Source organism: Emydura macquarii, unplaced genomic scaffold, assembly GCF_026122565.2.
Source record: "Emydura macquarii macquarii isolate MOO-44397 ecotype Brisbane River unplaced genomic scaffold, CSIRO-AGI_Emac_v2 contig_3390, whole genome shotgun sequence".
Lineage (NCBI taxonomy): Eukaryota > Metazoa > Chordata > Testudines > Chelidae > Emydura > Emydura macquarii.
The window spans coordinates 5,153,825-5,214,772 of record NW_027133527.1 but is presented as its reverse complement, the minus strand read 5'-3'; the positions used below and the strand labels follow the sequence as shown (position 1 = coordinate 5,214,772).

Here is a 60,948-nt window from a genome sequence, read left to right as displayed (position 1 = left end):
GCCCGGAGGGGGAGGAATCCTCCTGAAAGCTGCAGAAGAGGCATGTCAGATGCACGCTTGCTCTGCCGGGTGCACCCCGCTGGGGAATTTTATCTGCAACTGACATGCTGCCTTTGCTTTTTCACTCCCAGGTGAGACTAGAGCTCGGCTGACCAGGCTTCCTCTTCCTCCTCAGTGCCCCAGAGAAATCCCTGTGTGATCAAGGCCCCATTGGCTGGCATCTATTCCAGGAGAGGGGGAGGGAAAAAGAGCTGGCTCAGTTGAATCCTGTAAGGCCTGGAAAACCTGGGCATGTCAGCAGGGCGGATTCTCCCCTGCCTCGTTTTGGTTACATCTCTCATAGATTCCAAGGCCAGGAGGATGGAAGGGTCAGACAAGACTATTGGAATGGATTTTTACTCTGCCTGATTCGCTAGTATCACTCACGGGGTCTGCTTCTGGCTGCACTGCTGTATGAATCCGGAGTGACTCCACTGACTGCACTGGAGCTACTCCAGGTTTACACTGATGTGTCGCAGAACAGAATTTGGCTCAGCATAATAATATGCACCATGGCTTTGTGTCTGTATGTGACCGGGGACAAAATTCAGCCTGGGTGGAAGCAAGTACGTTTCTTGCAACTTCAGTGGGCTGTAGATTCACACGTTACAAGGCCTGAAGGGACCATTGAGATCATCTAGTCTGATCTCCTGCACAACACAGGCCCGAGAACTTTCTCAAAATCACCCCTAGAGTAGACCTTTTAGAAAAACATCGGATCTCGATCTACAAATTGCCAGCAGTGGAGAATCCCCCACGACCCTCGGTAAGTTATTCAATGATTAATTACCCTCACTCTTAAAAATGTACATCTTATTTCCAGTCTAAATTTATCTTGCTTCAACTTCCAGAAAAACGGTTCCAACAAGGAGGAGACACTTTTTCCTGGAAGTTAAAACTTCTGGAAGATGAATTTCCTTCTTTTTCTTGAGAGCAGGAGTGGAGAGTGAGACATTCCTACCTCTTCCCCGCTACAGATGCTCTGTGGAGGCTAGTAACACGCTTGCCCAGCATCACTCGGCACTGGCTAGGCCTCAGCAGGAGGTCACCAATGTATAGAAAGGATGTGGAGAAACTGGAAAGGATCCAGAGGTGAGTGACAAAGACGATCAAAGGCATGGAATGTAAAGCCGTGTGACCAAAGGCTGCAGGAGCTTGGTATGTTTAGTTTGGAAAAGAGGAGATTAAGGGGGGAAGGTAGCTTCAGAAACCTGAAAGGCTGCCATAAAAAAGGTGGAGAAAAGTTGTTCTCCCTTGCCAGAGAAGGCAAGACAAGAGGCAGTGGGTTCAAATTACAGCATAGCGGATTTAGCCTGAATCTCAGGAAAAGCTTCCTAACTGTAAGACCAGTAGGACAATGGAGCAGACTGCTTCGGGAGGTTGTGGAAACTCCTTCCCTGGAAGGTTTCAAAAGGAGGCTGAATAACCATCTGTCTTGAGTGGTTTAGACCCAACAAATCCTGCATCTTAGCAGGGGTTAGACTGGATGACCCTTGCGGTCCCCGTCTGACCCCATGGTTCTATGGATCCCGGGATCTCCAAGGCGGGGGGAAGCTTCCATTGTACAAATGGGGAGACGGGGCAGTTAGAAGGGGCTCAGGATTGTGCCGATTGTAGAAAGAGGGAGCAGCTCCCACTGGTACTGATTGGGAAGGTGAGAGAGATGCGCAAATTTCCCTTTCATGCAGGACTCATCTAAAGTGATTTGTGCTCACGTGCTTGAGTGGGAGCGTAATCACCTGTCATCAAGCGTTACAGAACCCTTGGTTAGAACAGAACAAAATTAGCAGAGAACAAGAAAGGAGCTTGGTTCATTATTCTCCCTGAAGTTGAGATTCAGATCAGAATCCCAAGTATCACAAAGTTTGGGTGGTTTGGTGTCTGGATCAGAGTCAGTGAGCTAAATATTACAATGGGAAGGTGTACGGGGCACAGGGTGTGTGCGTATTTATGGGGGGCGGGGGGGTTGATGGCAAAGGACATTTTCATGTTCAAACATCTCTATGTTCGCAAGCCCTGGAATCTCATAATTAAGTAAAACCAGAAGCCAGATCCTAGCTAGTGTGATTCAGGGAAGCCACTGAAGTCAGACTAGCTATAGTGATTCACAGCAGCTGAAGATCTGGCCATAGCGGTGTCTCCAGCCTGATCTTTAGTGAGTGGTTTGAAAGAAAAGCCACATTGAAAAGCACCATAAATACAGGATAACTGGAAGATAACAACAAGCACATCTCAGCCGGAACGCCTGGTGGATGAATGCAAACCTTTATTGCTTCAGTCCTGCTCTTCTCTTCCTCACCCACGAGGTCTGCAAAGCCCTTTGTGTTAATGTTACTTGACAGAATCTGTTACTTTTATTGCCTGGAGGATAAAATGGTCCCACTTCATGCCTCATGCTCTAGTCTAGACGGGCGCCTTCCCTTCCGTCGGCTGGTCCTCTTGGTGTTTTCAGATGCTTGTGGCATACCCGGCGGCCGAGCTGCGTCTCTCCTGAAACGCGGCGTGTGCTGAGACGTTGTAAACCAGGCAACGAGGGAGCAGGGAGCAAAATAAAATGCCGGTAGGAAATGGTGGGGCAACTTGTCTGTTCCTCGTTCGCCGCCAGGCAGAGGAAACCAGCGTCCGTGGGCGCAGGCCTCGTGCAAAGGGGTTTCAATACCAACGGAGCCCAGGCTTCTTCGGCTAATGCCCCCATCCGGGGTGACTCCTGGGGCAGGCTGGAGTTGGGGCACAACGTCTATGAGCATCAGTGAGGACAAGGGCAGGCCAAGGGAAGCTGTGCTGGGAGAAGTTCACCCCTTAGTGCCCGGCAGTGCTCTCACGTGGCTGGCGCACTGCGAAGCTTGACGGGCACCACTTGATCTCTCTCAGGTCTCCGCTCCACCGGCTCCCCCGATCCCCACCTCACGCCATTCCCCCACGGCGGGGCTCCCCAGGGCCCGGGCTGCGGGAAGAGGGCTGCTGCTGTCTCCTCCCCTGCTTCTGACCCACGAGAGGTGCAGCCGCGAGCCCTGACGCCCCCACGGCCTCGTGCCCACGCGTTCCCGTGGCCGCCTGTCTTCCCCAGGAGCAGGGGGCACTGGCTGGGCTGAGGGCACCAGCTCAGGACGGGCTGACCCTGGGCAACTGACAGGGCTGCCTCCTTTTCAGACTACAAAGGGCTCTCCCTCTGAGGCCTCACGGGTCCTGCCCTCCCCCTTCCCTGACCGACCGAGCGCTTGCCCCCCTCCCTCCCTGCCCACCCCTCATGGCCCGACCCTCTACCCCCAACTGCGCCCCCCCCCCCCGAAACAGTCAGTGGATTTCAACACACGACCATTTCAGCACCTCCCCGCGTGGCTGCTGCCTGGTTACTCTCAACCCCACACTCCTCATTCTGCTAACGCCTGGTGACAGGCCAGGCGCCGGGGCTGTGCCGCCTCTGTGCTTCTCCCCAGGCTGATGTGCACGTGTTCCTCCTCTCCCCGAGGCTGGGGGCTGTCAGGGCAGGGACCATCATGCCTGCCTCTTAGGGCTGGCTGTACCTGGGCCCCGGGCCATGTAACCTGACTGGTATGTGTCCAGACGCAGATACAAAGCAGCCTGTCACTGACACCCAGATTCGCTTCTCTCTCTCTCTCTCACGCGTGCACAGATGCCCGCGCCGGCCCAGCAGGGTTCGCAGCATGATCTGCGTGGATGCCATCAGGTAGCGGTGAGACTCAGAGGACAATAAAACGCTTGTCAGGGCAATGTGGGTTTGTGTGTGTCTCAGTTCATTTCCTGTCTGCCGTTTTCCCGGCAGACCTGGCTGCCCATATAAAGGACGCTCAGGGCCGATGCGATAAGGAAGACTGATGCTTGAAGCTTGGGTTATTTCTGCTCACAACATCTGATTCGCGTTCCTTGGCTCCCGGACCTCCTGCCCTGGGGTTCCCGCACCCCCACTTTGTAAAGCAGACCGTGCGGAGCAAGTCCCTGCCCTGCCTGGCACAGAAGATTCCCGGAGAGTTGTATTAATCCAGAGGAACCTGGTGGTGAGGGATGAGTTACCTTGAGTTTTGAATGCTTGGCTGACTCCAACACGCGCCTCCCCCTGGTGTATGTTTCTGCTCTTAACATGCTGCATCAGATTCGACGAGGAGGTTCCTTCGCTGGCCTGGGGGAATGCTGAAAAGATGAACTGAGTGTCTTGGTTCCTGTGTGGCAACTGGCAGCGCCAGGCCCGGGTTAGCTGGGCATCTCAGCAAATCCTCCAGGGTTCGGTGAAGTGCCTTGACCCGGCCATTGGGTCATTCTTCAGAGCCGCTTCTCGCTGTCCGCTGGAAAGTCCTTGAAGGGCCCCTCCCCGGGGGGCTGGGGCTCCAGGCTGGAGTGCATGATGGGAATGAGGAGATCATCCATGTTTGGCATCACTAAAATTTTCTAAAAAAGGAAATTGGACAAAACAGAAAAACGTGGCATTAAAAAAAAAACCTTCCCAGGGACGGAGAGTTTCTGCTGGGAGGTGGCCACTGAAGGGCTGACTGTACCTGTTCCTACCACCCCACTGGGGCTTAGAACTGGGGGTGCAGCTTATGATAAGCAGAGGGGCAATGGAGTGGCTAATGCATGTGTGCAGCTCTGCTGGCTGGACTCAGCACCCCCCACCCCCAGGCTGATGAGGGTGTTTTCCTCTAGTGGCTAGCAACCAACAAGAGCTGTAACCCAACGGAGCATCTCCTTTAGCTCACGGGGCAGAAGCCTCTGTTTTGGGAGCAGAAGGTCCCGTTTCCCACGGTGGATGAGTGTTTAGGTGCTGACCATGTCCTTGGGAAATGGCCGTGGCCATAGATACGACAAGACAAGAAGAGGTGGCTTTTCCTTGCTGTGGTCAGCCATTCTTAGAGTCAAGCCACTGGCAATAAGGAAAGTTCTTAAACCTCGGCCCTTCCTACCCGGATAAGAAGATGCTAAAATCCTAGCAGACCCCCTCGGTGCGGGGAACTTTGGGAACTTTCAGCATATCTTTCCACTAGGACTTGTCGATGGCCTTTGCCCAGAAGCCCAAGAAGCAAAGGCAGATAGATAACAGATCGAACAAGGGGACACAACTGACAGAATAGCTCAAAGCATGCGGTTAGTGACGGGCGAACCTTCCAGCTTTTAGAGATGCCTCTAGGATATTTAGCTGAAACTGGCTGAATCTCTCTGAGATGAGAATCAGGCTGGTCAGCTCTGGAGACACAGCTGTCTCACCAGATGGCCAGTATCTTCTAGTTTCAGCTGGGTCAGAAATACTACAAGAGCCGCTATGCTCAGAGCCCTTCCGTGGTTGGAATAAAACCCCTAAAAAGCATCCGTTTAACCCATGTTTCTCAACTTTTCTAAGAGGCCCAGGTCAGGGCTGGTTTTGGCTCTCTCCAGATTGGCCTGAACCAAAACCTGGGTGTGAACATCTCTGAATTTGGAGATGCCCAGATTCTATCTTCGTCCTTTAATGAATCAAAACCCTGAATCTAAGCCCTGGCCAAACTTGAGGTTTGCAAAATCTGGCCCCAGACTTTGCAGGCCCATCTTTCCATTGTTTAGGTCCCAGCTGGGCCCATCCTTGGTTCTGCTCCATCCCCAGTGCAAGCATACTTTCTGTCCCCGTGCTCTGTGGGCAGGTACCTGGAATTCATGCTGTAGCTTTCTCTCAATCCATTCTGTGACGTGGATGAAGGTGACTTCCCGCTCACCCAGCTTCGGGTGGACTTTCAGCTCCAGCTGGGGTGGGATTCGGAAGCTATACCTGGAGGGGGACAGAAGGAAGCAGAGAACACCGCAAACTCTTTGTGCTCCTGCACGTGTGGTCTGGTGACAGGGGAGTGCAGTCTCCCTGGCAGTTTGGGACACCTGTCCTTTAGGAGGGGGGCTGAGACCCACTGAGCTGCCCTCCCAGCATAAGATGTTTCGGTCACTAGCTGCCAACTGGTGCTGGATTTGAACCCGTGACCTAGATGTGAAAAGTGTTGTGTGTCTGGCCCAATCCCTTGAACCATGCAGATTCCTGCCCAGGTTGAGTTCCCTAATCCTAAATATCAGGCCTAAACGCCCTGCCCGTGTTCCCCTGAGCACCGGGAAGTGGCAGCCGGGGACGTGTTGAGTCCCAGTGTGGTGAGGAACGAGGGCTCTCCTACCAGATTCGGTCGGTTGGGGGCGGAGGGATGTTCACGGCCAGCGTCCCTGCCAGCTCTTGGACTTCTACGCTCAGCAGCAGGGGCATGTTGGACACCTCCTCGATCTTCTTCTTGATGAACTCGTTTTCGGTGGCCTTCTGGAAGCACCTGGACTTGGCGATCTTGTCCACAAAGCGCAGTATCTTGCGGCTGGTGCTGTGGCCGCTGCCGTGGCTGAGAAAGGAGGGCGGGGGGGAGTCAGCGGCCGGGGCTAAGCACAGTCCTCGCCTCGCTTGGTCCCCACCCCGTTCATCCTGGGGGCACCTCTCAGTCCCTGTAGAAATACCCACCTCCCCGCGGTCTGTGACACCGTTACGCTCCCCCAGCAGAAACAGACTGCCCTTCTCTGTGGCTCCCAGGACACAAATCCATCCAGCCGGAGGCGCTGGAGGGGTGAGACTCTCACGCGCCTACGACTCGTCTGTTTCTAGATTTCCCTAATACGCTCGTCAGAGAGACGGCGCCGTGCCTTCACAGGACAATGGATGGACTCAATGATCCAGCCATCCAGTGCTCATCGTGTGGTGTCGGTGCCGGGATCCTGAATGACTCCCATTAGGCAGGACTAGCTGAGGCGAGGGTGACCAGGTAGCAAGTGTGTGGGGGTGGGAGGGAATAGGCATCGATATAAGACAAAGCCTTGAATATCGGGACTGTCCCTATAAAATCGGAACATCTATTCAGCCTAGCTGGTGCCCTTCCTCTGAGAGAGGGTGGTTTGACTGGGATGCAGGAGACCTGGGTCCTGTTCCTGACTCTGCCACAGCTTCGCTGGGGGACCTTGGGCAAGTCACTTACCCGCTCTGTGACTCAGTTTCCCCATCTGTAAAATGGGAGCGATGGGCATGTGCTCCTTTTTAAAGTAGGTTGCGATCTGCTGAGGGAAAGTGCTACAGATGAGCTCCGGATCGTTATCATTAGTTGTTATTTACCTGTCCGCAGAAGGAGGGACGGTCCTCTCTCCCGGGGCTCCAGAAGACTCTGCTGCAAGGACATCTTCCTCATCCGACGAGCCGGCGCTGGAGGACTCTGCATCGCTGTCTGCCAGCAGGAACGCCCGAGGCTTCGCCCTGCAAGCAACGAGGGAGAAGGTGAGTCCCAATGGGGGGGCCTGATACTGCGGCACTCGCAGCCTGCACGGGCCTGACCGCTAGCCAAGCCTTTACCTACCGCTCTTTGTGTTAGACCCCACTGCGCAGACATGTTCTCGCGCTCTCTCTTTAAGGCTGCAGGCCTAGGACAGCCTGTTCTGGTTTTAAACACAGAACCACACGCCTCCTTTCCGTCTCTCCCCAAAACTTTCCTTTGTGTTGAGGTCTACAAAGAGCTTGACAATGGCCAGGCCTCTGGGACTACTGTCTATCACAGGGACCAATTTGTCTCACCAATCCCCCTCTCTCTGTATCCATCAGTCATCCTTTGTCTTATAGTTAGATTGGAAATTGGTTGGGGCAGGGACTCTCTTTTTGTTCCATCTGTTCAGCCCCTAGCACACTGAGGTCCTGGTCTATGACTGCGGCTCCTAGAAGACAAATAATACACGTAAGATGAGCAGGAATTCATTGGTTCCTTTCCTTCTAGGAAATGTAAAAGCAACTTCAAGCACAGGCCTGCTCCTGCAAGATGATGTTTGTGTCTTCACTGTTCATGGACTTCAGTGGGTGGAAGACTCTTGGCATTTCACAGGCATTGCTCAGCACAGCAGGCCAGGCATCCCTTTTAACTTGCTCAGGGAGCCCATTGCATGGTGCCACATGAGATGCTTTTCGTCCTGATCAATGCATCTCTCGCTGCTGGCACCTGTAACGGAGCTCTGCCTACCAGGCAGGCAGTCGCGGGGAGTCAGCCGGGTAATTCTCTGCCCAAGCCATGCAGACTGCAGCATCTCCATAGCAGAAGCAGGCGCTCGAGCGGTAAGCCGAGCCCTGACTCATATTCTGGGCCAGAGTGACTCCATTAAAAAGTCAGATCAACTGATGATCTGTCAGCAAACGTATGGCTGAGTAAAACTGAGCGGTCCCAGGATCAAGGATGAGAATCTGGCCCCATCAGACCTCAGCTGCTAATTGACAGTGACTGGCATGATCCCCGGTTGTTCCTGAGTCAGCTAGATGTCAGCTAAGTAGCAGCACAGACAGTTTCTCCAAAAGGAAGAAGAAAATCCATTCCCATAACTTGTAAACCAGCCAGTGCGCGGGAGGGAGGGGAACCCAACCAGCTCTTTGTACAAGTGTTTCAGCCGCAGACTCTTGCAATAGGGCTGATTGAATTCCAGCCGGTCACTCTCTGATGAACAGGCTCAGGGTTGTGACGTGCTCTGAGAAGGACGGGCCACGTGTACTTGACCAGTATGATTCATTTTCATTACGAGTGGTCGACAGCCTTGCTCACAGCTGATCAAGTGCAGCAAAAGGCAAGGCTAGTGCAAGTTTCCTCCTGTTCCACGGGCTAGGAGACAAGATCCTGTAAGTGGGCCACTGCAGAGCCAGTTTCTGTGCTTAACCAGCCCTTGGCTTCTCAGCTGGCTTTGCTGGCCGCATTTGAACACCGGAGCTAGCCCGAGAACCACCACGCTGTCAGATGGGCGCTAGCAACCTTGAGTTGCATTTGAACCAAGAGGCAGAGGCCATCTCTGCCCACCGCCGTGAAGCAGAATTCTTTTTGAAGACCGGGATGGCAGCGCAGAGCGAGCGCCTTGTCCCTTCAGTGCTTGTCTCCCCTGTTTTCTTTACGTTCTCTGGTGTAACTCCGAATTCACCCACTTCTAGGCTGTCCCCTCTCCTCACCCACAGCCGCTCATTTTCTGAGCGGTTTAACTCTGCAGCCCATCTGTGCTTTCAATGGGGTGCAGTTATACGGAGGAGGAGGACAGGAGCAGGGTGGGGATAATGCCAGGAAATGAGAACATTCAGAGCTCCAGACAGAACGTTTTGTCCTGACAAAAATAAAATAAAATAAAATAAAATAAAATCCAAAGCGCCACTTAGGCAGGAGGGAGATTTTTGTTCTGATCACTGATAAAAAGATTAGAGATTAGTCTAAGCATGTGCTCTGGAGTGAGCCTGCCAGAGAACTCAGAGCACAAACTGGTCATGACGCACAAGCCACAAACACATGCTTCTTATTGTATTAGTGACTTTCTCCTAGAACTAACTTCCCAGCTGTCCCCAGGCTGCTCAGACAAATGGAAAATATTCCGCACAGACGGCCCAATAATGGTCCAAAAGGGGTTCATTGTTTCTCATTCGACTTGTTCCTTTTGCCCCAGCTGGACGATATGTGACTCCAGCCGGCCCCCAGTCTCAGGTACCTTGTCCCATTGCTCTGGGATAATCCGATCTCTTCTAAGACGCTGCTTCAGATCAAGTTTGCCTGGGTTCCTTCTGATTAGATGAGATCACGGAGTTGAATCCATTCTGCCTGGCGCCGTGCCACCGGGAAGGGAGCTGAGCTGTAGATGTGCATGGGATGGGTGCTGCCTGCAGAGCCCTCTGAGGTGCCCTTTGGACCCTGGACATGGCAGAGCTCACTGAGTTATAAAGCCCTGTCTGCCCAGTATCGAGACGGAACGCTGCAGCTTCCTGGGTGCCTTGAATTAATGCACAGTGTCAAGACCCAGTGCTCTCGCTGAGCACGGCTATCGGGCCGACAACCTTCTCCTGGAGGAGCAGCTGGAGCAGGGTCCCTCCCACCCTGATGTTCCAGGGGTGCAGGGCCCAGTAACGCTTTAGTGACCTTACCCTTCCCCACCAGCGTCTGTCTGCCCACTCTCCTCCGCCTGTGCCTCTTTCCCCAGCTTGCACAAGTTCATCTTCGTCTCCAGTGTCATCTGGAGGGAGCCGTTGTAGGTGACGTCCAGATCCACCCAAAGCCCTGCGGAGAGGAGAGGAAGCAGATGATCCATGGAACGGTGGTGGCTGGGATGCTAGGTCCCTGCTACAGTGCCTCATTGAAATTGGTGCTGGTGAAAGGTGCGGGCGTGGCGGCCCTGAAGCTGAGGCCTGTATCTATCTTTAGAGCAGGTGTCGCGTGGGCAGTACCAGCTTCCCACACTTCCCATCTTAGTGCCTTATTCCTGACCAGGATGGACCAGCTTTTGGGAAGAGAGGGTTGCTCAGCTTCTCTCATCCCTGTAGCACCTGCTTCCCTGGTCACGGCCCGTTTGCAAATCCAAATAAACCAAGATTTAATGTTTTTCAGTGTTCTGCTTGCCCTATTTTCCATCAGGGTGGGGACTCTCACTGTCCCTGGGGGCAGGGTCCTAGCACCCCCCCCTCCCCCCCCCCAGTTATAATGCTCCAATTCATCGTGGTCCCCAGGTATAGCTGTCTTGGTTTGGTTCAACTGCCCACTTGGTGTTCTCCGTTTTCCGTGAATTAATGATGGAGGAAGGCGCCGGATTGACAACAATGCAAGCTTCTCTCTTGTAGGCCCACCACTGGGAGGCCGCCCTGACCCGGAGAGAACCCTCCCCCCCCGGGAGTGACAGTGGAGTTCGGTCTCTGTGAAATACTGGCCTGGAGGATCATCCGGTTGTGGGTGCGATAGAAATGCCACAGGGCCGGATCCAAAGCTCACGAACGTCAACGTAAAACCCCCACCCTTGGTTGAAAGGTCTTTGGATGAGGCCTGTAGGTAGGCCGCGCCAATGCAGCAGTGGAACCAAACTCATGGCAAACAGTTGCCCATCAAGCGACCCCCCCTCCCCCCCCCGGTCTGTAACTTTTACAGACTTTGTCTTTGTCTGTGGCCAGTGGCACCAGGCCTGGTCAGTTTTCATTGGGGTGCTTTAATCTTCCCAAAACCTGTTTGAAAAAACATGTCTTGAGCCCATTTCCTGCATTCATGCAAAGCGAGGGGGGCCAGGGACTGAACGGGGGGGGAGCCTTGGGACCCTTACCTCGGTTATCGATGATCGGATTGGAGGCACCGAGAACCAGGGGGATGGACGTCCCCATGTCCAGCTCGGTGAGCGTGAGCTCGTTCATAAAGTACGGGAGCTAGGGAGGCGCAAGAACAAAGAAGAGCCATTAAAACCAATCTCCTTCCGAACAGATGTCGAAGGGAAGCTGTTTATCACTAATCAGAAACTAGGCTACTAGGCTGTTTAATAAGGCACTGACGGAGCTACCCAGCCAGGATACGGGGCTATCTGGACGAAACCATCAAAGGGGATGAGCGTTATTCCAGATGTAGAATGAGGGACGAATAAAATCCACGGGGCCCATCCGCCAGTGCAGGACTCTTCTCTGTGGCTGTTTGTGTTTCTGTAGGTGTCGCAGGTGCTGGATTTTTTCTAGCTCCCAGACAACTTGCCACGCAAACTGTGCTTCAGTCTAGCTTTTTTTATTTAAAAAAAAAAAAAGCCTCCTCTATCTCATAGGAATAGCTTGCTGCATCCCCCAGGGTTACATTTTTAATTAAAACTGTCATTAGAACTGGGCAACTCGTGACCCAGTGAAGGACAGACTGGGGGGAGGGGAGAGCAGAAAACCATTTAGGAGACGGGCTGCCCAGAATCTCTGGACTAGTACCCTGGCTAATACATGCTGTTGGTCTAAGGACACCCGGCTCCATCCGTGCTGGCCTAACGGGTGGAGCGTAAGTGTCTCCACGCCCTGACGGAGTCCTAGTATCCGTTGGAAAGTTCAGTACGAGGCCGCCGCCCCAAAGCAGACCCTTTCTAACTGGTTTCAGACAGGCACATTTCCCCACACGCTGCCCTCTGCAGACATGGCCTAGAGGGAAGCCCCCTGCGGGTAAAAAGAGGAGAATGCCATTTCTATAGCCCCATTAATCCTTGGCCTCCCCACTGAGAGAGCCAGCAAAGGAGCCTACTGTGTTAAAGGCTTTTATGGTGTGGATGCCTGTCCCGTTAAGAACTGAACTGAGACCAGTTTGTACCCAACGGCAACCAAAGAACCAACAGCCAAGGGCTCAGTTACTGCTGATCTGAGCTTGAATAAGTGCCTCCCAACTGCGCTGTTCATTCATAGATTATAAAGCCAGAAAGAACCAGATTAATTCATTCACAATTCATTCATTCACCAGATTAATTAATTCATAGATTATAAAGTCAGAAAGAACCAGACCCAGAAAGCCAGAAAGACCCACTGCACTGTTAATTCACAGGTTATAAAGCCACAAAGAACCATTGTGATACTCATGTCTGACCTCCTGCATGACACAGGCCGTAGGACTTCCCTGACTTTATCTGAACTAACTGCACATCTTTGAGAAAAGCATCCAAAATAATTCCTAAATTAATTCCTAATTCCCTAATGAACCATTTAATGCTGAGCCCTGGTCATAAGGTTTCCTACCAATGGAAGATTTGAGAAAGTTAAGGAGCTCGGCACGTGAATCACCAGTTCACAAAGCATCAGCCAAGTCTTTGGTCCACACGTCAGGCTTGACTGCATCTAGAACTTGACTGCCAAATCCTTCTGCCACCAAAGTGAGCGGCAAAACTCCAGTGACTTCAGTGAAGGACTTGGTCCATACAGTACTAAAGGCAACTTGATGGATGCATCACACTCGCAACACAATGCTCTGAAAAATGCCAGAGCCCAGACTTTCCCTTCCCGTCCCATTCCACGGCCGATGAGATGGGGGACCAGCATGAGGTTCTGCTGCTAGGGAAAGCGGGATTCATAGTTTACCTTGATTTTGCTTAACTTCTTCTGGATCTTGTTGGACACTTGGTCCGCCCAATATTTCTCCCTCAGGAAGTCCCAGAAAATTCGCCCAACCAGTGCATTCATCCAAGCCAGGGACAGTTCACTGCTGCCATTCATGTCACTGAGGAACTTAAGAAAAGAGAGAGAGAGAGAGAGAAGGAATACCTGCAAATGGGCCACGTATGGGATACAGAGTGAATGAGACCAACAAATGCCGAAGAGTAATGCCAGTGTCTGATGACATTAGAGTTCCTGACACTCACATGCCACATGCTATATTTAGAAAAGGCTATATATAAATATCCCCAGAGGACCTGATCCCCAGCACCTTCTGCAGACATTCAGATCCAGAGCAAGGTGAGTGAAAAATGCAACCCTTCTGATTTCATATGACCCCCGTGCTGCGCTGGGTAAGGGAGCAATGAGGAAACCAGCCTCGTAATAACTAAATATACTGTACGTCTGGAGAGAGAGACAAATGCAGGCACAGGCACGTCATGTGGTCTAGTGATTACAGTAGGGGAATGGGCACAGAAGAGGCTTGGAATCTATTCCCAGCGTGGCCTCTCTGTACCTCAGTTTCCCTCATCTGTAAAACAAGGGAGGGGGAGATGAGATTCATCCACTTTTCTAAATCGTGTAAGTGAAAAGGATGATGATTGATAACTTGCAGGTGCTTCCCATTTACAATAATTATATCATGGACTGGATAAACTCCGAGGCTGAAGACGCTGGGGGTTTTGGCAAATACCTAAACTGGAAATCGGGTGATCTCACTACATTTCCAACCCAAAGAGGCCCACAGAAGCCTCGAGACTCTCAGGTGCTTCTCTGACCAGCCCTGCCACCCTTATAGGATTTGCCTGTCAATGGACAGGTCCCAGACTCTGATTTGTTATTGTTATTATTTATTTAGTTGTATTATCAGAGCACTGAGGGCGTCCCAGATATTCACATAAGTCAGTTCTTCAGTATCTGTAGAGACACGAAAGACGTGGTTTTCCTTTACAGGAAATGTGCTGTTGTTCAGGACCTTCTGCTTACACCCCAGACAGGATCTACATTCATTCTTTCTTTCCCATGAACAGCTGAAAGTCTCAGAGAAGAAAATAGTGTGAGACAATGGAATGGGATTCAAAGGAAATCTTAAGAGGCAATAAGGAAAAGTGGATAGAATCCATGCAGCTCGTCAAAGAACCACACCACCGTCATGGCATGGAGCAATAGATCAACAGATGCTATCCTGAAGTCAATGAACTGACTTCAGAGGCTGGACCTGAGGGCTCCACTTGATTTTTCAGCGTGTCAGAAATATCCATCCAAGCATGCAGTTTGGGATGGGATAATTGGTAATATGCATATGACAGGGACATTTGCTAAGTGTCTGGAATAATAATTGATTCACAATTAGCAGAAATTAATTTCTACAACGACTAAGTTGCCATAACATGACACATTCTTTTTCAAGGACTTTATGAGTCTATGAGATGACACTGTGGCCCCAGCTCTAAGGAAGGTATAAGCTGACGCACCAGCAACGATCTACCCAGCCCTTGAGAACACCCCCACCTAAGAATTTACTAGGTCAGAGCCATTTCTAATGACCACCTGTTAGTTCTGTATAACCGTTGGCCTTTGTTTAAAGCATTGTCAGGAAATGCGAATGCTGAGAGATCCTCAAGTGGTCGTTGAGTTTGGCCACGGTTTGGATCTTGTATTGACGCAAATAGGTTTGGAGGTTCTAGTTTACAGTTTGAGGGCCTAGAAGGGATCAGGTGAGCCGAGAGGCACGTGTAAATCTTTCGTGAGCATTCACGTGTCTGTTTCTCTAAGCACCTGGAATTCTTGCAAGCCTACGCCATTGGCTTCCCTCACCTGTGGGGGGGTTGGGCTGCTCATGGCGCTGTGACAGGGGCTCTGGAGGGGGCTGGGGCCCGTTTCTGGCGGGACTAATCGGGACATGTAGGTGCTGTAATCTAGAAGAATCTTCTGCCGGACGGTACCAGCTAGATCCTTGGGTCTGAACGGAGAAGGGAGGTCTTCGGCGCTTCCCCGGCTGCTGCCATTGCTGGAGACGCTCTTCCCTGAAGGGCTGGAGAGCGGGCTTGAATCGAAACCTGGGAAAGAGAAAGGTATGGGGCTAGTGCTGTGGCAGCATTCAGTGGAGGTGAGTGGGAAAGGAGGAATGTGGCAAACGAATGGCGTACAAGGAAGCCAGCCGGATGGAAGGACAGACCCAGCCACGCTGATTCCCCCTCAGCAGCCAGGGAAACACCGAGGGTAGGAATTCCCAGCTCCAGGAGGTGAACTCACGCTCGTGCGGAGCGAGCTCGTGTGCTGAAAACAAAGTGTAGTTTGGTGGGGCGAATGGCCGGGGGGAGTGGGGGACATGCCTAGCATCTCAGATGCAGGGTAGCTAGTCCCTCCCGCTGCCCCAGCTACGTCTACGTTTAGCACACGCGCTTGATCAGATCTAGCACCGGGATGTCTCCCCAAGCTGGGAATCGCCCCCCTCCCCGGCTCAAAGTGTAGACGCACCGACAATTGCGCATCTAGGAAAGGAAGGCGTCTTTCCCTGCAGAATCCTGCGTGGGAGGAAGATGCAGGGTGCCTGAGCGGGAACTAATCACACTTTTCTCTTCGACTTCAAAGCATTTGCCAAACTTCAGCCAGTTAATGCCCATACCCCTCTCCTCTCCCACCCATGAGGGCAATTGGTGTAATTAGTTCCATTGCACCGATAGGGAAACCGAGGCACGGGGTGGTGCAGTGACTCGCCCAAAGCCACAACGGGAGCTGGAGCCAGGGTTAGAATTCAGAAGTTCCTGGTTCCTAGTCGGTTGCTTAGGCCACAAGACCATACCTCTCCCCCAATCACTGATGCAATGCACTCTGCATGCACCCTGCATATCTCCGCCGGTGAGCGAGGCCGCGGCAGGCATATCCAGCACGTTTGCAGCGGCTTTTGCTGCATCTCTACCGGGGGGAGTTGTTTCTGGAGCCGAGCGAGGTTTGCCATCCTGGACGGTGAATCAGGATTGCATCCCACCTAATCAAATCAGCTCCTTAAACTAGCTATTCTCTATCTCAACGTAAGGACTCGCCAGTCTCTTGCTCGGAGTTTTACTGGTTGCCTTCTACATAGAGACTTTAAAACCCTAGTACCTTCCAATAAACCTGTCATGGAGAAGGTCACCAAATCTGTCGCTAAATTGTTGCTGCAAATGCTCTTAAGCTGGGCACGGTTGAGATGGATCGATCTGTCTGTCGCCGTCCACCCCCCTCTGTCTATCTCCAGATTTACAGCTGGGATAATTGGGCTCAACTCCTTTGCCGTTAGTGGGATTGTGCCCGTTTACCCCAGCGGTGGATTTAGCCCACGGCAAGCAGATATAAAGCCCCTGGTTATAGAAGTGACCTCCTCCGTTGGATTATCTGTATTTGCCTACATGCAAAAAAAGGCCAAGTGGACAGAATGTTTTACCTAGTTTGCCTTCACTCCAGCGGGCGCTGTGCACCCCATGATGGTCCTCTTGGGAGGCTGCCATGAGATGTTGGAACCATTCTTCTTTTTCCCGTCCTGTTCTTCCAAAGAGATAGAGGGTCCTTTCCCGGACGTCCTGTGGAGGCTTCAGGGGGATGTCCTGGCCTGGCGCCTGAGTCTTTTTCAGGCTTTCATCTCTTGGGAGGCCCATGTCATGTTCATTTGAGCTGCTGAAATTCTGGTCCTCTTGGTCTGGGAACAGAATGCAGATGGGATATTTCTTGTTCCACATCCTCTTTCGGGCCAGGCCCGGTGGGAAGAGAAAGACCTGCAATACCAACAAATGCTGTCAGGCCGGGAGACTAAACCTTGGGGACACCGAGCTGTTGCTACACCCTGGAGAGTGCCTATGTTCTTTGATCAGCCTGATGGGACATGGGAGATAGTCACATGGTGCATCCTGCCATGGGGACTCTCTTTAACGGAGACACCTTGCTTGAGAAAGAAGCAGGGAAAGAGGAACAATGGTCTTGCTGTGGAGAGTCCCTAGGACCAAAACGTTCCCGCTGGGGTCAGAAAGACTGAAGTTCAAGGCACATCCACATTGGGGGCAGGATGGAGTCCAGTGCTGGGTCTGTAATACCCAGCCCCAATGGGAAGAGTTCAGATTGAAGGCTGGGTTCTCTTGTCTTGGCTCAGTTTAAACTAGATGCTTTCAGCTATTCTACGGGGAGTTGTTTTATCTCCTCGAGCAGAGCCCTACCTTGGCATTGCTCATGTCGTAGCACCGATGGCTGACGAAGGCCACGTCAAGGATTTCCTCTTCGAAGGTGGCTCGGCGCGGGACGTTGTTCTTGGGGTAGGAGAGCTTCATGGTGCTGCCTTCCAGCGTCACAAACACCGAGTGAGTAAGCGACGGGTGGTAGATCTCCGGGTCATAGAAATACATCTCGTTCATCCAACTCTGGAAAGGAAAGCCCGAGTGAGATTATGTCTTACAGCCGTGTCTGGCTCATGGATTCACTGTGGGACCAGCTCCATTATGTGCCACTTGAAGCCTACCGTGTGATGGGGATGGTTTTTCAGGCCAGTCGCTTGCACTTTAAAAGGAACTGCTGTGACATGCAGATGGCGAAATGTGCTATGAAGTAGGAGTGGCTGTGCGTGCCGTGGCGTGGTGCGTGTGTGAGTTGGAGTGTGTGTGCATGCACGCACGTGGGGTGTGCGAGTGCACACACGTGGGGAGGTGTGTGTGCTAAGGGACGAGGTGGAGGGTGTGCTAAGGGAGCACGTTATCTTTCACCGGCATGGGGCCACAAATACAAATAAAGTGCAACTTGATAACAGCAACACAGCAAATTAATCCAGCCCTGCTCCCCTCTTCATCATCCTAAAGTGATCAGGTCTGACACACAGCTAGAGAAAATGGGATTGATTAAGAATTCCTTTTGAACTAATGTGACACTTAACCAGCAACGTGAAATCACAGCCCGGACGTCCCGCAGCCTATGTCTGCCCTAACGTTTCTGTGACGTCCCGGGCGGCGTTCCAGCAGATTTTCTCCTTTCCAAAATGCACAAGGATCAGCCTCGTTGCTGCTCTGCCATGAGCCCGTTCCTCCCCCGGGCCCTGAAATATGGTACAGCCAGCACACTGTGGCGGCAGGGGTGGGACTGGTCAGAACTGGGAAACCCCCAAGAGCATCTGAGAGCTTTGACTGGCACATATACAATCCTGTCCCCGGGGCAATAGGGCTCGGGGCGTTACCGTGTCACTAATGCAGTGACATGAATCAAATCCCCTGCTCGGCGTCTGCCTCCCCTTGGCCGCGGCTCAGCTCCTTTCCTTGCCAGCCCAGAAGGAAGCGTTTCTCGGCCCCCGCCTGCCGCTGGCCAGGGCTGGAGACCTGCGAGGGATGTCTCGAAGGCACCCCAGGAGGCAGCGGAGCAGTGCTGTGGGAGCTGAATTCTAACCCCACCAGCCGAGTGAAAGGAGAACGCTGGCTGGGGGCATGCAGTGGCTGTTGGAGTTGCTGGTGGCCTGGCTCCTAGAGGCATGGCTGTCACACGCACGGGGCCAGTGGACTAGATACGTTCCCCTGCAGCCAGCCTAGTCCCGAATGCCTGGGCCCCACAGGGGCTCATGTCCCAGCCGGGGTGCTGCTGTGTGGTGGATGCTGTTTGCATGCACCCAGGGCATGAGAGCACGGCGACCGGAGTCACGCAGGCCATGCACGTTACAGAGGCCGTGGTCCGGATAACTGCTGTGGCTCTGGAGCAGACTGGCACGTTCCGACCCCTGAGCAGGCTTCAACCCCCTCTCATCCCCCCTCCCCAATGCACCTCCTACCTTGAGGGTGTCTGGTTCCCGGGGCTTCCTCGTTAGCAGCTCCGAGCGCAGCTTGTCTTGCAGGCATGGCCCTTGCCGGGGAGCCGGAGAAGGCGTCGGCACCACCAGCAGGATAATTAGGAAGCCCAGCAGGAACCCGCAGGCCAGGCCCAGACAGAGGCCCGAGAGGTAAGGGGGCAAAGGCAGGATGAAGCAACTGTAGACCAGGATGGCGAGGCAGGCCAGGGTTTTGCACGGCACCGGGCTGCCAGGCTGGACTGGGGAGAGCTCATCCAGGGGTTGCTGCGGCTGCGCCTCCTCCCCGCTGTTCTCACTCTGCTCCACTTCCATCACCTGGATTACGTCTCCACAGGAGCAGATCTCGTACCGGCCGTTCAAGGCGGGCCCCCATGTGTGCTCCCAGGGGAAGCCGTCCTTCAGCTGGGACCTCCGGGCCGCTTGGCTCGCGTTCTCTCCTGGCCGGTCGCTCTCTGCTTTCCTGTGGCTGGGCCTGGCATCCGGGCTAGTGCCGGCCTCGCTGTGGCTGGATGGGGAGCCGGGGACGTGAGCGCTGGAGTGGGGCAGCTTATACCTGGCCAAGCCGCTGTTCTCCTCCCCCATGATTTTGCTGAGCCTGCTGAAGGGTTCCTGCATGGCCTCGGAGAACCTCCTCTTCGTGTCCTCGAACTTGGCCTCCTGCGCCTTGAAGAAGCTGCCTTTGCTCTCGGAAGGGGAGCTACTGGGGGAGGAAGGTGCTGTCCTGGAGTCCCCATCTCTGCTCTTGGGCTGGGTGATCTGCCTCCACAGGTGGACGTTGAGCTTCGAGTCGGATTTGGACTGCGTCACCTCGGGCTCCAGGCGGGAGATCTCGGTTGAAATGGACTTGACCAAGTTCAGCAAGGGCTGGGGCTGGAGCGGGCAGCTCTCCTTGGCCTCAGTCTCACTGGACAGGGATGTCACTAAGTTAATGAGGGGCTTGGGGCCCGGGGAGCCCTGCAGATGGAGGGGGGCGCCGGAGCCCTGTGGAGAGAAGCCAGGCAGGTTATGGAAGAGGACGTCGGTCGGGAAGCCCGCCTCTGGAGGAGAAGGCAGAGGGAATAGCACAGGGAACTGGCCTTCGCTCTGCCCAGCATCCCCACATGGAGCAGCGTTCTCAGGCAAATTGGCTGTTCCCTCCTCTTCGTCCTTATCCAAGGAGAAAATCAACTCACTCCCGTCCAGGTTCTCCCAGTCCTCTTTACCCCTGGCACTGGGGAACTGGCCGGCTCCCTCTTGGGAACTGGCCCTCGGATCTCTCTGCTGAGGCGAGCCTTGGGGTGGAAAGGAGGCAGGAGAAGAGTCCCGGGGCTCCAGGCAAGCTTTGGCATGACCGGCCATCGTTCACGTCATTGCTAGTGTTGGTCTGTAAGGAAGGCACAAATGAATCAAAGCGGGTCAGAACCCAGCTCTGGGGCCCAAATGATGCCACTTTCTAGGAGGACTGGATGGAAGGGGGAAAGACCACGTATTTCTGGCTGTCTTGATTCATGTCAGACCCACCTTGCCGGAGCCCACAGGTTAGCCTCTCCCATATGTTAGCCCGTGCATACAGGTGACCCCCGCCCACCCCACATTAACAGTACGTGCATGGTGTTCCTATGGTGCAGATCGTACCGAATACAAGTGTCGGGTGATCACGCTCCATTTGTAATATGCATATTCCTGCTCACGTAGGCTAAATCTCCCCCAGTGCCTTGGAACGGGATAACAGCATTTGTCGTAGGCAGACCCGCAAACTGCCAAAGGCAAGCTACAGAAGACCATTACCCTGGTCGATGTACGTGTAGGGAGAGCCTTTGTGGCCCGCCTGCTTCGGAAAGGTGGGTTTGAAAACGAGAGGTAAGTGGGGTTCGACGTAGTACCGGAAAAACAAAGGCACGTGGCTGATCGATGACTTTTTAGTCCTGGGGGGTGTGTGCCACTTACTTGCAAACAGGGGATATCTAATGAGAGTGAGTTTCAGGGGGGGGGGGGGGAGCGTTTGGGGGAGCACACCTTCTGTATAAGGCAAAAACAACGAGACTCCTGTAGTCAGACAAAGTGGGTTACAGCCCATGAAAGCTTACGCCTGCAGAAATTAAATGTGTTAGTCTTTAAGGTGCTACAGGACTCTGGTTGTTTTTGCTGTATGCAGACTAACACGGCGACCCCGCTGGAACTTCTGTATAAGGTGAACTCACCACGCTGCAAGAACCTGCTTCTCTGGAAGGATTCCTGAAGTGTTAACTCTTTCTTTCCAGCACTCACCATCCCCAGCGTTTCTGCCCCTGGCGGGATCTACCTGATTTGGAGCCAATTCCACCGGCTTTCATTCCATCTCCGCCCCGCTCCCGGATCTCCACTGAACAACATGGTTCTCCCATCCTGCAGGCCAAAGAGACGGTGCCGTTAACATGCCACCGAGTGACTCCAAAGCAGCCGGGTCAAAGGTATTCCCACTCCACGCTGATTAGACTGGCCCCCAGTGGGAAACTGAAGGGACATTATCAAAAGTACCTTTAAATAATGGGTATAGTCACGGGTGGGGCGAACGCAGCCCCATGGGAATGTGTTCTAAACAGCGTTGCCAAGAGCAGCATGTGTATGAGTCAGGAGGTTCCATGTCCCCCCTTTTATCTCCCCTCTCCCAAGAACTGGAACAAATGCCCACCTTCCTTAGATAATTAACAGAACTCCTCGCGTAGTGCCTTATGTAGACTAATTTGCTTGTAAACGGATTGCATGATAGTTAGGTGATATGTATACGTGCTGCCTGCCAGCGTATATCTTTACTGCTCCACCCCAGCACCCTGAAGGAAAGAACACACTACCGCCCATGAAGTGGTTCTGAGGGGGAGAAGTGTTTAGCGATCCACCGAACGATCAACAAAGACGCTTACACCCATTCCCCGCGGGCGAGTTTGAAAATCACATCACACAGAGGCATGGCTTAGGACAGAAGGAAGCTGGTCACGAGGATAAGGCACTGGATAGGGACTCAGGTGATCTGGATTCATGACCTTGGGCAAGCCCCGGTGGACCAGATCCGCAAAGGTATTTAGGAGCCTAATTTTCATAGATTTCAATGGGATTTAGGCCTCTGGAGGACCCGTAGAGGATCAGGCCTTAGTCTCTCTGTGCCTCAGTGTCCTGTCTGTAAAATGGGGATAATAATTACTTCTGTAACTTCATGTGGCTGGTGTGAGAGTGAATCCAGAAGTGCTGGGATACGCTGGTGATTGGGGCTCTGTAAGCACCCACCTAGCTAGACTGTGTCTATTGAACTCTCTGTGTTATGTAACTTGGGGCTAGTTTACACGAGAAGGGCCACAGCAGCGCAGCCGCACTGACGCCGTTGCGCCGCTGCATTGCGTCTGGTGGAGACGCTCGGTGCTGACGGGTGAGAGCTCTCCCCGTCAGCATAATAAATAAGTCCACTGCTGTGAGGGGCCGGAGCGAGGTCGGTGGGAGAAGCTCTCCCGCCGACACCGTGCTGTCCGCAGTGGCATTTAGGTCGGTGGAACTTACGTCGTTCAGGCTTCTTCCCACCCCTGAGTGACATCCGGATGTAAGTGGTAGTGTACAGCAAGCCTACGTCCGTCTGCTCTGCCATTACATTTGTCAACCTCTTCAAATGTCTGCTCAGCATGCCGTGCCTGGTTTTATGGTTCCAGCCTTGCGAAAACGTGTACCCCTGCGTAACTTCGCTTACAGGAGCAGTCGCATTGAATGTAATGGGACAATGCACATGAGTTATCTTATTCACGTGCATGAAGTCTTTTTTGCTGTCACATGCACACGAACGAGCAACGAGGAAATACGCACAGCTGCCAAGCTCCTGACACAGAGACGACACACCCAGATGACACTGACACACACTAGCCTGGACCCGTTCCCTTATTCAACCTACTTACAAGAAGTAAAATGTAGCGTGGGATTTTATCTGTAGCTTTTTCTTTAATTCATTATACGTTAGAGATGATGCCAGGAAATCTACTAATTCTATTTGTGTTGTGGAGGCAGTTTATCTTACAGCAACATAATTACGTGCTAGTGACTGATCATCTTAGGATTTTCTGGCTAATGGACTAACAAACCACCAAGTGCTAAAAAGCAACATTCTACTTTTCTAACTGTGTTGCTTGATTTAGCCCTCACTTTAATCAAGAGCAACCCACACGTTCCATTAACTTTAAATTGACAAATGGCTTAAAAACTATATCTATGGCCCCGATTCTATTAAACAAAAGCTTGTGTTGGAAGAGGGAAAAACTTCCACAATGTGAATTTTTACTTTTTTTCATTAGATTTGCAAAAATTTAAAAACAAACAAATCCCAAGCGACTTTGTTTTACTGGAGAATTTTCCGAGTCGTCATAAACTATTGCCAAATCGCTCCATCCAAAAATATCAAACGAATGCAGCAACCCTCCTGAACTCTGCCAAACAACTGGTCAAAAAATCAGCCAGGAAACATTATTAACCTTTGTTCTGCATTAGCTGGAGAGGAAGGATGTTCCAGTGGCTAAGGCACTGGGTTAGGACTGGGGAAATCTAGGTTCAAGTCTGGACGCTGTGCTGACTTCCTCTGTGACTTTGGGTAAGTGACATAAGCCCAGTTCTTTAGAGGTATTTAGGTGCCTAACTCCCATAGAAATCAATGGGTGTTAAGTGCCTAAATATCTTTCAGGATCTGTGCTTTAGTCTCTCTGGCCTCATTCCCCAGCTGTGAAATGAAGACCATAATGCTTCCTTTCTCAGTTTCCCTTTATTGCCATTGCCTGTTTGGACTGTGAGCTCTTTGGACTGTCTCTCACTATGAGTATGTACAGCACCTAGCACAGTGGGCCCCTGTCTCCATGATGGCTGCTAGATGTCACCGCAATACAAGTAATAAATGACAGTAGTTGCTATTCCAGCAGAGGCCACCGGTGCCACTATAGAGTGTGCAAAATTTGGAGGCCATGTTGCTATAGAGAAGAAGATAATGTAACAAATCCACGGCCAGCTAAAAACGGCAGTTATTACCAATGACCAGGACTGGTTCTAGGGTGGGGCAAACTGGGGGGTTACTCTGGATGCCAACTTCCAGGGGGCGCTGAATTGACATGCTGCTTGGCTTTTGTGTGTGTGTCTGTGTGTACGCACGCATGCGCTCTGATCCCAATTGGCCAACGGGTTTTTGGGTGTGATTTTTTTTTTTCCTCTCGGCCGCTTGGGAGGGGTCCGGGGTGGTGTGAAAACGTTTACCACTCTGGCCAGCAAAACTCTTGCTAATGACACACCCCAAGGCCACTTGGAATGTCATAGCGATAGCTGGGCTGGAACTCTGCTCCCACAGCTCAGGCCACTGACGCCACGGGAGAATCTTTGTTAGCGGTATAGGGCCTATGACACACAATTGAGCAATGCTGATTCCATCCAGTAGGGGGCAGAGGGGATCTCACCCCCAACCAATTTGTTACTGTACCCAGCAGTATATTCAGAATGAGTGTTAGAAATGAATTCCGAAGCAGACTCTATGTTTCTGTATTCCTGTTCCAAATAGCCAGCCTGCGGTGCCCAGTGCTGCTCCGATTTACGGTGGAGAATAAGAATACTTAGCATTTATAGAGCTTTTTGGACCAAATGGAGCCCTGCTGTAAGTGGGTGCATCTAGTCTGGCCTGTTTACACCAGGGCTGCATTGGGCCCTGGATCTTCAAAGCACGTTACAGACCTGAAGTAGTGACAGGCTGCGTCGCAGCCGCCTCTGGCTCAGTTTATATAATCTCACGCTGTGTGGGCTTCATGTTCCCTACCTCTTCCTGATTTACATGAGCACACTGTGCCCAAAATAAACCTGACGGATGGCCCAGTCCATCCAGGAATCACTGCAGCGAGGGAGAGGGCTGGAGAGCATCTCGCTGGGGCTCCGGGGAATACTGCACCGGACCTCGTCCCTGTGTTTTGCTGGAGAGCTCCCTGTCTAGCTGCGAGGCCTTTGCAAATGCTTTCTTTTGCAATCAGCTGCATAGCTGCGGTGCCTTTGTGAGCGGTGAATGATTTGCATTTACACTTCTGCAGCTGTCAGGCGAGGTCTAGAGGTGAAGAACAAAGACATCTGTTCAACGGCACTTAACCGGCCTCTCAGCGGCAGCCGGCTCATATCATTCATCTCACCCTTCCCAGCCGTGCAGTAGATGGATATTTACTCCTTCCAGTGAGATCCCAAGAGAAGGCTCTGCGGATGCTAAGGTTAACCTTGCAGCTTTCACGGCAGGTTGATCTTAGAGCTTTGGGAGTAGTGATCCCTTGCCCTGCTATAGCCCGTTCTCTTGAAACTAAACTAGCCTCGTACTTTCTAAACATGCCTGGCACGTCACCACCCGCCTGAGGGGCAGAGCAGCGGTGATTATCCCCACTCTACGGATTGCTGAACAAAGGCAAAGTGAAGTTAAGATCAAGCAGAGTCATCGGCGGAGCTGGGGCGAGAATCCAGTTATAGTTATCACCGGTGTGCTTAGAGGCCCCAGTTCGTCCTTATTATGCCGAGCATTATACAGCCTTGTAATGAAAAGATGATCCCTATCCCGAAGAGTTCACACTCCAAGTAACTCCGTTTCCCTGCTCTGTGCGCCGGAACACACAGCCTTCCTTTCCTCCTCAGTACCATGGGGCATGCAAGTCCTGGAAAGGGCTAAGGGGCTACTGGCAGACCAATCAGCTTGCCCTGTGACACCTGGGGCAGCAGTCAGGCTTCCAGGGGGGAGCTGAAAGGGGGACAGGGAAAGCAGCTGTGGGGCTCTCAGTGTGGGTGAGTAGGCTGGGCAAGGACAGCTGTTGCCAATCAGGTGTGCTGGAGGAAAGGGAAGCGTGGGAATCCCTATCAGTGATCTAGCGGGAGGAAGTTAGAGGCTGGATGGAGCAGTGGAAGACCAACAGGGAAACTGAAGCCCAAAGCAAAGCCCTTCCCACCCTTAAAACTCTGCACTAACCACCTCTGTGTCGCTTGTGGCTACTGAATGTTGCAGTGTGAACAGGGCTAGGAGACACCTTATTAGCCACTAGTCCCAGGTCCTGTCTGCATTAAGGGCTCTGTACAGATGCAAACCCTTAATGCAGATGCACTGCATGGAAAAGCTGTGGGAATGAGTAAAAGACTGGAAAACAAGGGCCTAGGGTGACAAGACTTAAGGAGCCTAATTTATGTATTGATCTTATCAAAGAGAATGTTAAGGGCTGATTGAGCACAGCCCATAAGTACCTACCTGGTGAGTACAAATTGGGTAATAGCGGGCTCCTCCCTCTAGCAGACAAAGGCACAACCAGATCCACTCTGGTGGAAATCAAAGCGAGACAAACTCAGACAAGAAATCAGGTGCAGACTTTTAGCAAAGAGGGTAATTAATCCTTGGAACAACTTACCAAGGATTGTCCAAGGGGGTCTCCATCACTAGCAATTTTAAAATCTAGAGGGGATGTTTTCTAATGGATCTGCACAGCTATGGGACTCGAAGCAGGAATTACTCAGGGAAGTCATATGGCCTGCATTATGCGGGGAAGTCAGATTAGATGATTGCAATGGTCCCTTCTGGCCTTAAAATCTGTGGTTTCAAAAGCTCACACCACTGCAAGCTTACTCTGGTGCCATACCAAAGGAAGCTGTGCACCCTATAAGCTTTTTTTCTAGTTACCCTTCTGCAAATATCTGTCATGTAAACAGGGCCCCGTGTGGAAAGCGGCTAGTACAAGGACAGAGGGGTGTAAGATGGAGCCTGAACAACTTCTCAGGTTGAGGAAGTGAGTGGATCCTTCTACTCTGCCAGACTGCTTTCAGCACAGATACTCATTATCTGTATTGTGGTCGCGCCCAGACAGCCCCGTTGGCTCATTATACAAACCCCTGGGAAGAGAAAGGCCCTGTCCCGATCTACTGTAACATAACCAAAGGCAGGGAAATGGCCTGGCATTTCCATACCCTGTCTTATGACTTGGCATGTTTCAGATTAGTTACAAGGTGGTCTGCAGAGACCCTGCCGGAGGGTGCGGAGAAGTGTCTGGTCCCCTGGTGCTGCCTCCCCACCCCCTTATTTTCAGCTGCCACTGAAAGAAACAAAAAACATATAAATATTCTCCTAACGTTCTTTTGTCCTTGTAAATAACAGCTGTAGTTGTCCCAGGGATGTCACATGATTGCCAGTGGGAATGGTGGTGGTTTGAGCAATTTAATAGAATCCTAGGGCTAGACAGGACCTCGAGAGGTCATCTAGTCCAGTCCCCTGCACTCCTGACAGGACTAAGTCAGATCTAGACCATCCCTGGCAGGTGTTTGTCTAACCTGCTCTTAAAAATCTCCAGTGATGGAGATTCCACAACCTCCGTAGGCAATTTATTCCAGCGATTAACCACCCTGACAGGTAGGAAGTTTTTCCTGATGTCCAACTTAAACCTTCCTTGCTGCAGTTTAAGCCCATTGCTTCTTGTCCTGTCCTCAGAGGTTAAGAAGAACAATTTTTCTCCCTGCTCCTTGTAACAACCTTTTATATACTTTATGTACATCCCTCCCCTAGATAACAAAGCAGTGTGAGTATCACGAGCCCTATTGGACAGATGGGGAAACTGAGGCCTAGAGAAGTGAAGCAGCTTGCCCGAGTGGCAGAGCTGGGACTAGAGCTCTGGGAGTAGAACTGGCTCCCAATGCAGTCCTCAGACTGCTGCCCCTCGCAGAAAAACCCACCCAGGGACTAGAATGTGGCCTACGCTGGGAAAATGCCTGTGAACGCTTGAGCCCCATGGCCAATGTGCAGATTACCTAATGCTGCCTGCTTGCAAACAAGAGCAGTCACTGTATCATCCCCACACACCAAACCTTTCCCCTGGGTCCCAGAACTAGCTCCAGGGATGTAATCAGCAGATACTGGCTAAAAGCAGCTTTCTCATTCAGGGCCAAACCCTGACCGGCCCCGGCCTTTTGCTGTGTCATCATCGAGCGCGCTGCGGGCTCAGTCCTCTCAGAACTTGGCGTTCCTTCAATTATCACCGTCTTAGTTTGTTGGTTTTTTTTAAAAAGCTAAGAAGTCCCGTATGCTGAGAGCCCACTAAGACATTAGCAGCCTGTTCAATAATAATCGCTTGTGTTTTAGACAGTGGCTTTCATCCGGAAGGAACTCAAAGTATGGTACATGCTATGTGTAAACCATTGAAATGCAGCCACCTCTGGGGAATGAAGGCAGCAGCACACTGCACTACCTCGGGGGATCAGACAGGGGGCCGTTAATGGCCACGCAGAGCCAGCTGCGCCTTGGCTGCCGGTCTTCTCAGGAAGACTTGCACTCATTCTCATGCAGTGTGCATGGCCCCAGAAGGTTAAAGCGCTGGGGTTTCAGTGTGGACTTTCAGACACAGCAGGCAGGTCAAACCTGGGGCGTAGAACTCATAGCCGTCCCCTGAGATTTAGAGGAGAGCCTTGGATGATAACCTCCTGGCCAGCTCAGGCTTCAAAATGGCCAATATTTAACCCGGGGAATTCTCTGGCTGCCACCTTTCTTCCAGGGCCAGCCCTCAAGTCAACCTCAGGAAGGGGCTCACACAAGAATTTCATTTCCGCCTGCTTTGTAGAACGCAGAGGTTTGAGAAGCACTTGAGCTCATCCAAACCCCAAATCAGACCAGGTGACCCACAGTTCATGGCAGAGTATAGGACCGACTTCTAACGAATAAAATGCTGCACGCCAGTGGCAACTTTCAGCAGAGGGTCTCCAAGCACTTCACAAACACAAATGCTTCCTGGAAAGTAGGGAGTATTATCCTGATGGGGAAACTGAGGCACAGAGGTAAAACATGATTCTTTTCGTTCTATTGCTTCAAAACCCCACCCTTCCTTTGAATAGTCTCTTGCTCTGTGTGTGTGTAATGAAGCTCCCTATTCCCCCTCTGTCGTGTCCTTCACTCTTTACCCAACATACGGAATATGAAGGAACTAGATGGCACAAGGGGGTTCACAGAGCCGTGATCTACCAGGCCTAGTTATATGACTACACTGTTGCACTGGTAGGGGGCTGGTAACGTCTGAAACACAGGGAGGGCCCCTAGAAAGCTCACAAAGTGGGTTTTGAGGGATATTATCCAATTGCAAGGAGCTGCCAGATGTATGCAAACATCTACGCAGCCACGCTAGCCAAAAGTGACTACTGAGTTTGGGTGTGTCAGTTTTTAATGGCCCAGTTTGAGACATCCTAAAGAGGGATGATTTTCAGAAAGTGCTGAGAAATCCCTCCTCCCCCCCCCACCAAAGATTCCCTTTGAGGCACCTTATATTAGTCACCCAAACTCTGAGGAACTTGAAATCACTTGTCACTTTTGAAAATCTTGGCCAAAAATACCAGGAATGGGTCTCCGCCGGATCCCAACTTCCACAGAACTTGTAGGTGTTTGGATCCAGGGTTCTGACTTGATCTAATATAGAGATGAAGGAAAGCTGCAGCCTGAAATTGTCCAGTGTCTGGGATTGTTCATTTGGGACAGTTTGGTTCTGATCTTTCTTGGAAAGCACATCTGTGTCTCTGTGCAATTAAAGTGTTGTCAGAAAAAAGCAGGAATGGCTACCATAGTTATTTACTGTACCTGAGGTTTATGAAAATGAATGTGTGATACCCACAAGTGTCACATAGAAAGGTCCACCCAACTGGAATCTAGCCAATTACAGCTCACAGCAGTTTCTTCCCAGATGGGCCACTGTCAAATTAGTGTTTGCGTTTGCTTATAAAATTGGAGAGAGTTAATTGAAAAAAATAATTTCCAGGATTTCTCTCTGGCTAATTAAACCTGTCAGTGGCTGCTTGAGAAGGGAGCAGGCTGTAAGTGGAGACTGCACCAGAGTTGTGCTTCATTTCAAAGAGACTGATTTTATGAGCCGACCGAAAGGGTCAGAAATCCTTCATCTAATCATCGCTGAAATATACTGATGCAGAAAACAAACTGCTGTGGTTGTTAGTTTTGTGACTGGAGAAGTCTTCCAGTTGCCCTTTGATTAAGAAGTGATGCCGTTTGAAGGAAACCAAACTGCAATCAAAAAAGATGTAAATTATCTGCAAACTGACATTTCATAAAATAGATCCAGATATTCCAGGCAAAAAGCATGGGTAAAGGCTGAGAATTCCTGCACTCAAAAGGCAGGACATACACAGCAAAGGCTGAAGCTCAGCTTTACCTCTGTCCTTCAGAGCTTCTGATGTGAAATATTTATTACTTACCAATGAACATTAGAGTTGATTTAACACAAATTGGAATGTCCTTATACAGCCTCAGGTACAATAAATTACAATACAGCATGTATAATCTTCAAGCTTGGTTTGATTTTTTTTTAAAAAAAAAGTTGCAATGAGATCTACAAAACAAGTCTAGTTTGAAGAAAAGCTGCATTAGTGAGTTATAGCTGTATGTTATGAGAACTGGTTTTGATTCAGAAAGGGGGTCAGGAAAGAAATAAATCCTGAACCAAAATAGGCTCTGGGCAAGTGTGTGATTCCTTGAGCAGTTTTGTCTGGTGGTGTTGGTTTAGTAAAGAACACTGTGGTCAACGTTGCCCTGAGTGTATGATGGCAGCGCCATAGAGTTCAGGCCCTGAGCGCTTTGGAAATGTCATCCCTGGGAGTGGGATCGCTTTACCTTGCTCTTCAACCTGCATGATGCTCAGAGCGGTGTGGCTGATGGTCCTGGATGGAGCTGTTTCTAGCCCTCCTGGACTAGAGAATGGGTCTATGCAATGGCTGTAATGGGGGGAAGCTGGGGAGAGGCTGGATGTCCCTCCGAAAATCCCCCAAAAGGCCAAGGTCACTCTATGCACAAACAGTGAAAGGGGGAGCAAGACATGCTCTTTAGGGCAGGGGCCATCTCTTTGTTCTGTTTGTACAGCACCTAGCACCATGGGACCCGGGTCCATGACTGGGGCTCCCAGCTGCTACTGTAATACAGATAATAGTACTTGATACGGCCCAAAAGCTCCTACACCTCTTGGCTTCCCCCGTCTCCATGACCGTTACCAGTTCCTGGATCCGACCCATTCTCATCCAGTGGATTAGATTGTGGCCCTTGTAAAGCGAGATTCTGTTGGGAAGCCCTAAGCCTGGGAAAGCGTGGGTGGAGCTGTGTGCGAGGGCCCGGGACTGGACCAGCAGGAGATGCTGCAGGTCAGCATTGAGGCGCATGAGCAGAGTGGTGGCAGGCTCAGGACTGGAACTGTGGGGGTTGCAGGTTAGGACTGAGGGGCAGCGGTAGCGCTGGAATGGGAGGAGGCTGCAGGACAGCTTCTGAGGTGCATTGGCAGAGCTGGGTCAGACCGACAGCTGGAATAGTGGGGTGGGTGCAGGCTAGACGTGAGGTGCCCAGCGTGCATGGGTGGGGGATGCGGTGCGGCTGGGCAGAGGGACGTTGGCCGGGCTGTGCCAGGAAGCTCAGCACCCACCTCCTCTGCCCTGCCTAGTGGAGGGCCAGCTCCGTGTCTGACCTCCGTGAGTGCTGAGGTTCACAGCTTGGTGCAGACACAAATAAAAATGGCAGGCGCAGAGCGTGTGACTGCACTTCCCCCTCCTCCTGCGTCCGTGCAGGGCTGATCAGAGGTGGGATGGAAGGTGCTGCTAGCGTCACGTTAGAATGGCCTGGCCAGCTGGGCAAGGGGCTGGCGATTGTCACGTGTGAGTGTGTTAGCGAGGGCCCTCTTCTCCTGGATGGGCCAAATTCTGATCTCCGTGATGAGGGGTAACCCCCGGGGCGGAGGTGGAACTGAGAGCAGCTCCCTTTACTAACGCAGCTTGGGGAGGAATTTCTGTCTTGCTCAAGGGATGCAAACTGAATATCAACCTGCCCACTGGCTCGGGGAGTAGTCCACGTTAGCCTCTGCTGCTCTTTCTGTCCCACATAGTGACCAAGGGACTCTTTCAGGAGGCAATGTGCAGGGTGCTGGGTTAGGAGCCAGATGACCTAGTTCTATTCCCAGGTAGTTGCTTCCCCTCCTTGGTCATCTCTGTTTAGAGGGTGCGCTCCTCAGGGCACGGGTTCGCTCTCACTATGGAATGTGAAGCACTTGGCACAATGGGCCATGATCCCAGTTCCTGCCATGATACAAAGAGCAGGCAGGCTCCGTGACACAGCCCTCTCTGACGGGGCAGGGATCTCTTCTGCAGACCCTGGCCCTGCATCTCACTGCATTGCTGTCTTTCTGGATTCTAGGCATACAGCTCACATCCAAGAGCACAGGCGATCAAGAAAGAGTGAGCCCCATTCCCGGGCTGACAGCGGGATTCAGACATGGGCTCTGCATGTATTCAAGGCAGAGGCGGGCTGCGTCTCTCACTGACCTCCATTGTGACGGGCCGTCATCCAGTCTGGGATTCAGGACTTGTGCCATCAGCTGCCGCTAACGTTTTGCATCACAGAGATCAGGCTGGCCTTACATGAAACGCGGCAACCCTCGATAAACAGGGGCGTTTCCTTTTGGTATTAAGGAGTGGATGGTCTAATGTGCAGAGAGCGCGGCTGTGTGTCGATAATAAGGCCCTTTGTTTAATCAGACTATATCTCCATAATAGGAGAACAAGTTTAGGACAAAAATCCCTGATTCGCTCTGCTTGTAGCATCACAATGGGCACAATTTCCCCTCCTAAAACGGAGGCTATCGTAAAAATGCTATAGGCCAGATTCATCCTTGGTGTTTATACCCCGGTACTCCAGTACCAGGAACTAGACCCAGAGCTGGCGAAGCACAACTGGAGTGAGTGGAGCAATGCTGATTTACACCAGCTGAAGATTGGGCCCCCTGGGAGACATTTGGCCCGTTGTCTATTTTGCGCCTTTCCCTGCCACGTTTGATCCCTCTGAATCATAAGTAACCAGCATTAAGAATAACACATCGCTTGTGCTACCTCCCACATATCAAGACAGCTAAGTCATGTCCTCAGCTCCCCCTTCCTTCCCCATCGGCCCTGCTACCATCTCCAGTGGCTTGCTGCTCTCTGATCCACAGGATGCACGCTGCCGTGAGAGGCCCTCGCTTCACGGTCCCTCGGCACCTGCCACCAAGAATCAATTCCACTGTGTCCTCTGGGAGGGAGCTTTGCAGCAATCCATCCAAGATGAATGACTGACCTAATTTGAAATGGCAGCATCCAGAGGGCAGAGCAGCTGCCACCGCCTGCCTCAGCATAGAGATTTCAAAGCACTGGGCACAGCCACCGTTCGAGTCCAGGCTGCGGCCTGATCAGTCATTTGTCATCAAGGAACCCAGAGGCCTCCATGTGCACTGGGGCAGACACTGCTCGGAGAAGGAGGAGGGGCGCTGATATTCAGAGCACTTTGCTACACGGCCTCGTTTCCTGGAGGTGATCGGAAAAGGACAAAACTATGGGCTCTGTGCCCTTTCTTCGCTGCTTCACGTTGGAGAAGGAAGGCTGGATCACGCAGGTTTTCTCTCATTTGCAAAATGTGTCTTGATTTTATTTACATAAAAAATGCAGGCCTGGTCTATCCTGTCTCCATGCATCACTGGTAACTACTGGGCTCACAACATCAAAGATCTCGAGGAAGAGAGAGCGAATTGCTGGTGATTTTATTCAGTTTTATCGACAGGTCCCTTAGCTCTTTCTCCAGATTCTCTCTTGATTAAGGAACCAGCACCTCCTGCTAACGGCTTGGAGGGCTCCTGATCCACATCTCTGAGTCAACCAAGGAGCCATCCGACAAAACCAGGGAAGAAAAGACTTGAGATGCCTGATCTGTTTAAGGGAAAAAACAACCGCGCATGTCAACACGCTCACTCAGGCGCACATCCTTCAGGCCCTACAAAGAAGCAAATTGAAGGGCTTGAATCCAGATCCTTTCTTTTGCACATCACCTTCGGAGCTACTCAGTTCTCCTGCAGTGTTAACAGCTGACCTCCACTTCAGTACAGGAGTTATGGGCAGGATCTCGCAAGGGGCTGTGGGTGAGTAGGAGGGGCTCCCCTGCAGGATGGGGGCCTAAATATTACAGGCTGCTAACACTGCATCCTGCAGCCCTTATACAGGTGAGCAGCAACCTGAACCTGCGGGGATCTCAAGAGAATCTGCTGCATGGAGACCCTCTACTTCCTGGCTGTCTCCTGGCCAGGCAGTGACCTCCTACTGACTGACTGTCAGTCTTCCTCCACAGCTGCCACCCCTTGAGGGGTAGAGTGGGGATCCCTGGAGCAGAGGAGGAATCCCCCATAAGTTACTGAAGACTCAGTGTATTGCCCTGCTCCTGTTTGCCTCAGGGTGTTGGGGGACAGGAAGAATCCACCCAGCATTCAGCCTGTCAGGTCCTGGCGGGAGGGGCTGTCTGTGGTAACCACCTGTGCCACCTGCCCCAGTCTGCAGGCACTAGAAATGCACAACTCGGATGGCTGCTCTGGGAAGAGAGATGCCATGGCACCCGCTGTGTAAATCCCGCGCCCTTCCCCAGCGCTCTAGTCGCTAGACAGCCGTGTAAAAGCCACGCCAAGGCAGCGGACGAGACTTCTCCCCGGCTAGGGAGCTCCTGCCTGCACCGGGACGGGAGACACGAAGGCCTGTCTCTCTCCAGAGCGCTCTTGCGTCCACCCGCAGCCTTGCTCCAGTCGCCCAGTAGGAGCAGGATTGGGAGGGCCCATTAAAACTCATCGCAGGGTCACTGCAGCTGGTGTCACATCCACTGTCACTCCCAGGTGCTGGTGCAGGAGCTAGTCTTAGCCCTGTTTCCAAGTGAATGTAGTGGTGGTGAAGGGTGCTAGGCTGGCAGGTCTGGAGACCTCTGTCCAGGCATGGGGCAGTGCCAGGGCAAACTCGCTCTAGGCTGCCCTGCCAATAGCCCTCTCTCCTGGTCTTGAAGAGCCGCCGTTCGTGCTCTGAAGGCATGTGATTCTCCACACAGCTTTGGTCTCTGAGGGGTGTTTGGGGGGAAAAGGGGGAAGGAGATGGTGGCTTTTACTGCTGTGAATCTCTAGCCCCTAGACCTGGCCTGGGAAACCGGCTAGTCATTCACCAAACTTTCATCCGATGGTAAAACGGGGCAATTTCCCTAGAGGAGAAAACCCCCCTGAGCCGTCCCCAGTCTCCGGAGACATCCGCTGCCAGCAGTTGAAGGGGACATGGAGGCTCCCTGGCGCAGAGGGCTGGATCCCCTTTAAAGTCTCCAGCATATGCTGAGCTTGCCACCTCCAGCAGAAACTTCTCACGCTCTCCTCCAGTTAAATGGAATCCATGTCACCCCTCGGGAAAAGCTGAGTTCCTGTCTGGTCAGCTTTGAACAGCTTGTAGCTGAAACCACCCTCCCCACCTGCTAGAAAGGTATATATGCCCCACACCTAGAGACGTTCCACTAGTGAAATGAGTTGCTGGGTCTCAACCAATTCCGAAGACATGTTTTATGCAACCCCCTCCCCCCGCTGTCTCTAGACACCCTGGGTGCCTCGAAGTGGGTGATGGTCCGGAGAACTTTGCCGTGGGATTTCCTGAGCCCCTGAAACTCATTCCATGAGTGACACTGATTTCTAGCCCTAAAAGCGGCTGTGTTGTGCTGCTGCTGCTGCGGGGTTCCCCTCCCTCCCCCCACAAGGACATTCGTGTATCCCCCCCCACCCCACACACACACAGACACGGACACAACCACGCATTCATCCCCACCCACCCTTTGCTCTTCCTGCTACCCGAGACACACGCCGGCTCTGAGCCGGGCCCGGGGCCGGGGCTGGGTTTTTTTGCACCGCGCTCCGGACCCCCCAGGACCGGCCCCCCGCCTGCAAGCCGGGCAAGTCCAGGCTGCAGAAGCCAAGGGACCTGGGCTCGGCTCTCGCTGGCCGGGCTCGGGGCGAGCTCCGCGCGGGACTCACCTGGCTGCGGCGCCGGGGTTCGGCGCCGGTCCCCCCGGGAGCCGCCTGGCATCGCTGGGCTGTCCTCGGCCGGCTGGTCCCCGGTGCTGGCCCGGCCCGGCCCGGCTCCCGGTCAGCCCCGGCTGCTGCAGCGGCAGGGCGGGTGCTCCGAGCAGCTGGAGGCTTGGAGGTGTCTCCCCCCCCCCCACTCCGCCCCCGTTGTCACGTTGCCAAAGTCTCTCAGCGCCTGCAGCCCTCCAGGGATGGGGCGGATGGGGGGCGAGGGGGGCAAGCGTCTCCCCCCACAGCTGGGGGGCAGAAGGGCTCTGAACAGCGGCGTCCTGGCCTGATGCCTAGACCTGGGGCGGCATCCCCATCCTTAGAGGTTTTCCAGGCCCTTGGTAAAGCCCTGGCTGGGATGGTTTAGTGGGGTTGGTCCTGCTCTGAGCAGGGGGTGGGACTAGATCCCTCCCCAGGGCCCTTCCACCCCCTCATCTGCTGTGCTGCTGTTCCTAGAGGTAAATAAACAATAGGACCCTCAGACATGGCCCAGAGGCCATAAATAGGCTTTCCCCCTCCCCCCAGCCCCCAGCACTCTGCTAACCTGCCTGCAGCTGGCACTGCTCCAAAGGCATGTGGCTCACACTCAGTGTGCAGCAGGATAAGTCAATCCCGGGGAGCGGACAGTGGTTTGCGGGTCTCCAAAGCAGCCTCTGTGAGCCTGGTGGGTCCAGAGCAGCGCAGTCCCTTCAGGCCAGGGTCCTTACAGTGCAGGTCGAATCGGGAAAGGAGGGGACCAAATCCAGTGGAAAGAGGTTCATTTCCTCCGAACCAAATGAACCCTTCTCCGTTGTAGCTGTCTGCAAGCCCAGCATTGCCGCCTTCTGCTAGACAGAGCCTGGCCCTGATGTGAAATTAACCACAACCCGGTGGGTGAAGAGAAACTGCCTGGTGCATTTGCAGCCTCCAGGCTGAAAGAAATGCAGAAGTGAACAAGCAGAGCAGGCAAAAGGAAAAGGAGGGGTCAGGTCCCCAGAGGGTGCAAATGAGCAGCACTCTCCTCTTCAGGGGCGCTGTGTTGATTTACAGCTACCCAGGAGCTGGCTGCAGCTGTTTAAAGTCCTTCCCCTTTGAATAAGGCAGTGGTAACGCTGGGAAGGAATTTCATGTTAATTTACCGCCATCCACCCCTCATTCAAATCCAGAGCAACGAGTTTATCATTAAAAAACAAGGGACTCCTAGGGGTCCCCACCTCCGTATGTGTCAGTGCAGCCCATTCGCTATCTTCTGCCTTCTGGAGCGTAGGTTCCTTGGGACGGGGGCTGCCAGTACTGCTGGGTATTATACAGCTCCGAGCACGCTGTCGGTGCTACACGAGAGTCAGCAAACGCGCGGGGCTCTGAGCCAGCATCGTGTGGTTTCAAGGTTGAATCTCTCCATGTCCCAGTGCACGATCAGGCCACGGTTTGTAATTCTCCTGTGTTAACAGCCCAGTTCAGCGGTGAGCAATGCTTTATTTGCTGCTTAGCTTTTTTGCATTGCATTACATGTTGGCGTGTTATCGGTGCCTTATGCTCAGGCTGGGCGGGATGGTGAGTGCTGGGAGCTCAGAGGACACATGCTGCACTAGAGACCTCCGTCCTGCTCCCATTAACAAAGCCGACTATTGTGACAGGCCAGCTGAGATTCCCAGCTGGATGACTGCGATGAAATGGCCTACCTTTGCTCCATGCCTGCTGTTTGCGCTCTGTGCCAAGTCTTGGCTGGTCTAAAGGTCACAGCTGAGAATTAAGAAGCCAGTATAAACCAGCCAGCTTTCCGCCTCCCTCCAAGTGTGGGATGTTTTAAGCCATTTTATAATCCGAGACACAGCCCGTTGCTGACAGACGCATCCTGGAGGCAGCGGCATAATTGAAATCTTGGTATAACAATAGCTGAACATGTGGACTGTTCATGCAACAAACCCCAGTTGTGAGTGCTGCATCTGCTAGTGGGCCAACGACTACAAGCTACCGTTATTAATGAGACAGCTGGGAGAGAGGAGAATCTGTTTTAAGGGCCCAATTCTGATTGGTGCTGAGTGCCTAGGGCTCTCATGGGAGTCACAGCTACCTGGTGTCTCTCAGGAGCTGGCCCCAATTCTCTGGTAGAGCAACTGGAGACCAAATCTGGCCCATATTTGCTATGCCCTTTGCAGCCAGTCGAGGATGCCCATGCATGATCAAGGATCAGATGTGTCCAAAATGCTCTCGTTACTTTTTATATGCAACCACAGAATGCCTTGTTAATTGATGCCAGTATTATGGTAATTGCAGGGCCACCCCCCCCGGACGTCAGTTCAAATCCAGCCTGGGCTAGCAGCTGCTGGAAGTGGCATAATGTTAAATGACCCACTTGTTTCACTTTGGTTCCCAGTGGACACAAACGTCTGCATCACAGCAGGGGCTAATGATGGAAGGGGCATTGGGAGCAGAGATTGGCCAGAACCAGAACCAATTTGAACCCCACCCCCAAAGTCCTATGGCTGGCTCTTCTGTCTATACAACTCTAGAGCCCTTCCCCCCCAAACCGTGGGAACATTCACCTTCCAGATTAGCTCAAACCTCTGTGGCTTAGACCCACTCTAGCTGTGAGCCAAGTGCCTTCTCCCCTCTAGAGACAGACTGTTTAAGTCAGGCAAGAAGCACACTGACTGGGTGGTACAAGGGAGAAATTTGTTCTCTTTCTTTCCCGTATTGCTCTGAGGATAGAGAATCCAGCTCCATGTGTGCCCAGTCTGGACACTAAATCCACTGAGTGTAAAAAGCATCGATATAATACAACCGAGGACACCTATGTATCTGCAATAATGACAACGCAGCTGCCCCTGCGGATAATGTCTTATGCAACCCTGGTGAATTCATTCTTGCTTCATTAGTGTCTTCTAAAGCCCATAGGATGATAGGAGTCAGGCACCTGGAGTCTCCGTGTCATTTCCTGGTTCCATTTCCTCCAGTTTTAATGTCTCTCTATATACGTAGAAGATGCGGCTCCATATACAACCAGCCTGCAGGATTAAATATGCAATGAGAAGGGGGTGGGGGGAAGAGAGAGAAAATACATCAACAACTCAGTAGCTCAACTGTCATGGGGAAAGACTGTGGTGCACTAAATTATTCGTTGTTCAACCCCCCACCCCTTCCCCTGTTGGATTAAAATTAAACTATCTGCAAGATATCCAGGGTCTTCATTCTCCGCTTCCTATGTCAGATCTCATGTCCCACGGACAATAGCCAGGGTTCTTCCTTGTCAGTGGAGGCAGACCCAGCTCCTGAAGTCGAGTTGGCCTTCGCGGTGGCTTTACAGGGATTGTTTATGAACAGCCGGGGGGGTTTCCCTGTAGGGGTCATGACCCAGGAGCCTCAGGGAGGAGAAACCTGGATGTCCTTCCCAGTGTAACCTACTTTGGACCCTATTTCTCGCTGCCCCTGGGCGCCAGTTATGGTGCCAAGGGGTCATGGGGCAGGCATGGAGCAACCTGCGTGGAACGTGGAGGCGAGAGCACAGGCTGCAGGAGGGGAGGGTTTGGAGAAGGCACGAAGAAGTCAGTCTGTGTGCACATGGCTGGAACGCCGGCTGCAGTCACAGCCTCTCTGTAAACAGGAGAGCTCGTTTAGTGTGAGAAACCTGGAGTCCTGCTGTGTTATTACCCAGCGCGTGGGCATGAAGCAAGCCTAAGGGACCTGCCTTCAAGGAATACCCCAGCACCAGGGGGTTGGCAGGCTGACGGTGCAGCAAAAGGTGGCTTGGGGGCGTGGCTGGGGCAGGCCTGCACCCTGGCTATTTTGCACCCCTGCAAAGTCCTGCGGGGACCACTGAAACAAGGTACAAGGTAGTCCCTGCAGAGGGCAGGCGTTAGCTGCCTTCCCTCTATTCCAGCACCAGCAGAGGGAAGAGCTTGGGCCATGGCTACTTCCTACATCCTTAGCAGGGTCAGGAAACCACCAGGAGCAGTGGACAGCAAAGGCAGAATAAAAATAAACAGCTTGTGGCTCAGCCAAGTGTTGCTGTGCCCCCTTACACACCTCGATTCCCCTCTCCTGTCCCCACCCCATCCCTCCATCCCTGCTGGAGGGCCCCCTCCCCCATTTCCTCTTTGTTCCTGCGGTTGCCTTTCTTGCTCCCCTTCCTCCCTCTTCCCTCTTGCTCCATACTGCTTTGACTCACTCTCCTCTCCTTCCTCCTGGGCCGTCCTGTGCTGCTGCCGTTTAAACGGCGTGGCACTGGGACCTCAGAAGGGACTGGGCCAACCACTCCCTTCTCCCTTTAGTGGGAACCTATTGCTTGAATCTAAATGAGTTGGGGAGGGAAGGACAGATGCATTCAAGGGCTCTGGAACACCAATTCTCTTAGTCATAATGAGACCTAATGCACACGCACAGGTGTAAACATAAATCAGGTCAGTGATGATGGAGAAATGACTGAGAGCTAGGCTGGGAAGTTGTTAATTCATACCGACTGATTTGGAGTCAGACATGCATTATGATTATGATTTACTATTATTATACTTTGCCTTTTTATGGCAGACTTGATCTGAGGAGTCATAACACTTGAGCAACCGTTCAGCCTTGAGGTAAGCGAGCGTGACTATATGTATTTTACTGATGCAAGAACCCAGGATCCAAGGATGTAAGTGACTTGGGAGCCTAGAATTTAAGTGACTTGCCCAGTCGCACAATAAGTTAGTGACGGCGTTGGGAATAGGACCCAGGAGCCCTGACTTAGCACAAGACGTTTTGGGTATGCAGCGCAGCCAGGTATCTTGAGAAAGAAACCAGAGTGTGTCAACTTGAGTTCCTGGCTCCTTTCCATATAGCCTGGCTGCTCGTCCAGGGCAGGATCAGGAAGGGGAGCGTGGGATGGGCTCAAGAACTGAGGAGAAAGAGGCCAGGTAGGTTGAGGGACAAACATACATGGAGACAGTGTCAGCAAAAAAAAGCTAAACTACTCTAGCAAAAAATGCTGCCGGGCCCAATACGCTGTGGTAAACTGGATCTTGCTGTCTGGATTTTCTTTCCTCCTTGATCAATAACCTTTGACAAGTTTGCAACCACAAGCCTCTGGAAGAGTGAAGTGCTCAACAAAGCAAGAGCTGGGGTAAGCAGTTTGTGACAGTGGTAACTGTTTAGTGTCTGCTTCCAGAGAAAGGCTTTGCCTTGCGTCTGGCGGCCGAGGAATCTCTCCTGTGACAGTGGGGTGAGGAACTGCATGAATCCAGCAGTAGAAGATATTGGGGGGAAGAGGGAAACACCTACAAAATATCAGCACTGTGCATCCGATGGGAATATACTGCAGGATCACTTCTGTACTCACATAGCACCCGATGCAAAGCCTGGAGAAGTCCATGGGAGTCAGTGGGCTTTGGACTGTGTAGGGGATGGGAAAGGGCAAGAAGGAAATGTCTTTTTCACATCTAATTTCTGAGAAATTCCTCGGCCCCCTGCGAAGGAAGAGGGTGTTGTGTCCTTAAATCCTTAGCTCCTTAAATCAAAGCCTTGAGATTCAAGAGTTTTGCTGATCATGGGTAAACACTCAGGACAAATTAAACTCCCAGCCTCCTGTCCTAGCGTGCAATGGGCTCGGTGTAAAATTTTGGATAGAATCTTAGATGGGGGCCAGACTCCTTTCTGCTTGTTCCAAAGTCCTCGTGATTTCCCCAGGGTGTGGAGAAAGCTATTTGGTCTCTCTTGAAGCAGAAGCAGAGGCGCTAATGTTCACACCTGCATCCTCCTCTCTTCATGGCTCCTACACTAACGCATGGATCTAAGCAGCTGGAGAAACAGCCCGAGGCCAGCTTAGTGATACTCAGAACACTGAGTGTGAGAAAACATTTTTAACTATTAATAAAGAGGCCAGACACCAGAACACGCCTCTAGAACGGATGGGAGTTTGCGATGGTCTACTTCAGCAAGGTCAAACGTGCTATGAATTAACAAGGTCTCAAGATAAGATGCATCAATTATTGAAGCGTACAAAGCCTTCGGCATCAGCAAGAGTTGCAAAATCACAGTCTGGGATGGGTGCTTACAGGGACAGATCTTTGCAGTAGGTGGAGTGCGTTACAAGGCTCAGCTATCCAGGCAGAGTGAAGGTGACAAATTCAGGTTGCTGAAGGATGTCAGCAACTTGATCATCAGGGACCAAGACGTAAAAAAAAAAAATCACTTAGCCAAGGGTTTATCCTGGCTGCCTGACCAGCAATTGATGCATTCCGTATCTGTTCGGGATTACAGAAAGGCCCCTAGAAGTCTGCAGCACTACAGGGCTGTTGCCAGATACAAGCTGAAGAAGGATCTCCACCTGTGTCCTTAAACTGGGGAATTCACTTCAGTCTGCAGGCTCCCACTTTGCACCATTAAACAGCCATAATAATTTAGCCCTTTCCAAACTGTAGACCTAGGGTGTTGGACAGACACTGCCAAATGACTGCTCAAGAGGTCTTTTCCAAATGGTGGTGTTAGAGGCAAGCAGCAGTCACATTCGCCTTTGGCTGCTTTGACAGTGAACCTGCATCTGGACCCCATACTATCAATTCAATCTCCATTCAACAGCAGCAGCAGCAGCAGCAGCAGCTTCACAAGCAAAATCACTGAGCTGATGGCCGTTCAGTCTTGCCGAGTGAATTGGGATGCCAAGGCATGCTGAATGGCAGAGATTCTCGCAGCAGGGCAAGGAAGGGTGGTGATTAGTGGTGAGAACATTTGCCAGGTGCCTGCAATGCCCCTGGTCTAGGCATTTTGTCGAGGTTCCTAGCTGGGGTGCATGAGTGTCTCAGAGGTGACGGCGTCTGGATGCTGCGGGCAACAGTTTGAACAGACACTGTGTCATGGCGAGTGTAGCTCCAACTCACATGGTGGGTGGTGTCAGGTTCTCAGCCTGAGACGAGCGTTTCTAGAACACGATCGGGGAGATTTTTACTATTTAGGTATCCGAGGATCGCATTTGCTCTTTTGACTACTATGTCGCACTGGGAGTTCATGTTCAACTAATTATCCATCAGCACTCCCAAAAATTCGTAGTCCCTGCTTTCCAGGATAGAGTCCCCCATCCTGTGCGTGTGGCCGGCATTCTTTGTTCCTAGATGGGCATGTTTACATTTAGCCATATTAAAACACGTTTGCTTGCACCCAGCTTATCAAGTGATCTAGAGGGCTCTGTATTAGTGACCTGTCCTCTTCATTATTTACCACTCCCCCAATTTTTGTGTCATCTGCAAACTTTGTCAGTGAAGATTTTGTGTTTTCTTCCAGGTCACTGATAAAATTGTTAAATAGCAGAGGGCCAAGAACAGACCCCGGCAGGACCTCGCTAGAAACACATCCACTCAATGGTGATTCTCCATCTACGGTTAGATTTTGAGACCTATCATTTGGTCAGCTTTTAATCTATTTAATGTTTGCCATGTTAATTTTGTATTGTTCTAGTTTTTTCATCAAAATATAAGTCAAACACTTTCCAGAAGTCTAAATTTATTATCATCAACACTATTATCTTCTTTATTAACCAAATGTGTAATCTCAGTTAAAAAAAATCAGGTTAATTTGACAGGATTTATTTTCCACAAACCCGTGTTGATTGGCATTGATTATATTACCCTCCTTTAATTATTTATTAATTCAGCCCCATATCAGCCACCCATTATCTTGCCCAGGCTCGGAGTCAGATTGACAGGCCTATAATTAGTCGGCTTATCCCCTTTACCCTTTTTAAATATTGGCCGAACAGTAGCTTTCTTCCTGTCTCCTAGGACGTCCCGAGTGTTCCAAGACTTGAAAATCAACACTAGTGATCCAGCAAGCTATCTGGACCTGCTGATTTAAAAATTTCTAACTTCAGTAGCTGGTGTTTAACATCCTCCTGAGATACTAGTGGAAGGAAAGAGTTATCATCATCATCATCATCATCTGATGAAACTACATCATCTTGTTTTTTTCTCTAATACAGAGCGGCAATATTTATTGAGCACTTCTGCCTTTTTTGCATTATTATTGATGATCCTACCATTTCCATCTAGTAATGGACCAATACCATTGTCAGGCTTCTTTTTGTTCCTAATATACTTAGAAAACTCCTTATTGTCCTTAAGTCCTGTAGTTTCTTACATCATCTGTCTTTTATGGGACTTCTGCTTTCTTCATAGTCCTATGTTATCATTTACTTTCATCTTGACACCTTGAGTGGCAGGTATGGAAGCAGAACAGGTAGCAGCTGTCTTCTATCATGGTCCTAGAGTGGCCTCTGCTGGCATTAATTCTTCATGCCCCATCTTTGAGGTGAAGAGCTTTACATCCCACCCCAAATCAGTCACCCCTAGGAACCGGCCCAGCAAGCACATGAGATTGCTATTGATTAGTACTTTGTGCAGGTGCGTGGTGTCCATGAGTGTAACAAGCAGCTCAAAGTACGTCACTTCAGAGGGGTGACATATTCTTTGCAGCAAAACCAGGCCAAAGTCCATTATTCTCCAGCTGTGCTTGCTCGCTGCTGGAGGGCTCAGGCCACTGTCAGATTTCCTCATTGTCCAGACGAGACGTGAAGTGTCTTGTGCATCAGGTGAATCCCCTGCAGGCTTCTGTATAATGAAGTATCCGGCTTGTGGGAAAGGTTACGGGGAAGAGCATGTGAGGAGAACATGGACGGAGCAATTTCCATCCCAATAGAGAATGTCAAAATAAAGGTTGGGGCCAGAGTCCAATCTCAGCTCCCCCCGGGGAACTCAGGGTAACGAGCGAGCTGACGTCCTGGACGTTACTCCTGCTTTGCACGACTGCCAGACGGGGAGGAAGTCAGGTCTGAAGAGGGCAGAGTGAGGAGAGGGAGCAGGGAAAGAAGCCAATGGCAGAATGAAGGTAAAGCAGGACCCTGCCACACCGGGTGCCGATCAGCCGTAAGGAGGGTGACCAGATGTCCCCGTTTTATAGGGACAGTCCCGGTATTTGGGGCTTTTTCTTACACAGGCGCCCATCACCCTCCCAGCCTCTGTCCCGATCCGGTCACCCTGGCCCTGACTCCACCAGCGCCATGGAGGGAGTCACCCCGCTATGGGGGGCGGTGGAGAAGAAGGGGGGCCAGAGGAGATGTGGGTGCAGGTCCTCTCTCATCCTGCAACCCCAGCGCGGGCCAGACTGGGGCAAGTTACACCTCTCAGCCACTGCCACCCGTGGCGTGTTTGCACCCCGTCCACACCTCGGCCGAGTTTGGCCCCGCGCCCCCCCGGAGGCTGGGAAAGCGGGGAGCCCGGCCGGGCCAGGTTCTCTCCACCGCAGTGTCCTCTGCAGCCGCCGCCGCCTGGAGGGGGCCGGGGCCCGGCTCCCTCGCATTGCCCGGCAGCGCCCCCTGGCGGCCCTGGCCCGGTCTGTGTCAGCCGGCGGCCGGGAAGGGAAGGGAAGCGAAGCGGGCGGCCGGGCCGCCATCGCCATGTCGTTCTGCGCCTTCTTCGGCGGGGAGACGTTCCGGAGCCACTTCGAGCCCGGTAGGGGGTGGCTGCCGCCCGGCCTGAGCCCCGGGCCGGCTGGGGGCGCGGCCCAGAGGGGCCGGGCCGGGCTCCCCTGGCCCTAGGGGCGGCTATAGGGCCGGCCTCCCTCTCTCCCCATAGGGGCTGCTATAGGGGCCGGGCTCCCCTGTCCATAGGGGCCGAGCCTCTCTCCATGGGGTGGCCATCGGCCAGGGGGGCTGGGGGGCAGCAGGAGCCCCTTTGCCAGCCCCTGCGGGTAACACACGGGCTGTGCTCAGCTGTGCCGGGGGCCCCCAGTGCCCGGCTGGGCGCGTGGAACCCCAGCTGGTCCCGCTGTGCACGGCGCTGCACCCCGATTGCCTTTCGGGCTCCCGGCGCCCTGGCTGCGCGGTGTCGCGCTGAACCAGACCCGCCCCAGCCCAGCCGGCTCAGGCGATAGAAGGAGCGGGGCCCCCTCTTGCTGGCCAAACCAGACTGGAGATAGGGTCAGCGGGAGGTGGGTCTGGACCTCCAAGGGTGCCGGTATGTGTGTGTGAGAGAGAGAGGATTCAGAACTGTGTGTCATAGGCCCTATACGGCGTGTAGCTAAATGGGATTCTCTTTAGCGCACATGGCAGGGGAATGCGGTTTCGCAGCCGGAGGCGCTGAGATTTTAGGGACATAATGGCCACTGGAGAGTGAGGGCAGCTGGCAGCAGGTTTGGCTGAGCTGTGTAGGGGGCCTCTTCGTGTAGCCCTGCCGGACGGAGTACAAGGTTAGCAGGGCTGTATTGTGAGCTGTCCTTTGGGGTGATGGTCTCTGACCTCGAGCGCCGCCTGGGCAGCCGGATCCCGGCGTTGTGGGTGCAGCGCGCCAGCGCCTGAATTTGCACGGTGAGCAGCCCCAGGACGTTAACCCGTCGTTTCTCCGGTCCCTCTCCCCAGGCATTTACGTCTGTTCCAAATGCAGTTACGGGCTGTTCTCCAGCAGAGCGAAATACCAGCACTCGTCTCCCTGGCCGGCTTTCACTGAAACCATTCACGCCGACAGCGTGGCCAAGTATGAAGAACGGCCGGGCGCCTTGAAGGTGCTGGTTAAAACCTTGTGGAGCATAAAGCAGAGGCTTAGCAGCTTTTCCCTGACCCTTCTCTGTTAACAGGGCAGCGCCTGCCCTGCTGCACGCTATCTGAATAGCAGCAGACAGGGAGCACCCCGGGGTGGCCCCCGATTCATTCATTTTTCTCCCTTGCATCTTCTAGGTGTCCTGTGGCAAGTGCGGCAATGGGCTGGGCCATGAGTTCCTCAACGACGGGCCAAAGAGGGGGCAGTCCCGCTTCTGAATATTCAGTAGCTCGCTGAAGTTCATCTCTAAAGGTGAGGGCTGCCCCCAGACGGTCACTGTGGCTGGGATCTGCCTGGTTTGGTTAACGACTCCAGTGATTCCCAGGATTTGAGCAAGGGCGTCTTTCGTCAGCAGTGATTTGTCTAGCATCTGGGTTTGGTGTCTCAATATCCAAGGATCAGGGTTAAGATCTCCCCCCACTTCCCAAACGCAGCTGGGGCATTGAGAGTACCCCTTGAAGCACTCCTGATCTGGGCCTGCCTCCTGGCAGGGGGGAGGTGCCTTTATTTGTTTCCCTCTTTTGTTAGCGAGACAGCCATCGTCCGGGATCGTGGCCATTGTGAAGATCATGGCAGAAAGCACCAAGGGTGCCTGATTGCCGAATACTAGGAAATGTTCTTCCCTAGGGCCCTCTGGTTGGATCAGAGGGAGCAGGAGCAGGCACCAGGCTAACAAAGTAACGTGGCTGGAGCTGTGTTGGTAAACTCCCCTGGGTTTGGTCTCGCTGAGTTTAGGGTTGATGATGCTTCATGTTCAGTTAGCAGGTAGCTGGATTTTATTTGGTCTTTGGCGACGGGCTCAGATAAACTGAGAAGCAGCCCAGAGTCTTAAATAAACCTTCCAGGCCTTTAGATTTGTTAAATGAATAAATAAATCAGTGCTCCTTTGAACTTCCTGGGGCCAGACGCAGGGAGTGTTGGAGAGGATCCCTTCCAGCGAGCTTTCCAGACCAGTGCTCCGGATCCCAAAGGGTGAGATGGTTTGGAGAAAGCAGCCGAACATTTTGAGATTGATCCTTGTAAAGGAAGGAAGGGAAACGTGAGTCCACATAAATGTGGCTGAGAGTTAGCTAGTGCAAGCTGGCGTGCACACTGCGTGGAAGAAGGCAAGGACATGTGGTGTGGGTTTTAACCAGGCTGTAACTTTATTAGTCAAGTTACAGCCAAGGTTCCCGTTGGGGGGCAGGCCAGCGCAGTCATTCTCATCCCATTGATCCATTGCCAATTCTTGGGTGCTCCCACCACAGGAAGAGCCAACCATCACACTAGGAGAGTCCATGGGCGCCTCCACTTGCTCGCTAGTGTACCTTCCCTCTTTGGGGGTTGAGCAGGAGGGTCCTTGACTCCCACCCAGTACCACTGTCATGTACATTGGAGAGGTAGTCCCTCCAGGGTAATGCCCTGTCCCCTGATTCAGATTTCCCCCCAGGGAGTTAGATGTGACGCCCCCATTTCGTCAAGAGATGCCCCTGGGAGGTCCACTATGTTCCCTTTTCGGACCTGGAGCCTAAATCAGCATGTTCCTGCACTGGGCACCTGCCAACAATTGCGACAACTAAACGAGGCTGGAAACCTCATGGGGCCCCCTCTCTTATCGAGAGATCCACCACAACATACCCCTCGCTTGGCTCGGGGTCGTCTTAGCTAGGTAACTCCTCCCATCTCTCTGCCCCCTTCGAAAGTGTCTTACAAACATTAATGTTTGTAAGTTCTACCAAAGCCTTATTAGACAGGTAAAGATCGCCCCCATTTTACAGATGTGGGAACTGAGATACAGAGACGCTGAGGGCTTGATCCTGTGGCCATGGGAATTCTGCAGAGCAAGGACCGAGGTGCTGAGGGACTTGCCCAAGGTCACCGAGAGTATAAGAGCAGAGCCAGAATTAGAACCAAAGCTTGCGGCATCTAGTCCAGCCCTCTAGTCACCAGGCCCTGAAACTTGTGAAATAGTAACTGTGTTCATCACAACTTCCTGTGTGTAACTGGCGGGGGGAAGGATTCCAGAGAGGTGGTGTCGAAATGCTGACTCGTTGATTTTGTTTCCCCCTCTCTCAGACAAAGTGGAGCAGGAGCTGAAGGAGAAGTAGGCGGGCTGTGGACTCCCTCGCTGCTTATAGTGGACTCTTACAAACTACCCCTGGTTTCCTGTGATAACGGTTTGGGATCAGGGGCCCGTGTGCTCCGAATGAGAACCTAGCGAAGGAAAGAGACTCCAGGCTTCTGCAACACAAATACCTCCCATCGGAGATCTCTACTGAGTTCTGGGTGTTGGTTTGTAGGCTGGGAACAGGAGGCTGGGGGAGCAGAAGGGAAATGGGACACTGACCTCTGATTGCCTTAGCTCTCTCAGGTGGGTTATCTCTTCCTTATAGCGAATGCTGCACAGAACATGTGACAACTTCTGCTTGGAACCATCTGGTTGCAAACTTGTACCTAGTGAATGTGGGGAAGCAAATGCTGCAATTCCTTCTCATCCATCGGATGCTACTCCCATGTCCCAAAAATCCTAGCCTTGGTCCAGGACCAGCTATTGAATTCCTTCTCTTCTGTCCATTATAAGTAGCGTGCCTGGGGGGTGAAATCCTGGCCCTATTGATGCCAGTAGGAGTTTTGCCATTGTCTTCAAAGGAGCCAACATTTCACCCTTTATTTCCAGAACGAAATACAGAGATGTTGGGTGGAGATTCTGATTTCTCATGCCCACATAAATCCAGAGTCACTCCATTGAAATCAGTAGGGAGTAACACTGGATTTAACTGAGATTCGAATCTGGCCCCATTCTCATGTGCTATTTTCTGGTCTGGGATCATGGTATGAATTGCCCTAGATAAACCCTTCCAGGTGGTTAGGGTAAGGATGTTTGTATGATCCCACCAGATAATGCTTTGGGTCTTTTAATCAGTTTTGCACAGAGTAGAAATAATTTTATTAGTAGATTTTATTTGATTTCATTGTGCATTGGGCCTGATTCTAATCTCATTTTACGCTGCTTTTATTACTGTGTAACTCCATGGTCATTAGCAGCGTTATTCCTGATTTACACCAGTGTAAGGGAGCTCAGAACTGGGCCCTTTCAGCAGCAACTTGCGTAACTCAGGCTTTGGAAACCACGTGTGTGAATTACCTCTTGATACTAAAGGGCTATTACATTGATTTCCCCTTGAATCAGCACCTCATCCTTCCCCTTCGCCACACTGCCCACCTCCGTTCCCTCGGGGTGGAATGCGTGTTTCTTTGATGAGTCCACAGTATAAATGCACGAGGGGCTTGCTTTCTCTTCCTTGATTCTCTTCTGTTGTCTCCTTGGAGGGGCTCCGTTCTGCGCTCAGTTATGTTAGTGTAACCCCTGAGTAACTGCATTGGTGCCAGTGGATTTATGTCACGATCCTGCTGTCACTGAAGTGGGCAGCAACATTTCCACTGGCTTCGGCAGTGTAGGGTCCCCGCTGCCCGTAAGCGAGCTGAGAATCTGCTCCCCGGCTGGGCTGATCCAGCTCCAAGTCCAATCTTGAACATGCATACATGACTGTAGAGCGATGGGGAACCTTCCCTTTAACCACTGCAGCCCTCTTATGGCCCAAAGATCAGCAGTGCACAATATTCGGATGATCTACAGCGCATTGGGGAGCTGGTTCCGTCCCCAGTGGGCCAAGCAATAAAGCACGCTGATGGCAGTATTATGGTTCATCTGCACTCAGGGGCACTTTACAAGCTTTTCTCTGCGTGTGTTTTGCCTGCTCCGGGGAGGTGAGAGGGACACAGTACAGCTTAGCACTGGGGGTTTGCTGCTGCTTTTGTACCTGCCTCTGTAATGTCGACCTGATAATAAAATCATTGATTCATTGTCCCGGAGCAAAAACTTGCTTTATGAAGCATTCCCGATGGTGACCCCTGTGGGGACAAACCACAGTTTTCCTCTTCTGTTTTCGATCACTGCTGTACCGAATGGAAGGATTAGCAGGGAGAAAACAGATTTATTATTAGTTTTCTCTGAGTGCCCAAAAGTGCGCTGGACACTTCACAGTCATAGAACGCTGTCTTAAACCGTACCCTCTTTGGGTTGGAGACCCTGTCTTTGCATTTGTACAGCGCCTTGCACAAACCCTGCTGCTGCTAAGAGCTACTGGAGTACAAATAGCAAGTTTTGCATTGCCATCCATTACCATAGTATCTGGGCCTCTTCCACCAAAAATCGATAGTGAAATCACTACTGGATTTCATGGAGACTCCGGCACGCCTTCCCTTTTGGGGTGGAAGCCCTGAGTGGGAGAGTGTTTCTATTTTTGATGTTTTTAAAAAGGATTGTATTAATTTATTTTGTTCAGGTTTATTTGTTTCACGGCCATTTTTGTATTTGCGGTTGGCTGGGGTTGATTGGGAAGAAGGGAGTGTCAGAGCCGTGTCATTCTAACAGGGGAAGGGCCTTGTGGAAGAAATCTCACCGAGCCCATTGCAAGATTGTAGCCCCAAAGTCACACTCTTTATCAGGAGAAATCTGCTTCTGAATGGGTTGATTTATTCTGACAAGCTCAGGTACCACGTCTCCTGTGGACTGTCATGGAGCTTCCATCTGGCCGACTCGCTGGGAAAGGACAACGTGCACAGACACACACACTGTGAATGCTTTCATTTGTAAGTCAGTTACATTGAGTTTTGTACCGGGATGCACGCTTGATTGTTTTACACTGGGTCTGACACAGGTGTCATTTGCTGCACAGCATTTCTCATCGCTCGCCTCCGTTGCTGTGTCTAGGCAGCTCCCTTTGACAGCTCTCTCCAGTGTAGTGAAAATTAAGAGTTAATCTGGAATGTGCCTGACTTCAGAGTCCATGCCTCTGCTAGGGTGAAATCTGCCTTCTGGAAAGGTAGGGAGCCAGTGGAACTGTCCTGCCTTTGGACAGGGGTGGCGCACCCTCTCTTGGTTTCCCTGATGCACAGCTCTGACTCCAGCCACTACCAAATATTGCTGCTTCTGCTCTGACTGCACATGGACGAGACACTGCTCCAGTTCCAGCTCAGTTACACTGGTGGCTAATCAGATTTCTGGATTAGGTTCAAACTGCTCCTCAGCTGATTAAAACTTTGATCCAAGCTTTTCCTCTGATCCGGTCACCTCTAAGCACCGGGGGAGGTCATCGTCTGCAGGCCTGCTTGTAACTCCAGGAGCTAACCCCCACTGCGAGTCCAGGGCTATGTCTGCTGCTTGCATTTAGCACTGCTCCGGAACAGCCTGTGTGGAAATGGCCTAGACACCCTTCCCCTTCCTGCAGCAGAGCTGATAACTCACCTTTGGATTTGGGTCCTTTTCGTGCAGTGCTGAATTGCCGTGCACCTCACAGGGCCTTGAGAGGGCCGGCAGGAGGTGAGTGATGTTGCCGACATGGGTTGTCCCACTGAACCAGATGTTCAGGCTCAGCTGGAGAAGACCAAAGGGGACAGTGAGGATGGAAGCTGGGCAGGGCCCGGACATAGGAGGAGACGTAGGTGGGGCAAAGCCATGGAAAGCTTTGGAGACGAGGAGAAGCTTGAGTGTGCTAGGGAGGTGGGGTGAGAGCTGTTGTGCTAACTCAGACATAGGAGGAGACGTAGGTGGGGCAAAGCCATGGAAAGCTTTGGAGACGAGGAGAAGCTTGAGTGTGCTAGGGAGGTGGGGTGAGAGCTGTTGTGCTAACTCAGCTCAGTGCCTCTCTGGGAAGGGCTGGCTGACCTCTTGGGGTCTCGTTTTCATCCTTTCTCACTGTCCTAGCAGGCTGAAATGAAGGCAGAATTGGATTTGTCTTATTGATGTTTTAATATAGAATAGTGCGCTCTGATCACAGATTTTCTATCACTCAAACTTCAAGCTCCTATTTTCTTTGTAACACCCTCCCTGCCGAGAATTCTCCTTCCCTTCACTCTAGCGCAGACCCCTTTGTCCCTGGAGTTTGTTAGTTTAAAAGGAAAAGATCTCAGTACTTCAGCCTCCTATAGCTGTATGAGGGAGAGAGATTTTACTTGGATTGTCAAGTCTTTGGAATAGGGACCATCTTTTCAATATATATTTGTACAGCACCTAGCACAATAGGGCCCTGGTCTGTGACTGGACCTCCTGGGTGCTCTCTCAATCCAAATAACCATAATAATTGATGATGACGTCTTTTGGAAATGCCTGGAATATTCCAGTCGGTGTAATGTTGACTTGCACCACCCAGAACAGACACGAGGGGGTGCAGTTGCTATTCCAGATTTCTCCTTTGCCCAAAGACACATGGAGATGTTGTAAGTTTTTCCCACTGGTGCCCTCAGCAGAACGAATTAACTTATCAGGAGCATCCGATGTAAAGTGACATCACTTGTGAGCAGTAAAAAAAAAAAAGGAAACCAGAACAATTAGCTGAGAACAAAGGCTGTAGGCGGCCGGAGTCGATTCAGTAATTAGAAGCGGTGCCTTCCTCCCATTTCGAAGGGACGGAGGCTGTGACGTGCAGCCCACCTGGCAGTGGGTTTACACTGCGGACGTGTTGTACCGAGGAGGGGGATGCAGCCCGGCAAATGTGCGCGGGGTGCTGCTGCTTCTTAGTGTGTGCGCAACGTGCTCCAGGGGGCAGGTGACCAGGGTTCATCACCGAATTCGATCCGCTGGTTGGATCACTAGCTTCCCCAGCATGGGCCGGGTGCTGATGGCGAGTGCAACGTGAACGCGGCTCCATGCCCCCCATGGTCTGCTTACAGAACACAGCGTAACATATGCCCTTCCCCAGAGAGCTTCCACACTCCACTGCTGCATAGGGAGCTACGGGGCCGGGGCCAGGAGCGGGGAGAGCAGCATCGCAAGGATTCATGGAATTGGAGGCTTTTAAGGGGCAAATCCTGCCTGTCCCATAATACGACGTCAGTGTCAGATAGGCCTTGTGCAGGGTGGGTTCCAGTCTGGGTGTCTAGAGCGGAGCAAAGCACAATGCAGGACTGTGCTCTGCAGGAGTCTGAGCAGGGCCGCGTGGAAAAGTGCAGGTTTGGAGACGGGACTGCCTGGTGCCTCTATCCGTGCCCATGCACATCCATGGCCCGAATTCTCCAGGACCCCTGGGGGTGGAGCTTGCCCTTCCTAAGCGCCTTCTGCCCCATCCTTCTCCCGAAGCTGCCAGTTCAGAGTCCACCCCTTGAGCACCGCTGCATGTGGTGGGGCTGTCTGGAGTGAGCCCCTTGTCCCAGTCACAAGGACAGCCCCTCTCTGGGTTGGACCCCTTGAGCCCTTTTACGGGGTGTGAGGTGGGTGTGCTTCTGTGCGACTGTGAGCGGACACGCCAGGGGAGTGCAGATGAGGGTCCATGTGGGCTGAGCCCTCTGCCCTGGGCAGTAAAAACTCCCAGGCCCATTCAGGAATGGTGCTAAAAAGGGGGCAGGTCGTGGGCAGAGAAGGGGCATGGCTGAGCAGACGTGGACGTAAGCATGAGCTTCATCCTTCCAATGAGCTGCCTCACCTCCCTCTCTGATCATGTTTGGCAATGCTGGCGTAGCTCTTTATACACCTGCAGATCTTTCCCTCTCTGGAAGTTGCTTTGGGCATCCCTCCGTGTGTCCCTGGAGATGGTCGCTGGGTTGGGGGAACAGCTTCTTCCACAGCCGCACGTGGAATTGCCGCCAATTCCCCAGTGTGTTCCCACCCTTCTGTCTCCATCCCCTGCCGTGCTGTCGTCGGCTTCTGGGGGGCTGATGAGCTTTCAGTGCTTCCTTCACTTCCCCCTGCAGCAAGATGGATGGTGCAGTGATGCAGACAAACCACAGGCTAAAGTCTGTCTCTTTCCATATCGGTTTCAGCCCTAACACAGCTCAGGCTATTGAGAAGGAATGCCGTTTCCCTGGGGGATAGCAACAGTTAGTGTAAAAGCCAGCGTGCCGTCCTGGAAGCCTGTGTGGCTGGACCATGCCTTCTTGCAAAGGAAAAAATGACGCCAGCATTTCTCTCTTCCTTTTGTGTTACAATTCCATTTTTAGAACGATACAGAAAATGATCTTTCCAAGGGGTTTCTTTGTTTTGCTGTCAGCGCACTAAGAACGCCTCCCCTTTCCTTGTCTCTGGATCCCATCTCACAGTCTGGGATGAGGAGGTCTGCATGCAATGACGCTTTGGAGCCGATCACCATGGTTCTTAATCAGCACTCCCAACCAGAGTTGCTTTGGGGCCATGAACTGGGTTAACGCCAGATGAATCTCCTAAGGTTTGGAAGCGTAGCCGCTTTTCCTGAGCCTCTTGGGTGGGCAGAGCTGGGTTGGAGATTAGGTGGGAAGGCAGCGTCCAGCATTTGTTCCTGCTTGTGACCCAGGAATGCAGTTAAAAATGCACAGCTTGGAAGAGAGAGTAGGGCTTTTTGAACCCCCATGTAAGATCAGGTTGGATGCGGGGTTTGGATGAAGATTCAGCAGAGAGGATGGTTCTCAGGCCCGTTCACTCCTGCCTGAGCTCAGAAGAAGACACGCTGTAGTGACCTGAGCACAGGACTGGGAGACAGGAACTCCTTAGTGCTGACACTACTCCAGTGACCCTGTCAGGGTGTGTCTACATAGCAAACCCCCCCTCCCCTCTAGCAGCGAGTCTGTGCAGATACCTTTAGCCCTGCAGCACTGGCCCCTGCAAGCCTGAGTCAGTTGATCAAGGCTCTGGGTTTTTTGCTGGTTTTTTTGTTTTTTAGCTGAGTGGATGGACCCGCAGTGTCTGTTTCCTTTGATCTACCCATCACCCAGGCAGTGCGGTGAGGCTGAATTCGTTCATTTTGCATTTTGACGATGATGGGCCAAACCCTCCACTGGTGTCAATTTGAGTTGCTCCATTGAAGTTAATGGAGATATGCCAGTTAACACCAGCTGAGGATCTGAATCCAAACCCCAAAGTGTCACCTCAGTGTTAAATAGTATTATTAGGCTGCACCCTTTAACAAAGCGCTGTATCCTTATGGCCTAAAATCACCTTTATTTTAGAGTAAGGGAAATGAGCAGCAAGAAGAAAGAACATAAGTAAAGTCCCCGTCAGAGAGAGTCTAGTGTGTGTTTCCTCCGTAACAGGCTGCCTTTGAACTGAAAACAAAATGGCAGCTACCTCCATTCCCATTTACATTACAATAGCACCTTCTCCTATGATGGGGTGAGCACCCCATGCTAGAACTGCAGGGGTTAAGATGGCCAGGTAGGCCAATTAACTGCCTAGGCTGCAGCTGGAGGAGGAGCCAGGGAGTAGGGATTATTTAGAGATGAGGCTTAGATGGACAGGACCTGTATAACGCCCGGGAGTTGAAAGCAGAAAGGGGCTTCAGGGAAGTAGCCTACAGTTGCTCTGGGGTGGAGGGAGTAGTGTGGCTGGCAAACCCAGAGAGAGGGGCGAGCCAGAGAGGTGGGAAAGGTTCAGGGGGAAGCAGCAAGAGATAGGACGGTGCAGACCTCGGCTGCTGAAGAGAGGGGCCTCTGAACTGGAACCCGGCGTGGAGGGCTGGCCTGGGTTCCCCTATCAGCCCTGGGCAAGTGGCACAGACCAGGCCCTGGAGAGCGGCCGGCCTGAGACAATTTGCCCCAAAAGACTTTGATACCCCGGAAGGGGAGGCCCACGGTGACCTGGCCGGAGGGCCAAGTCACACAGTGGAAGCTGCAGCTCCTGGAGCGAGAGGGGCTACCGGGGTGAGAGAGGACGACGGATGGAGAGACCGCCCGAGGAGTGCGCAGCACCTGGAAGGAGCTAAGCCCCAGAGCGGCCCGGGGAAGGTGCCCCTAGCAGTGAGTAGACCCTGAGACGGGCCCCCAGTGTGGTAGATGATGTACACACATATAGTCAGAGAGTCCCTGCCCCGAAGAGCTTACACTCTAACGAGACGGAGTGGGAGGGGAAACAGGACGTGACAGGAACAGAACCCAGCTCTCCTGACAACCAGTCCAGTCCCTAGTCACTGGATTAGATAGCCTGTTACCTCTTTACTTCCAGCAAATGGCTCTTTGAACTTGACAGCCACTGCAGGCAGAAAACCAAATCCGAACAGGCAGTGCCGGTTCTAGGGTCCCATTATTGGGGGAAGCAAGTGGGTGTTTTGGGACCCCTGAATGTCGCTCTTTGAAGAACACATCACCTTCCAGGAGTCCAGGGGCTAGTTGGACCCCTGGAAAATCTTGTATTTGAAGAGTTTTTAAAACTGAAGTTTGACTGCTGTAGTAGTATTTTGCTGGGACTTATAATTTCCATAGAGGATGAGGAGTCTCCAATCTGCTGCTGTTCCACTGCTTAACGTTAGTAACTTGGTGCATATTTTGGCCTTTCTGACAATAACTTGTGGCTCTTTGAAGATTGCTGGGCGCGGGGGGAGGAGATTTGTCGGCCTGGTAATAGGTGCCTAGCTCCATGCAGCCTAACATAATTATCCACTCTGTATGATTCAGAACTGAGAAGAGGATACGTGTTCTCCCCTCCCCACACACCCAACCTCCCCAGAGCACACCCAGAAGGAACTCACCTTATTGAGTCCAAGAACCTAGCAAGATTCCAGACGAGACTGGACATTTCTATGGCTAACAAGACTATCCAGTTACAATAGTTCATGCTGACCAAACGTTTTGGAATTGATACCAGCCCTCATATTTCAGGGCTTCAGCTGCCCTTTAACTATGAGGGTACATCTAGATGGCAAAGAAAAGTCTGTGGCACCGAGTCTCAGAGCCCAGGTCGATTGACTCAGGTTCGTGGGGCTAAAAATAGCCATGTAGACGTTGCTGCTTGGGATGGAGCCCGGGCCCTGAGGCTCTCCCCCACTTGCCTGGCTGCAGAACCCAGGCTCCAGCCTGGGCCACACCATCTGCACTGCTATTTTTAGCTCTTTAGTGGGAACCCAAGTCAATGACCTGGGACTTGAGACGCCGCACCGCAGGTCTTTTATTGCAGTGTAGACATGCTCTTAGCGACGAGGATGAGACCTAATGTAGCGTGAAGATTATTCCATAGCTGCTGGTGCTGGTTTTTTACACCTTCCTCTTAGCATCTGGCACTGGGCACTGTCAGAGACAGGACACTGGACTAGATGGACCTGGGGTCTGATCCCGTCTGGGAATTCCTGGGTTCCCTGATTTATGCCTGCGCTTGTGGTAAGTCTGGCAACATTTTACACACGTGACTGTGCCCCTAAAAGTTTGGACAATCCGGTCCTAAAGGTTCACTGAGCCGTTCATGGTCCGAGATCTCTGCAGCCCTGTCTGGGATTCACGTTTGCTCGAGAGCATTCCTGTTTTCTGCTGTAACCTTTCCCAATGCTTGTTCTGCAACGTGCCCTATTGCTGCTTATCGCTGCCTGTGGTGGGCTGTGATGAGGCTGGAGTTCATCTGCCCCCCGCCCTCCATCACGAAACCCTTGTGCTGTTATTGAACTAATGACAATTCTGACTTAATAAGGCTATTTTGCTTAGTTGAGCAAAGGAGTGAGTTTAACGAGATAAAGGGCTCTGAGAACAAAAATTGAATTATGCTACCAGGCCTATGTAAACTTCGCTACTTGTTTAAAAAATCATTCATTTCCTTCCCAGTAACCTCAGGCTGACCTGGGTTTCCTGCCCCCCCCCTTTTGCACAACACAGAGTGGACATATCTCTTTGACCTCCATAGAAATGGCTAGCGTGAAAAGTGGAAATGTCAGAGAGGAAGAGAGATCGACCCTTTCTTAATAATACAAAAAATAGAAAAACCCCTATAGAAATTACATTATGTAAAAATATGACCTGCCGACGTTAGGAAGTTCTAATTATTGTTATTCTTTTAGGCAAGTTAATTGGGATAAAGCAGCAGCTGGACCCAGGATTACACCGGGCACAGTAGCTAATATAGATCTATATACACACATATTTGCCATAAATCCTTACTGTTTGAATACACAGGGCCGGATCCGCAGTTAGTATAAAACTGATTTGCACCAGCTGTGAAGCTGGGCCAGAGACACCCCTTGCAGCTTCTGCGCCGTCAGAGAAACGGATAATGAGCCAGATAGACCTTGTGCCTGACCCAGTCTGGCAATTCCCAGCTTCCTTTCTCCCCACCAGTGCTTAAAGTGGTCTGAAAAATGTGTGTGGTGGGGGGGCGGGGTCTATCCTAATCTGGGCGCAGCAGTTTTGGTAAGACTGCTTAAGGCATGCTCCTCAGTGACCAGCTTGATTTTTTGGAGGTTTTTTTTTTTTGGCTGGGTCTGCGACCCCGGCCAGCCCTGCACTTTAAACACTGACTCCCACCTCGTTTCTGCCCTTATGTCAAAAGTTTTTTCTAACATCAGCTCGTGACCTCCCCACCCCCCACTGAGATTTCAGAGGCAGGTCCTTAGTTGTGTTACCAGATAGGAGAGAAGGTATAAAAGCCAGCCCTGAAATCTCAGGCGGTATTTTTACCTCTCAGCAGTTGTCTGACCTGGAGATGCTGCCTGCTGTGTGAAGGAGCAGGAGAATGAGGCAGATAGAAAACAGCTGGCTCCACATCGGCACCTCTGGTGACACACCAGGCGCTGAAGTGTGGCTTGGGATCATTAACCCCTTCTGGAAGGGGAAGTCCAAATCCTACGATATGCCAGATCTTGAACCCAGGCCTGGGAGTCCCCAGATAGCGGCCACATCCTGGCCTCCACCCGATGGCTACTGAAAGTGGCTGGGCTAAGAAGCTAGTAGGGCCGTCATCCCAGGCAACGCACCACCCACAGGAGCTCTGATTAGAGGATCACCCGGCTCCACCGACTGCTTCAGCTCTGTTATTTAAACCAGGAGGAAGAGCAAGGTGGGTTCCTGTGGTGGCTGTGTTGGACGCTGCTTGTGCTTGTCTCCCGCACCCAACCCTGTTCCTGGTTCCTGCTCTGCTCCTGGCTTCTGCCTTACCCCCGCATTCGCTCCTGTTCCCACCGTGCTCCTGCTCCGTGCTGGATCCTGACCTCTCCTCTTGTCCTTACGTCTCGCTTCCAATCCTCAGCGACCAGTCCTGGCTCTGACCCCGGCCTCCAACTTCTGGCCCTGACTCCGGCTTGAGCCCTGGCTCTGGTAACCGGCAGTTGACTCTGGTGCTGGCTCGTGGCTTCGTTCTCCCGTCTGGATGCCTGCTCCACCACTAGACCTGACTCCTGCTCTGACTACCAGACCAGACCGCCTACCTCCTGGTCCATAACAAAAGCTGGGATCGGGGACAAAGCCAACGTAACGTCTCAGTGCCTGTATAGGCACGATGAGAAGAAATGTCTTGTGTTTCTTTCCTGGGTTGATGAGTTCTCCAGTCACCACTGGTCGTTTCTTCCCAGGATGTTTAGGGTTAGCCATCTGCATGCTGGGTCAGCTGATTTGGGTTTGCAAGTTGTCAGACTTTGGCCAGCTTTGGCCATGCCACAGGTCTTTTATTGCAGGGTAGACTGCCCTGAGAGAATAACAATGGGCTTGTCTTCACGGCTCTCTTCACAGCTATCTCAAGTTAGTACATGCAAGTTATTCCACTTGAAAGCGGAGTGGGTGACCACACTGACACAGCACGCAGGAGCTGCACTGCATGGCCGGCTTCGCAGTTGATGAGTTGTAACATGAGCTGCTGCGCGCGTGCCTTTCCCCCCTACGTTATTAGCTCCAGACAGCGGCACTTGAGCTTCAACCTCCCCTTGAGGCTACGTCTACACTGCCACAAAACAACCATCCAACCTGGCGGTGAGTCTCAGAGTCCAAGTCTGTAGAAGACCCGTGCTCTGAGATCGCTGCTGCGGGGTTTTTTCTTTTTTCTTTGCAGTGTAGATGTCCTCCGACAGACTAGCTGGCTTGAACTTCACGCACCGCTTAACTCAAGCTAGAGATTTTTGCGTGTGGCTGGGCGTCGGGGTGAGGAGCAACTTTCGAGTTACAGCTTGAGCGAACAATGCAGTGAAGACAAGTCCAGGACTGAGTCAAATGCTGGGCCTGGTTACACTGGGCTCCACTCCATTGACTTCCAGTGCATTAGAGATGAGCAGATTCTTTATAGGCAATCGTTTGTGTCCAGATTTGACTCTTTGGAACCAGCCCCAGGGATTTTGATTGTTTATAAATGTGTCCATTGGACAAATGTTTCATGCGAACACGTTCCAGCCTATTGGCTCCGGCTGTTTGCGTCAAGAATCCACTGATGTTAATTGTGCTGTGATTGGTCACATTTCTGCTCACTGACTGGAGGTCGTGGGTTTGAATCTCGCTCCATCTCCCAGTGCAAGGCCGCCGCCAGATCACCCAGCTGCAAAATGGGGACCTGATCCATCCAGTCAGAGCAGCCAGAAGCTGCTCACCTTGTTCCCTTGTGTACCATAGGCTATGAAACTTTGTGCCTTAACCGTATGTTCTGTAACTGTGTTGGGCCCAGCATACGGGAGAGACAAGGTGGGAGAAGTAATATCTCTAATTGGAGCAACTTCTGTTGGGGACACGCTTTCAACTTCTGTTGGAGACACGCTTTCAAGCACCAGGAGGTTTTGGGTGCGTCTGACCTCTCATTTGGATCTTCCACTAAAGGCACAACGTCAAAGGTGACAATTCCAACAGACTTGATCTTACAGCTGTGGATGTCTAAAGTTTCCTCAAGTTTCCCCTTCTTGCAAAGAGCACAGAGGCCTGCCCGTTCATTAACATCTGCAGATTGTCAGCAGGAGAGTTACATCAAATGAGCCTCAGACACTTGGTCTTTCAAGTCGCTGGCTTTGCGTGGCTGTGTGACGAGGCGGTAACTTGGAAAACGGGGCCAGATGTTAAAGTCGTCCATACGAGGAGAGTCACGTACAACTGCCCACGGTTGGTGCAGCTGTTCCA

At 52.0% G+C, this 60,948-nt stretch overlaps 2 protein-coding genes across 2 annotated transcripts; one reads left to right on the top strand and one right to left on the bottom strand.

Moving 5' to 3' along the window:
• Positions 1-2,178: 2,178 nt before the first annotated feature.
• Positions 2,179-36,202, bottom strand: LOC137144013 (testis-expressed protein 2-like). The gene is made up of 14 exons (XM_067534101.1): positions 36,171-36,202; positions 21,031-21,113; positions 18,732-20,112; positions 17,146-17,346; positions 16,383-16,710; positions 14,774-15,015; positions 12,881-13,027; positions 11,119-11,218; positions 9,959-10,091; positions 7,151-7,288; positions 6,180-6,392; positions 5,671-5,791; positions 4,072-4,443; positions 2,179-2,815 (listed from the first exon to the last, which is right to left on the bottom strand). The coding sequence occupies exons 3-13, from the start codon at positions 20,085-20,087 to the stop codon at positions 4,318-4,320; spliced, it is 3,105 nt and encodes a 1,034-aa protein (XP_067390202.1). The 5' UTR covers positions 20,088-20,112; positions 21,031-21,113; positions 36,171-36,202; the 3' UTR covers positions 2,179-2,815; positions 4,072-4,317.
• Positions 36,203-44,982: 8,780 nt separating this feature from the next.
• MSRB1 (methionine sulfoxide reductase B1) lies at positions 44,983-50,008 on the top strand. Its single transcript, XM_067534263.1, has 4 exons — positions 44,983-45,078; positions 45,984-46,126; positions 46,299-46,413; positions 48,217-50,008. Exons 1-4 carry the CDS (start codon positions 45,024-45,026, stop codon positions 48,246-48,248), a joined length of 345 nt encoding a protein of 114 aa, XP_067390364.1. The 5' UTR covers positions 44,983-45,023; the 3' UTR covers positions 48,249-50,008.
• The last annotated feature ends 10,940 nt before the right edge of the window (positions 50,009-60,948 follow it).

What these genes read in the sequence shown, in the direction of transcription:
- LOC137144013 (XM_067534101.1), bottom strand. Translation starts at nt 20,087, where the DNA reads ATGGCCGGTCATGCCAAAGCTTGCCTGGAGCCCCGGGACTCTTCTCCT. An exon ending in CTGGAGTGAAGGCAAACTAG is followed by an intron (nt 15,016 to 16,382) that starts GTAAAACATTCT and finishes TCTCTTTCCCAG; the next exon opens with GTTTCGATTCAAGCCCGCTC. An exon ending in AGCTACAGCATGAATTCCAG is followed by an intron (nt 4,444 to 5,670) that starts GTACCTGCCCAC and finishes TTCCTTTTTTAG; the next exon opens with AAAATTTTAGTGATGCCAAA.